This window comes from Hippopotamus amphibius, chromosome 12 (assembly GCF_030028045.1).
Source record: "Hippopotamus amphibius kiboko isolate mHipAmp2 chromosome 12, mHipAmp2.hap2, whole genome shotgun sequence".
Lineage (NCBI taxonomy): Eukaryota > Metazoa > Chordata > Mammalia > Artiodactyla > Hippopotamidae > Hippopotamus > Hippopotamus amphibius.
Window position 1 is genome coordinate 87796262 of NC_080197.1, and position 53289 is coordinate 87849550.

The 53289-nt window shown below is 38.9% G+C and overlaps 2 protein-coding genes and 1 pseudogene across 2 annotated transcripts; all 3 read left to right on the forward strand.

The window, feature by feature from the left end:
• Positions 1-22932: 22932 nt before the first annotated feature.
• Positions 22933-23492, forward strand: LOC130834151 (60S ribosomal protein L21-like). Its single transcript, XM_057704248.1, has one exon. The coding sequence runs from the start codon at positions 22969-22971 to the stop codon at positions 23449-23451; it is 483 nt and encodes a 160-aa protein (XP_057560231.1). The 5' UTR covers positions 22933-22968; the 3' UTR covers positions 23452-23492.
• An 8193-nt stretch (positions 23493-31685) lies between these two features.
• On the forward strand, positions 31686-36047 carry LOC130834091 (10 kDa heat shock protein, mitochondrial-like; annotated as a pseudogene).
• An 11937-nt stretch (positions 36048-47984) lies between these two features.
• LOC130834148 (tubulin alpha-1B chain) lies at positions 47985-51588 on the forward strand. The gene is made up of 4 exons (XM_057704245.1): positions 47985-48202; positions 49558-49780; positions 49923-50071; positions 50430-51588. Exons 1-4 carry the CDS (start codon positions 48200-48202, stop codon positions 51408-51410), a joined length of 1356 nt encoding a protein of 451 aa, XP_057560228.1. The 5' UTR covers positions 47985-48199; the 3' UTR covers positions 51411-51588.
• The last annotated feature ends 1701 nt before the right edge of the window (positions 51589-53289 follow it).

The window sequence follows — 53289 nt, forward strand, 5'->3', positions numbered from 1 at the left end:
TGTCTCTTGATTTATTGGCCTGTGGTGTGGCAAACAGCACAAACTTAGACCCAGTAACACCATTTATTCTACTTTTTTTATTATTATTATTATTATTTATTTCTCTTTGGCGGTGTTGGGTCTTTGTTGCTGTGCACGGGCTTTTCTCTAGTTGCAGCAAGTGGGAGCTACTCTTTGTTGCAACGCGTGGGCTTCTCATTGTGGTGGCTTTTCTTGTTGCAGAGCATGGGCTCTAAGTGTGTGGGTTTCAATAGTTGCAGTACACAGGCTCAGTAGCTGTGGCTCACGGGCTCTAGAGCACAGGTCCGCGGCATGTGGGATCTTCCCCCACCAGGGATCAAACCTGTGTCCCCTGCATTGGCAGGCGGATTCTTATCCACTGTACCACCAAGGAAGCCCCCATTTATTCTAGTTTCTGTCACTATTAATTTGTCTCTTCTAGGTACCTCAAATAATAGAATCAGACAGTATTTGTCTTTTTGTGAATAGCTTATTTCACTTAGCATAACATCCTCAAGGTTCATCCATGTTATAGTACAGTCAAAATTTTCTTCCTTTTCAAAATTTCCTTCCTTTTAAGGGCTGAATAATATTCCATTATATGTATACACTACATTTTGTTTACCTATTTATTCATTGATGGACATTAGGGTTGCTTCCACCTTTTGGCTGTTGCAAATAATGTTGTCATCAACATGGGTATATAAATATCTCTTCCAGACCCTGCTTTCAATTTTTTGAGTTTTATACCCAGAAGTGGATTTACGGTATCATAATATATGGTAATTCTTTTTTGCTTTTTTATTTATTTTTGGCTGTGTTTGGCCTTCGTTGCTGTGCATGGGCTTTCTCTAGTTGTGGTGAGCGGGGGCTACTCTTCCTTGCGATGTTCAGGCTTCTCATTGCGGTGGCTTCTCTTGTTGTGGGAATGGGCTCTAGGCTCGCCCGCTTCAGTAGTTGTGGCACATGGGCTTACTTGCCCTGTGGCATGTGGGATCTTTCCAGACTAGGGATCAAACCCTAGTCCCCTGCATTGGCAGGTGGATTTTTAACCACTGAGCCACCAGGGAAGTCCCTATGGTAATTCTATGTTTCATTTTTTTTGAGGAATCACCACACTATTTTCCATAGAGACTAAACCATTTTACATTCCCACCAACGGTGTATAAATATTCCAATTTCTATATATCTTTGCAAGTATTTGTTATTTTCTGTTTTTTTGTTTTTGTTTTTGTGGGGGTTTGTTTTGTTTTGTTTTGTTTCTGTCAAGCCATGTGGCTTGCAGAATCTCAGTTCCACAGCCAGGGATTGAACCCAGGCCACAGCATTGAAAGTGCAGAATCCTAACCTCTAGACCACCTGAGAACTCCCCTTGTTTATTTTTATAGTAGCCATTCTAGTTGGTGTTAAGTGGTGTCTTGTGGTTTTTATTTGCATTTCCCAAATGATTACTGATGTTCAGTACCTTTTAATGTACTTATTAGCCATTTGGATATCTTCTTTGGAGAAACGTCTATTCAAGTCCTTTGCTCACTTTTAAATTGGATTGTTAGTATTAAAACACATTTATCTTGCTATTTAATCTATGAGGTTATAATAATCTTGAGAAAATTAAAATGTAAAAAATTGACAGAGGAAAGAATGTTTTACCTTGAGACCATCATATAAATTTTATAATTATCCTGTATGTAACAATTTCTTCATATTAAAAAGTAAAATAATAATAATAGTGGTTATGATAGGCTCATCCCATCCTTTTCTCTATCTTTAATTGGAATGTAACTTTTGGGCCTTGAGACAACGTTTCGTAATTTTTTTAATCAAATGTATGGAAAGGATATATCGCAATGTTTATACAGTGTTAACAATTTTTATCAGAATGGATATTGAATTTTATTAAATGTGTTTCCAGTAATATTTGGTGACTGCTGTGATTTTTCTCCTTCAGAACATTATAATGCATTATTCTAAAAAGCTTTTCAAATGCTGAGTCATCATTGCATTTCCAATACAAAAAACCTGGTCATGGTGATTATTCATTCTTCTAATGTGCTAACAGATTCTATTTGATGATGTGAATTTTCACTCCCACCAGCAATGTTTTTGGCGTATTACATTATTTTTAATATAAGTTCACTAGAGTCCTGAGAATAGGCTGAAGGTAAAATATTTTTCCCTGGATTTTTACCAGTCTCACGTTTCAAACTATCACCTCGTGCCACCAAGCCGTGATTGGTGTTTCCAATTGTCCTCCTTTCAGGGAGGGATTTTGCAGCTCTTTAGCTAAAAGGAAGGTCTGTGTGTGAATATCTCGCACACTCATATACTGTCCTCTGCTATCTTTTTATTTAGGTTCAGAGTGTGGGAGGTTGCGGGGGAAAGAAGAATGGGAAGGCTTCACTATCTTTGAAATGAGAGTTTTCTCTTACTTTCTTCTATTGCTTCTGAGAGCTCTGGGTCTGGAGGCCTGACCAACCAGGCCCTTGGCTGCCTGAATATAAAGCCTGGAGACAGTGGATGATCCTCAAGCAGACTTTTTGTCTCTGCAGAACTGCCTTCTTCAGAGAGGAGGTGGGGGATGTGAATTGGTTATTAGTTTCTGAGTTTTGCCAAATAAAGCAGAATCTAAGAAGAAAAAAAAACAACCCATTTGAGTCATATTATGTATTTTTCAATATAGACTGTATGCCACACCAGAGTTCATTCCACAAAAAAATGTGATTCCACTAGAAGCCTATATATCATGCAGTTCAGGTAAGTAGGCCTTTGATGATCTAGCTTAATTCAAAGACAGAACTTAGAGTATCTAAGCAGGAGTTCATTCTCGATGACTAGAGAGCAGATATCCTTGTCTTGTTTCCAACCTTAGAGAATGTTTATTATTTCACCATTAGGCATGATGTTAGCTGTCAGTTTTTTATATATGCTCTTTATCAGATTAAAGTTTCTTTCTATTCCTAGTTCGCTGAGAATTTTTTTTTAATAAATGGATATTGGATTTTGTCAAAATTTTTTTCTGTATGCATCTATTGAAATGATTATATGGGTTTTTTTCCTTTATTCTACTAATATGGTGAACTGGGTTCACTGCCTTTTGAATATGAAACCAATCTTGCATTTCTGGGATATACTATACTTGGTTTATATTTTAAAGCTGAGATTTTTAAAATATATATATTTATTTATTTGGCTGTGCTGGGTCTTGTTTGCAGGCTCGCGGGATCTTCATTGTGGCATGCAGGATCATTTTTTGTTGTTGTCGTTGAGGCATGCACATCTAGTTTCCTGACCAGGGATTGAACCAGGGTCCCCTGCATTGGGAGCACGAAGTCTTAACCAGTGGACCATCAGGGAAGTCCCAAAGCTGAGATTCTTAACCTAGGACTCTGGAAAACATAGGTACTTCATAGATGGTTCTCATGGGTTGGTGAACCCCCTGATGTTGTATACAAAATTCTGTGTGAATATGCTCATGGTAGACTGTCGCCAAAGATGCCACTAACCATTTCTCTCATCCCTGCAGCAACATGCTATATGTCTCCCATCAAGAGGTAGAGTCTAGGGGCTTCCTAGGTGGTGCAGTGGTTAAGAATCCGCCTGCCAATGCAGCGGACATAGGTTCGATCCCTGCTCCAGGAAGATCCCACATGCCACGGAGCAACTAAGCCCGTGCGCCACAAAAAAAAAAGAGGTGGAGTCTATTCCTGTCTCCTTAAAACTCAGTTGGCCTTATGACTGCTTTGACTAATAGCATGTGACAGAAGAGAAGCTATGGCAGATCTAGGTTAAGCCCTTAAGAAGTCTGGCAACTTGTTTATATTCAGAGAGGTCATGTGGGAAAAAAACCAGGACACCCCATCCAACAGTTAGCACAAAGACCCCAAAGATGGGAATGTGACTATCCTAGGCATTCCGGCCCTAGCTGAAATCCCAGCTGAATGCAACTACATGAGTTAGCCAGATGACACCCCGTGGAACAGAACTGTCCATAACCCGTGTAATCATAAGAAATAATAAATAATGGTTTTAAGTCAATAAGTTTTAGGGTAGTTTGTTACACAGCAATGGATATCTGATACAGGGCTTACCCACACAACCGGAGAGAAAATATACAGTTTTCATTAGATCCTCCAAAACAATTAAAACCACTGGAGGAATGAAATACTGAACATTCTTTAGGAAACACCTGATAATTATTATTTTTTTCAGTGTTTTTGATAGATATTAGCAGCAATGTGCTTAAGATTATAATCTTTTGCCCTGTGTTGGTAGACTATAGCTACTGAATTTGGCACTTAAATGAAAGGTCATATGCTTTAGCAATCTAATGCAACTGACAACCTAGGGTGAAAAATGAGAAAACTTACTAGACCATCCCTCCTCTACTCTGAAGCAAGTTTAGGTGATACTAGGTTCTTAAGAACTCTTCACACACAAAAATATACATATGAACATGTGAAAGTATACACACAAAAATTACATGTGGAGCAATGAACAAAAGCAAACCCAAAGTTCTACACCATAAAATGTGGTAAAAATACAGCTGCATGCATATATCAGCTGAATGTAATTCAATTATAGTCATAAATAGTGCACCTATGGTGGGAAGAGAGTGTGATTTGAAACTGAGCTACAACCTACCTGGGTAGAGTCTGGATAAAAAAATGACTGAGACGGGCTTCCTAGGTGGCGCAGTGGATAAGAATCTGCCTGCCAATGCAAGGGTCACAGGTTCGATCCCTGCTCCAGGAAGATCCCACATGCCGTGGAGCAACTGGGTCTGTGCGCCACAACTATTGCGCCTGCACTTTGCAGCCCGTGAGCTACAACCATTGAGCCCACGTGTTGCAACTACTGAAGCCCATGCGCCTAGAGCCCGTGCTCTGCAACAAGAGAAGCCACGGCAATGACGAGCCCGCACACACAACGAAGAGCGGCCTCCACTCGCTGCAACTAAAGAAAGCCCCCACACAGCAAAAAAGACCCAACACAGCCAATAAAATAAATAAATAAATTTATAAAAAAAAAAAAATGACTGAGACATAGGGCATGGCTTCCAGCTGATAAATGGGGTGGGGTAGAGAAGAGGGTTAGACGGAGAATGATAACACTGTAAACAACTAGTTCCTATTGAGTAACAGGCATGATGAATCAGAAAGATCCAAGATAATACGGCAAAGAGAAGCTAACCCTGGAAAAAGGAACTTGAGGAGATCAGGTGAGCTACCCAGATAGTTCAAAGAGAATACATCAGGGCCCCAGGCAAGGCCTGCTAGGCAGACTGTCTGGCTCCCATGTTAGGCATTATTTAGGGAAACAACAGCTAAATATTCCTTTAAGCGCCCAGGATGCTGAAGGCCAAGGTATCCAAAGTCTGACCTGGAGAGGGAGGACAGACCCAGGATTTGGGGTGGCATTCACAGAAATCCTTGTTACAGCACATCATAGAAGGAATGACCCAGCCCAGTGACAATATACAAGAGAGCATACCAAATGAGTTACATACTGGAACTCATGGAGAAACCCCTGATGACGGAAACACAGGAAACCAACGTAAGGACCAAGGATGCTGATCCATTGTAACGCCACACCAGAAAGATTAGAGTGGCAAGCAGCTGAAGAGATGAAGTGAGGGTCAGAAATATGGGTGCAGCACTGAAGACTCAACTGAAGGAGGATTCTCTTCCAAGCTCACTCCCATGGTTGTTGGCAGAATTTAGTATCTGGACAGCTGTTCAATTGAGGGCCTTAGCTCCTTGCTGCCTGTTGGCTGGAGACCTCCTGCACGCAGTTCCTTGACACATAGGCCTCTTCAAAGGGCAGCACAACATGGCAATTGGCTTCCCTCAGAGCAAGTGAGCAAGAGAGCCCTCAAAACAGAACCCAGTCTTTTTCCAACCTAACCTCAGAAACAACATCTTATTACATTTGCTGCAGTCTGTTAGAAGTGAATCACTAGGTCCCGCCTGCAGTCAAGGGGAGAACATTATATAAGAACAGGAATACTAGAAGGAGGGGTACAATGGGGGCCACATCTCAGAGGCTGTGTATCACATTACTCAGCTCTAAAAACTCTAGCCCTACATTTAATTGTCACAAATGTCAAATTTCTGGCAGTGAGGATCTGACTGGCCCAGTTTGGGTTAGGATTTCTCCTGCGGGTCTGTTAGCCTTGGCTAGATGGGGCAAGACCATGCAATATATTTTATTGTTTTTAGACATTTCTAGAGAATAGGAAATTGTTGTAGGCTTGTTAGTCGCATAAGAATTTGTTACAAAGATACATTATCAAGCTATTATAACTATATAAAAACTAAAAAGATTACTTGAGAGTTAGTATTGGGAAATCAAGCTAAGAAATGTTTTCACTCAGTCTCATTGATGATTGCCTTATTCTCTAGAGCTAAAGGGAGAGAGCGAGCCATCATTTTATCACCTGCAGATAGAATTTAAGGGACAATTTAGACACATCTTGTCTAAGTCAAATTAGAAGACTCTCAGAATTATGAAGCAAGTAGTGGGGAAGAGAATGAAGAAAACAGCAGATACAGTAGAAATAAGACCAACAAAAGGAGAAATTTTTCAAGAAAAATTCACTTGATGCCCTTGAAAGTCAAGGTATCTCAAAGGTAAACAGAAAATCATCTTTGCTGACATTAACACAATATTTACATAAAGGCAAATAACTTAAGGTAGGCTCTGAGTACCACTGCTTTGCTTCAATTGTCTTATTTTTAAAGTTATTCTGGGGACTTCCTTGGTGGCACGGGGGTTAAGACTCAAGCTCCCAGTGCACAGGCCCAGGCTCAATTCCTGGTCAGGGAACTAGATCCCACATGCATGCTGCAACCAAGAGCACACTTGCTACAACTAACACCCAGCACAACCAAATAAATAAATAAATTTAAAAAAAAAAAGGTATTCTGTAGGGAGTTCTGCTCTCAGTAATGGTGGAGTTTCTTACAGACCAATCCTACAGCAAAACAAAACAAAACAAAACAACCCTGGATAATATGAACAAATCTTCAAATAAAAAAATCTGTTTGTAGATATCAGAGAGGTACCAAGGCAGTAAGGACTTTAGAGGCTAAAATCTCAGACAGAAAAGAAGTTCAAAGAGATAAGCCTGACATTCAGTGCCTCTTTTTCCTCTTAAGGCATTAGTGATTCAAAAGTAGTAATGAGAGATTGAGAAACTGAGCAGAAAGTAACTAAATGGCTAAAAAACTAAACTGGTCTTCCTGTAGTCTTACAGAGCTTGTGGGGAAAAAAAACTGGAGGTTCAGGACCTAACAAGATAGAGGAACCCTGGCAACTACTCCTTACCCTCAAAGGCCTATACCTTAAGGAGAGACCAGCTGCTATAAATACTAAAGCTCAACTTCTCATCACAAAATCCCTGGTTTGATTATGATAGTCTGATCTTACCCTAACTGACTGTCAGAAGCAAAAGCAAACCCTTATAACAAGAAGACTACACCATCCAGGGCCTCAAATTATCTCTTTAATTTTTCATAAACCATTTTCAGTATTAAACAAAAAATTACCAGTGTTCCAGACAAAATCAAATGACAAAAACTGAAGAGATATCAGAGAAAAGAAATAGATCCACAGAAGAGCCAGATGCTGGAATTACCAGACTTGAACTTTAAAATAACCATAATGAATAGGTTTGAGAAATTAAATGACAAGATGGAGAAATTCAGTTGAGGAAACTGTATGAAATACACAATGGAAATTCTAGAACTGAAAAATAATCACATTTAAGAACTCAGCAGGGCTTAATAGCACACTGCACACAAAAAGATAATTAGTGAACTAGAAGACAGGTCAGAAAAATAATCTAGACTGAAACTCACAGAGATAAAAAAGAAAAAGAATGGAAATTCCCTGGTGGCCCCATTGTTAGGACTCCTGGTTTCCACTGCAGGGGGCCCAGGTTCAATCCCTGGTTGGGGAACTAAGATCCTACAAGCCACACAGTGTAGCTGAAAAAAGAAAAAAGAAAAAGGAAAAGAAAATACAGAAAACATAAAATATGTATGACACAAAAAATAAACAACAAACAAACAAAACTAACACATATACAACTAGAGATCCAGAAGGCAAAAGAGAAAAAACAGGCTAGAAATATTATTTGAAGAAAAAAATGGCCAAAAATATTCAAAAACTAATGAAAGAAAACAAGTCACAAATAAGAAATTCTATGAAATCAAGCAGGATAAATACAAAGAAAAGCACACTTAGGCATACCATAGTGAAGTTGCTGAAACCAAAGGAAAGAAAAATCTTAAAGAAGTTGGCGGGGGCGGGGGGCAGTAAGGGCTGAGACATATCTTTAAAGGAACAACAGTAAGGCTAATAGATGGCTTCTCAACAAAGTGATGAAAGCCAAACATAAAGGAATGACACATTCAAAGTGTTGTAAGATAGTAACTGTCAAGCTAGAATTCTATACTCAATAAAAAGTGTCCTTCAAAAATAAAGACAGAAGAAAAAAAAGACAAATTAAATACATTTTCAGACAAACAGAAACTGAGAGAACTTGCCACTTGGCAGACCTGCATTAAAGGAATACTAAAGGGAATTCTTCAAGCAAAAGGAAAAGAATCCTAAATGGAAGCACAGATGTGCAAGAAGAAAGTTAGCAATAAAAGGGGTAAATAGGAAGGTAAATCCTAGGACTTCCCTGGTTAAGACTCTGTGCTCCCAATGCAGGGGGCCTGGGTTTAATTTCTGGTCAGGGAACTAGATTCCACATGCCACAACTAAAGATCCTGCATGCTACAACTAAGACCTGGCTTGGTCAAATAAATATTTTAAAAAAGAAAAAAGATAAATTCTAATGAATAATGAGCTGACATTTAAGGATATATGAGAACAGGTAAAAATAATTTATGGAATGAAAAGCTATGATCTCTCAAAAGAAAATAATCTGCAGATGAATTAAAGGAGAGAATGTTTACTGTCCAGATCTGAATTGTGGCTGTGAGACAGAACGATTGCAAAGCAAACAGCTGAAATACAAACAGAAATCATGATGGAAAATGCAAGACTTAGAGGATACATCCAGGAGACCTAATATGCAAATAATGGCGGTTCCAGAAGAGAAAAAAGAACAGGTGGTAATATTTTAAAAAATACTATAGATTGCTGGATACAAAAATATACAAAAATCAACTACATTTTTATACACCAAAAATAATTAGAAATTTTTAGCTTTACAAAGAATATTGTTCATAACAGTATCAAAAAACATATAAAGTGCCTAGGGATAAAATTATCCAAAATATGCAAGACATGTTAGTAAAACTTTATTGAAAAACACTAAAACACACTTAAATACATGGAATTATTGGGTTGGCCAAAAGGTTCATTCAGTTTTTTCCGTAAGATGCTTCTAGTAGCACTTAGTTGTCTTCAACTTCATTTGAAACAATTTTGTTAGATTGTATGTGACAACTGTCATATCAGCATGCATTTAAAGAAAGACATCAAAATTGGTGAATTTTTTGTGTAGCCATTTTAATATTGAAGATGGAAGAAAAAAAGCAACATCTTTGGCATATTATGCTTTATTATTTCGAGAAAGGTAAAAATGCAACTGAAATACAAAAAAGATTTGTGCAGTGTATGGAGAAGGTGTTGTGACTGATCGAATGTTTCAAAGTAGTTTGTGAAGTCTCATGCTAGAGATTTCTTGCTAGATGATGCTCCCTGGCCGGGTAGACCAGTTGAAGTTGACAGCGATCAAATGGAGACATTATTTGAAAATAGTCAACGTTATACTACGTGGGAGATAACTGACATACTCAAAATACTCAAATCAAGCATTGAAAAACATTTGCACCAGCCTGCTTATATCAATCGCTTTGATGTTTGGGTTCTACATAAGGTAAACGAAAAAAACCTTCTTGACCATATTTCCACATGCAATTCTCTACTTAAATGTAATGAAAACGTTCTGTTTTTAAAACAAATTGTGATACATGATGAAAAGTGGATACTGTACAATAACGTGGAATGGAAGAGATCATGGGGCAAGCAAAATGAACCACCACCAACCACACCAAAGGCCAGTCTTCATCCAAAGAAGGTAATGTTGTGTTTATGGTGGAATTGGAAGGGAATCCTCTATTATGAGCTCTTTCCAGAAAACCAAACGATTAATTCAAACAAGTACTACTCCAAGTTAGACCAACTGAAAGCAGCACTTGACGAAAAGTGTCCAGAATTAGTCAACAGAAAATGCATAATCTTCCATCAGGATAACACAAGACTGCATGTTTCTTTGATGACCAGGCAAAAACTGTTACAGCTTGGCTGGGAAGTTCTGATTCATCTGCCGTATTCACTAGATGTTCCACCTTCGGATTTCCATTTATTTCGGTCTTTACAAAATTCTCTTACTGGAAAAAATTTCAGTTCCCTGGAAGACTGTAAAAGGCACATGGAACAGTTCTTTGCTCAAAAAGATAAAAAGTTTGGGGAAGATGGAATTATGAAGTTGCCTGAAAAATGGCAGAAGTTAGTGGAACAAAACAGTGAATACGTTGTTCAATCAAGTTCTTGGTGAAAATGAAAAACGTGTCTTTTATTTTTACTTAAAAACCGAAGGTGCTTTTTGGCCAACCCAATATATACTTAGTCTGCAAGTTGGAAGAGTTACCTCGTAAAATGTGAGTTCTTTTCAAATCAATCTATAGATTCAATGCAATTTCAATCAAAATCACAAAAGATTCCATGTGTGTGCATGTGCACATGTCACCTAAGCATGCACTAGACAAAGAGCATTTATCATAGATGGCACCATACCAGATTTTTTTTAAAATACAGAATGAATAAAAGTCCCTGTGGACCATTTTATAAAACACAGGGAATAGTGGTATCATGAGACAAAGTGCTTTCAGGGGGTCTGCTCTCCTAGAGCAGACCTCCTCATCCTTCTAAGGCTTGGGTAAATATCACTTATGTAGGCACTATGTTTATTTAGACACTATGCTATAAATTGCCTTTCTCTGTAAGAAAGCTGAAGGATAAGAATATTTACTACTCAGGAAGCTAAAAACAGATCCTTTTTATCAGGCTATTCAGGCTAAGGTGAAGGACTTGGGTAAGATTAACTTTGACTATGTTCTGCTCCCTGTGTTCAAATTTTCTCTTAACAATTTTCTTCACAGATATGTAAAGAGACAAGGATTTTGTGTGTGTGTGTTTGTCAAACTGTCATGCAACAGAGTCTGTCTTTACCATTCTGGAATGTAGCCCCTTCACTCCAAGATGTGGGCTAATGACAAAACTTTTATAATATGATTTACAGAATTAAAGAGAGTCAGAAATACATTAACAGATTTTTGTTAGTTTATAAATTGTACCTGCATTAATCAAATAAGCTATTAAGAGGATCTTACTAGCTTTATGTTAATTTAACCTAAGATTCCCTAATTAGAAAAATCACAGATCTTGGATCTAGTTTTCTCTTGCAAGCTTGCAAACTATAAACAAATAAAAGAAATGCCTCTAACAGATTCATAACCAAATATAATGCCAAGTCTTCTTTTTCCACATTATATAGTATGTATAAATCCATTTACATAAAATTATATTCATATATGTATATATATAGATAGATGTCTAAAAGGATCTTTATCAAATATTATAGTATTTTTACTAATGATCAGATTTCAGGTAAATTTTACTTTCATCACAACTTTCTAAGTTGCCTGAATTTTCTAGAATGAGTATACAGAACAAAGGAAAGGGGAAATATTTAAAAAGAAAGGAATTTTTCTGATTCGAACTTTAAAAATTGTTTATAAATAGGCCCAGTGTCAAAAAAAAACCAGGGCATTCCTCAATGATGGACTCTCTTAGTTCTACAAGTTTATTTATAGTTGATGGCTAGCATGTTCTAGATGCCACTTCCAGTTAAGAACCTCCCCAAATCATTATCTTATAAATCACTTTGTGGCAATGAAGTAGGAAGTAATTTCCTTTAAAGAACATGTTAAACCTGCTAAGCAAATGTCTCACCTGCAACCTTGAGCCTGAGCAATTCTCATTCTTTCAATTTTTTTGGTAAAGAGCAAAAATCTTAATTTTATCAAAAGAGTGTAAGGTTTAAGCAATGTAGTCGTTAATAACAGCACCAACTTTAGGAACACTTGAGTCTCACATCCTTATTCAGCATCTCACTTTCCAGTACTGGCCACTTTCAACCCTTACCCATACCCTCCTATACCCCATTCTGTTTCTCTTACCCAAAGCTTTAGTTTCTATCAACAGCCTAACAGGATCTATAAAAATAGTAATTGACTACTTAAAATGTCATCTTTCACTAAAGTACTGGCATTTAAACAGGGAATTTTTAGGAACTAAAGATTTGACTTTTAAAAAACCACCAAAAAAAATTTTAAGCACCATCTTAGGCAGCTATTTCAAGTATCCTGAGATATTAAAATAAGAGCACACAGTGATAGACTAACATCCACTCTCCTTACCCCAAGGTTAATGCTGCCCTTCCCACTTTATCCCTTGTGGGGTTTTTTCCCTAATATAACCATTTTGTTTAAATATAATTCACATATCATACAATTCACCTATTTAAAGTGTACAATCCAATGATTTTCAGTATATTCAGAGTTGTATATTCAGAGTAATTCAGTTTCAGTATATTCAGAGTTATTCAGACCATCACCACAATCAATATTAGAGCATTTTCATCACCCCCCGCCCCCCTATGCAAAGAAACTCTGTCATCTAGGCAACCCCTAGCCCTAAACAGCCACTAATCCACTTTCTGTCTCTATACAGTTTCCTATTCTGGACATTTCATATAAATGGAGTCCTGAGAGCTCTTAGGTGCGCCTTTCCCATCAGGGGCTGCCTCTGCCCTTCCCACCAGACTTCTCACCGCCCCCTCCCCGCCCCCCCCCCGGCTTCGTTTCCTTGCTACACAGTTCTGAAAACATTAGTAAACTCATAAAGGAGACTCAAGTTCCAAACACAGCCCCTAGTGCTGTGCCTGACCTGGCAGGAAAGTTTTCCCAACAGCCACCAGTTCCCTATGGACTGAACTCTCCTCCTCTCTCTACCACTCTGGGGGGGGGGGGGGTGTTGCAGAGAACAATCCACAGGTCCTCTCCCCTGACACATGCCTCTCTAAGCCAACTATCTTTGCCAACAGCCCACCAGTGCTGCACGGATGAGCATCTTCCTTGCCCCATTCTTCCTTCCCTCCCCTCCTTTCCCCACAACATGCACAGAATAAAGGCCTGGGGGAAAATAATAAATAAATAAATAAATGAGTCATACAATATGTAGGTGTTTGTAACTGGCTTCTTTATTCCTTTTTTTTTAAAAAAAAAAAGTCAAGTAGACATATTTTTGAAATATTTCTTTTTCACTAATCCAAACTGGTATAGGGTTAGGAAACACCAGTAGGGCAAGAAAATTTAAAATATAGCAATTTCTTTGTATTGTTAATCAAGATATACTTCACGTACCATAAAATTCACTAGTGTACAATTTGTTTTTAGCATATTCACCAGGTTGTGCAACCATCACCACCATCTAATTCCAGAATAATTTCATATTCTACCAAAAAAACTAAACTCTGAAGCTATTAGCAGTCACTCCCCATTCAACCCTCCCCCTAGCCTATGGCAAACACTAATCTATTTCCTGTATCTATGGATTTGCCTATTCCTATAACAGAATATAATGCAGCTTCTTTTACTTAGCATGATGTTTTCAAGGTTCATCTATGTTGCAGTGTGTACTTCATTTCTTTTTATTGCCAAATAATATTCCATTGTATGGAGATACAACATTTCTTTATCCTTTCATCAGTTGATGGACATTTGGATTGTCTGCAATTTTTGGCTGTTACGATAATGCTGTGAGATACAGTAGAATTCATCACCCCAAAACATGCCACTTTGGTGTAAGGATTATTTTGAACTGAAGGCAACTGAAAAGAAGCAGATACAAAAAAAAGCTCTCTGCCTTCCCCCATTTGCCTAAAAGCAGGACTCAAGGTCTTTTTTTTTTTGCTCCCGTCATTTCTTTAAAAATTTGTTCCTTTGCTAAGATGCTATATAAACCCAACTTTTAACCAAATCTTTAAATTTCTATTCCTGAGTTTCTCCCATGTATATACAAGATATGTGTTAATAAACTTCTATTTGTTTTTCCCTTATTAATCTGTCTTTTGTTATAGAACTCCAGCCAAGAACTTACAAGGGTAAATAGAAAAAAACTTTCTCCTCCCCTACAGCTGCTATGAACATTTGTGTATGAGTTTCTGTGTGGCCATATGTTTTCATTTCTCTTGGATATAATCCTAGAAGTGGAATTTCTGGTTTAGAGATAACTCTATGCTTAATATTTTGTGGAACTGCCCAACTATTTTCCAAAGTGGTTGCACCATTTTCATTCCTACCAGTAGTGTATGAGAGTTCCAATTTTTCTACACTCTCACTAAGGCTTATTATCTTTGTTTTTGATTGTAGCTATCCTAGTGGGTATGAAGTGGTATCTCATTGGGATTTTGATTTATGCTTCCCTGATGGTTAATGATGCTGAGCATCTTTTCGTGTACTTATTGGCCATTTGTATATCTTCTTTGGAGAAATGTATATTCAGATTGTTTGCCTATTTTTTAATTGGATTATTTGTCTTTTATTATTGAGTTGTAGGACTTCTTTACGTGTTCTAGATATGAATATCTTGTAATTCACAAATATTTTCACCCGTTCTGTGAGAATGAATAAAATGGATATTACATACCTTTTTTTTTTTTTTTTTTTGGCACACGGCATGTGGGATCTTAGTTCCCCAACCAAGGATCAAAACTGTGCCCCCTGCAGTGGGAGCATGGAGCCTTCACCACTGGGCCACCAGGGAAGTTCCCATAATATTTCTTGATAGAGTCCTTTGAAACACAGAAGTTTTTAATTTTGATGAGGTCCAATTTATCTATTTTTCTTTTGTTGCCTGTGCTTTGGGTATCATATCAAAGAAGGCTTTGACCCAACATCACTAAGATTTACATCTATATTTTCTTCTAAGAGTTTTATAGTTTTATCTATTATACTAGGTCTATGATCCATTTGAGTTAATGCACGGATCCGTGTTTGTGTATGTGTGAGGAAGGAATCTAACTTTATTCCCTTACATATGGATATCCAGTTGTCCCAGCACTATATGTTGAAAAGACTATTCTTTCCTCATTGAATTATCTCGACATCTTGTCAAAAATTAATTGACTATAAGTATATAAGTTTATTTCTGGACTCTCAATTCTATTCCATATATCTATACTTATGTGAGCATCACACAGTCTTGATTATTATAGCTTTGTAGAAAGTTCTGAAATCAGGGAATATGAGGTCTCTAACTTTGTTCTTCTTTTTCAAGATTATTTGGCTATTCTAGGTCCCTTGAATTTTCATATAAATTTTAGGATCAGTTTGTTAATTTCTGCAAAGAAGGCAGTTGGGGATTTTGACAAGGATTGTACTGTATCTGTATATCAATTTGGGGAATATTGCCATCTTAACAATAGTAAGTCTTCCAATCCTTAAACATCTTTCCATTAATTTAATTCATCTTTAATTTCTTTCAATAATGTTTTATAATTATTTGATGATTTTAACTGCAATATTATCCATTGTTAGACAAAAGTATTAATTATAATTAAAGTCTCTCAGTTCTTTTCCCCGAATTTGAAATTTATTTGTCATATGGAAACTCAAAAACTTTTTGATTATTAGCGGGTCCTCAATTTAAATTTTATGCTTACCCCTATCTCATTTCAGGACCACCAAATCTCTATCCCATGATGGTAGGCGAGGATTATTTCTGCATGGTCTTAATTTCCCTGCAGGAACACTATGGTGCTGCACAACATATTCTCTATACTCATCAGGGATCCAATATGCTCGTTCCACTGGGATGGCTTTTGACATCTGTGATAAGATGCATGGATTTTTCCCTACTTGGGTTTATTTATTTATTTATTTATTTATTTTATTGGCTGTGTTGGGTCTTCATTGCTGTGCGTGGGCTTTCTCTAGCTGCGGTGAGTGCTGGCTACTCTTTGTTGTAGTGCACGGGCTCTTCAGTGCGGTGGCTTCTCTTGTTGCAGAGCACGGGCTCTAGGCACGTAGGCTTAAGTAGTTGTGGTACATGGGCTCTACAGCACAGGCTCAGTAGTTGTGGTGCATGGGCTTAGTTGCTCCCACGCACGTGGGATCTTCCTGGACTAGGGCTCGAACCCATGTCCATGCATTGGCAGGAGGATTCTTACCCACTGCACCACCAGGGAAGTCCCGGGTTTATTATTAAGTAGAACATTTTATTCTGCAGCTGCAGTAGAGAACAGCATTAAGACACCTTCTGCAGAAAGTGTTAAAAGGGACAAGGTATGTTCTAATTTGAGAGAGAGAGTTAACTTTTAAAGAATCCTTATTTAACATTCTGAACTTGAAGTTCTGTCAGATGGGGAATTTAAACACAGCATAATTTTCTTCCTAATATATACAGAAGCAGAATATCTGTCTGCCTCCCCTACAGAATCATATTTTGGTTGGTTGAAAATATGTCAACAGTCTTCATAACTTACATATTTTATATCTCCCAATTTATACTTTTTAGGAGTACTGAAGTTAGTATAGTCAGTGAGATATAGATTTCATTAATCTTAAAGAAAAGCCTTACTTAGATAATTCCCCCTAAAAAACTATTGTAGGACTAAACATCAATTCTCTTCCTTCATCTATAAAATATATTGTTTTAAATTTTCATTAATGTCAATTTAAATTAAGTGAATATTTCAAAATTACCAGTTTCTCATTCATTTTTACAGCTTGTCCTCTCTTCAAAAACACCAGAGGTAAAATCAGCATTTTTTTTTACTACTGACCCAACATAATTGCTATTCTTTCTAAGTTACTAAGGACAGTACCTATGTGCAACTATGTTTGATAATGTGATTGATATTTTTACTCTTCAAAAAAAATTCTGAGACTTCCCTGGTGTGCAGTGGTTAAGAATCCCCCTGCCAATGCAGGGGCAATGGGTTCCATCCCTGGTCTGGGAAGATCTCACATGCCTTGTAGTAACTAAGCCCTCGTACCACAACTACTGAAGCCCTGCGCACCTAGAGCCCGTGCTCCACAAGAGAAGCCACTGAAATGCCACCACAATGAGAAGGGCACGCACCAAAACAAAGAGTAGCCCCTGCTTGCCATATCTAGAGAAAGCCTGCAGGCAGCAACAAAGACCCAATGCAGCCTAAAAATAAATAAATAAATTTATTTATTTGTTTAAAAATTCCTTGTTTTCTCTATCATGCAGAATTGAGTGTTATTTGACAGCACACGAGAATTAGTTGTTGAACCCTGGATTGCGCCAAAATGACAAGTACAGTAAATCCTTGGTTTGTGAGCATAATTCATTCCGGAAACATGCTTGTAATCCAAAGCACTTGTATATCAAAGCGAATTTCCCCATAAGAAATAATGGAAACTCAGATGATTCATTCCACAACCCCAAAATAGTCATATAAAAATGATTACGATACAGTAATATAAAATAATAAAGAAAATACAAAATATAAAGAAAAATAAACAAATTACCTTTTAAAATCTTCGTGGCTGGTGTGAGGGAGACAAGAGAGAGGAGGGTTATTGTGTAGGACGACTATCACTATCACTAACAGAACCACTGCTATCTATTGGTTCAATGAAATCTTTTTCTTTTCGTGCAACTTTAACAAGGAACCTATCCAATGATACTTGCTTTTGCCTCCTTTTGAGGATTTTGCAGAAATGTGACATTGCATTGTCGTTATACAGATTCATTGCTCGCACTGCTACAGCCTTATTTGGGTGGTGCTTTTCTACAAAATTTTGCACTGTTTCCCACATTTTACACACCTCCCTAATCTCATTTGAAGTGAGGGATTCCTCTGCCTTTTTCTCCTCCTCTGCAAACGAGATCTCCTCCATGATCTTGCTGTTGCTGAGATGCAGATCCATCAGTTCATCGGTGGTCAGCTCCATTTGGCTCAGTTGTGATCGTATAACGCTTGGCATCATGTACTACTGGTATTGCAAGACATTGCTCGTTTATCAAGTTAAAATTTATTAGAAATATTTGCTCATCTTGCGGAACACTAGCAGAACAAGTTACTCGCAATCCAAGGTTTTACTGTAATTCCTTTTCACAAGATGAAATTGCTTTATAATATTTTCTGTGGGACCAAATGTTTATATTACAGGCAAGAAAAGTGGCCTAAGGGCATTTTCATTAGTTTGGAAGGCAAAAATAAAATCTACAAAGTTAATCTAAACTCTAAAAGTCAAAAAAATAATTTGCTGTCTGTCCTTTAAATTTTCACTGGGCAGGCTTCCCGTTAAAAGTTAGGGAATGGAGACCCTATAGTCTTTTGAAGTCCTGAGGGTTATGATTGAGAACCTGGGTTGGTATCTCAAAACCTAACAAAGTGAGAAGGAACCAGTCCTCACATTATGCACAATGTAATCTTCCCAAATAAAGGGAAAAACTGAAGCACAGGAGTGATACTATATCCATCCATTCATTCATTTAATATCTTTTCAAAACTAAATATATAGGGACTTCTCTGGTGGTCCCGATAAAAACATATTTAAAAAAGAGGAATTAAGAATAACTCCTGAGCAACTAAGTGAACAGAGGTAACGTACTTAGATCGATAACACTAGGATAGGAAAGGAGCAGGCTGTGTGCACATGAGTATTGCATAGGCAGAGGGTAGAATTCAAGAATTCTGTTTTGGACATGATAAATTTAGGATGCCTATTGAGTGGACAGCTGGATATGTGCTTCAGGGAATAGGGGAAAAGTCTGGGTGGGAGATATAAATTTGGTATTCACCAGTATATAGATAATATTTAAAGCCCATGAGATTAGACGGGTATATATGTCTTCTTAAACAATTGTGTGACCATTTCTCTAAATTGGTGGTGTTCACATTTTTGAAATACCTAAAATTTTTCAAGTTGTTTAAGTGGTTAAAAAAATGTAATTTTGGGACTTCCTAGGTGGCACAGTGGGTAAGAATCTGCCTGCCAAGCAGGGGACACAGGTTTGATCCCGGCCCCAAGAAGATACCACATGCCACAGAGCAACTAAGCCCGTGCGTCACAACTATTGAGCCCATGTGCCACAGCTACTGAAGCCTACGTGCCTAGAGCCCATGCTCTGCAACAAGAGAGGCCCCTGCAATGAGAAACCCACACACCACAATGAAGAGTAGCTCCCACTTGCTGCAACTAGAGAAAGCCCATGTGCAGCAGCGAAAACCCAACACAGCCAATAAAATAAATAAATAAATAAAAGAATGTAATTTTAAGCATACTGTAAATTTTGACATGGTAAAGTAAAACTTATACTATTCTGCTACACCTAACAGAATCTTAAAACACAGAAATTTGATATCTGCCATCATCCTTTTTAAAAAAAATAAATTTATTTCTTCATTGGCTGCAGTGGGTCTTCATTGCTATGTGTGGGCTTTCTCTAGTTGTGGAGAGTGGGGGCTACTCTTCGTTGTGGTGCATGGGCTTCTCATAGTGGTGGCTTCTGTTGTTGTGGAGCACGAGCTCTAGGCGCATGGGCTTCAGCAGTTGTGGCTAGGAGGCTCTAGAGCGCAGGTTCAGTAGCTGTGGCACACAGGCTTAGTTGCTCCACAGCATGTGGGATCTTCCCAGACCAGGGATCGAACCTGTGTCCCCTGAATTGGCAGGCAGATTCTTAACCACTGCACCAGCAAGGAAGTCCCTGCCATCATCCATCTTCAAGTGATAAAAAGTTGGCACTCTGAAGGGTTAAACCTTCAGTGTAACAAACCAAAAGGAATACCTGAGAAAGGGCCAGAATAATCAGTTCTTCCATGAATTTGCAACTCTAGTCACACAACTTGGGTGTTCCAAAAACTCTAAAGCCCTCAGTTTAAAGTCTTCCTACACTGGTAGTGCCCCCACGCATCTAGCAGAAGAAAAAGCAAATCCGTATTTTAGGCATCAAAGAATTTCCCCTCAAAATATAATTTCCCAAGAAAAATGAGTTTTCTTAGTTTAAAAAAAAAGCTATGCAATATAAAGAAATAAGGCATCAAACAGTATAAACAGCATAGAATAGAAACAAGTGAGCAAAGGCACTGGATATTGGAATTATCAGATCTAGATTATAAAACAACCCTGCATAATATATTTTTTTAAATAAAGACAAGCTTGGAAATATCTGTGAGAAATAGGAAACAATAAAAGATGACCAAGCAGATTAGAAGTAGAATAAAATGGAAACTGCAGAGGTAAAAAACTCAACTGATTGTATTAGTTTCCTAGAGCTGCCATAACAAATTACCACAAACACATTTCAATAATAAGCATACAAAAAAATAGTGAAGTAAAACATTTGAATATTATGATGAACAAATTTAACCTAATGGATACATAGAGGATATTGTACTCCACGATTGTAGAATATAGGTTTCTGTTGTTTTTCTTTTGTACAAGTACACAAGGAATTATGGTCTCTTTTTTTGCTTCTTCTTTTTTTCTTTCTCGTTCCCTGACCAGGGATTGAACCCAGGCCTTCGGCAATGAGAGCACAGAGTCCTAACCACTGGGGAATTCCCAAGAATTGTCTTAAATATGTGTATCAGAAAAGAATAAAAGCTAAATGTTAAAGAGTAAGTACTTACCTTAAAATACAAAAAAAGAAAACAAAAAAAGAAATAAGAAATTAGAAGAAAACAATCAACATAAGAGCAAAATTTATAAGATAGAAAACAAACCTGCATAAAGAATATCAGTAAAGCCAAAAGTTGATCCCTTGTAAATAATAATACAGTTGATAAACCTCTGATAAAACTAGTTTAAAAAAAAACAGAGTTGGTGCAAATAACTATTATCATGAATGAAAAAGAGCTGTCACCATGAAAGTCATACACATTAAAAGATAAACTAGGATATTATGAAGAATTTAATTCCAATAGATTTGTATGTAAAGATAAACTGAAAAAAAATTCAAGAAAAAACTAAAAATCTGAATAATCACATAACCACTAAAGAAACAGATTAGAAGTTTAAAAAAATTCTTCCCATAACAATACCACCAGCACTGTCCAGGCTCAGACTGCTCTACTAGCAAGTTGCACCAAATTTCAAGGGAAAAAATTCCAATATTATACCAATTCTTCCAAAGAGTAGAAAGAGATGGCACATTCCTTTACGAATCTATCAAACCCCTATATCAAAATTTGAAAGAAAAAAAAATACACGAGAAAGGAAAATTACAGACCAATTTCACACATAAACATTGATGTAAATGTCCATTAAAATATTAGCTAACTAAAAAAAAAAAAATTAGCTAACTGAATCTAGTAATATATTCTCAACTATGATACACTGTGACCTAGTTTGACTTATCACAGCAATTCAAGGTCATTTTAACTTTAGGAAACAAATTGGTATAACGTGCCACAGTAACTGAGTAAAAGAGAAAAATCAGAGGCTATCAATAGATGCAGAAAAAGCATTTGCTAAACTTCAACATTCATTCATGATAAAACTTTCATCAAACTAAGGAAATCTTAATCTGATAAAAGACATCTATAAGGAAAACTATAGCAAACATCACACTTAAAGTTGAAATATTAAAACCATTCCCTCTGAGGGCAGGAACAAGGGAGGCATACTCATTATCACCACTTCTTTCATCACCCTAATGAATATCCCAGCGAGTAAATCAAGAAAAGCAAATACAAGGAATAAGGAATGCAAAAGAATAAATGCAAATTCAAATTAAATGGTTGTGGTATAATAAAAACTAAGTATTTGGTCTTTGTCTCCCATTTCCTGGCACAGAGCCCCTAAAGTGCTTAGAATATCCTGAGTAAGAAAAATGTCTTTTGTATGCTAATAAGATTACAGGTGGCGGGGGGCGGGGGGGGGGGGAGTGGAGAATAGTGGTGATAGATAACTTTAGGGTGGGGGTTGGTACATTGAAAGACCAAACCAAGATTAGAAAGCTGAAACTTTCTCAGTCACACGCCACCTCCAGGGAGAGGAGAAGGACTGGCTGTTGAGTTCAATCACCAATGGACAATGATTTAATCAATCATGCCTACATAATAAAATCTCCATAAAAACTAAATGAAAGAGTTTAGAGAGTTTCTGGGCCGGTGAATACATCAAAGTGCTGGGAGAGTGGTGTACCAGGAAAGGGCATATCTCCCCCTACACCCTGCCCTAGGTATCTCTTCCTCTGGCTCTTTCTGAGTTGTATCCTTTCTAATAAACTGGCAAATATAAGTAAAGTGTTTTCCTGAGTTCCATGAATCCTTCTATCAAGTTATTGAACCTGAGAAAAGGGGTCATGGAAATGCCTGAATTAATAGTCTGTGGGTCAGAAGTACAGATGGCAAACTGGGACTTGTGACCGACACCTAAGTTAAGGGTAGTCTTGTGTGACTGAGTCCTTAACCAGTGAGGTCTGCATGAACTCCTTATAGTTGGTGTTAGAATTGAATAGTTGAACTCCCAGTTGGTGTCAGAGAATTAGAGAATTGATATGGATATACACACTACTATATATAAAATAGATAACTAATAAGGACCTACTGTATCACACAGGGAACTCTACTCAATACTCTGTAATGGCCTATACGGGAAAAGAATCTGAAAGAGTGGAAGAAAGGAAAAAAAAAAAAAAAGAATTGATGTGGAAAATGCCATGTATTTGGTGTCAGAAAAAAACTTACAGAATGCTTATGTAATGTAAAAGTTCCCCCCAAAATGTTCACATAAGCTATTAGAATTTAAGAGTTTAGCAAGGTTGTTGCTAGGTACAAAATCAATATATAAAAATCAACTGGGCTTTTCGGCCAGAACCGCCATCTTCCAGTAATTCGCCAAAATGACCAACACAAAAGGGAAGAGGAGGGGCACCCGCTACATGTTCTCTAGGCCTTTTAGAAAACATGGAGTTGTTCCTTTGGCCACATACATGCGAATCTACAAGAAAGGTGATATTGTAGATATCAAGGGAATGGGCACTGTACAAAAAGGAATGCCCCACAAATGTTACCATGGCAAAATTGGAAGAGTCTACAATGTTACCCAGCATGCTGTTGGCATCATTGTAAACAAACAAGTTAAGGGCAAGATTCTTGCCAAGAGAATTAATGTGCATATCGAGCATATTAAGCACTCTAAGAGCCGAGATAGCTTCCTGAAATGGGTGAAGGAAAATGATCAGAAAAAGAAGGAAGCCAAAGAGAAGGGTACTTGGGTTCAGCTGAAGCGCCAGCCTGCTCCACGCAGAGAAGCACACTTCGTGAGAACTAATGGAAAGGAGCCTGAGCTGCTGGAGCCCATTCCCTACGAGTTCATGGCATGATGGGTGTAAAGAAAATAAAAGGCCTGGACTCTGCAAATGTTTCTCTTCATTGAGTAGAAGTGTGTGTCCCCTCCCTAAAGAAGTATTTAAATCACATTTTAATTGTGTCCAAATTCAGTGGATGATGTCTTTGCAAATTTAGCAATTTTTCTTTCTGAAAGATGTGAGGTAGTTTGTTGTGCAGTGTATGCCATTGGTTAATAAACTGCCAGGTGTTATTTATGAAAAAAAAAAAAAAAACAATCAATTGGACTTCCTTGGTGGCTCAGTGGTTAACAATCTGCCTGCCAATGCAGGGGACACAGGTTCAAGCCCTGGGGAGGGAAGATCCCACATGCCACAGAGCAACTAAGCCCATGCACCACAACTATCAAGCCTGCGCTCCAGAGCCCTCGAGCCACAACTACTGAACCCGAGTGCCGCAACTACTGAAGCCTGCACACCTAGAGCCCATGCTCTGCAACAAGAGAAGCCACCACAATGAGAAGCCTGTGCACCACAACAAAGAGCAGCCCTTGCTCGCCACAACTAGAGAAAGTGTGCGAGCAGCAACGAAGACCCAATACAGCCAAAAGAAAGTAGGTAAGTAAGTAAGTAAACAAGTAAATAAGTAAATAAATAAAATGTTTTAAAAAAATCAATTGTATTGCTATACACTCACAACAAACATAGAAAATGAAAAATTTCAAAGATGCCACTTACAATAATATCAAAATGTAAGTACCTATGATTAAACCTAACCCCAAAAATGAACAAGGCATCTACAGGAAAAATTCAAAGTTTTTGTGTTTTCTGTTTTGTTTTGTTTTGCTTTGTTGTTTTTTGGCTGAGCCATACACAGCTTGTGGGATTTGAGTTCTTGGACCAGGGATGGAACCCTGGGCCCTTAGCAGTGAGGGCACAGAGTCCTAACCACTGGACTGCCAGGGAATTCCCCCCAAATTCTAAAGCTTTATTGGAGATATTTTGAAGATATTATGATTAATATACTGAGAGATATATCACATTTATGATTTGGAAGTATCAAATTACAAAGATGTAAATTCCATCTAAATCTGATTTATAAATTCAATGTACTGGAAAAGTAAAGTAAAGTAGACACATTTCCCTAATTCCTCCCATTAAGTGCAACTATGGACTCTGGACATTATATATAAAACAAACAGAAGACTCTGAAAGGTGGAGCCAAAGCAGACTGGCTAGGGACCTTGATGCCCAAGGAACAATATGGTGATGAGTTCTCTGGGCTTTCTTTCTGCCTGGCTTTTCTTGGAGCTGAAGAGAGTGACAACTCAGAAATGCTAGTCAAAGGGTACAGGCCAAGTAACAACAACAACAAAAGCCTGTTCTTCCTAGCCAAAGGACCAGGAAAGGGGCACTCTAGCAAAACAAAACTTTTAGATAATAACTACTCTTCTCCAGCCAAATACCACAGAAAAATCTGTGGCCCTACCACCCCCCATGCCAATAGGCTGAGTGGGGAGCCTAGACTTTCATCCTTGCCAGGCTGTAACAAGGTACCCCAAAGTACATGCTTTTCTGAAAACAGTGCTGGGGCAACTGAATATCCACATACAAGGGAATGAAGTTGGACCCTGTATTGTGTCCCCCCAAATTCATGTCCACCCATAATCTCGGAATGTAACCTTATTTGGAAATTGGGTCTTTGCAGATGAAATTAATTATTCCTGGATCAGAGCAGGTCCTAAATCTGATGATTGCTGTCCGTATAAGAAGGCCATGTGAAAAGACAGACACATAGGGAGAATGCCATGTAGTGATGGAGGCAGAAACTGCAGTGATGTGTCCAAAGAATTCTAAGGATTGTCAGCAACCACCAGAGGCCAGGAGAGAAGCATGGAACAGATTCTCCCTCGGGGCCTCCAGAAGGAACCAACCTGGCCAACACCTTGATTTCAGACTTCAAGACTACAGACCGATCAAAGAATAAATTTCTGCTGTTTTAAGTAACCCAGTTTGTGATACTTTTTCATGGCGGCCATAGGAAACTAATACAGACTCCTACTTCATACCATATAAAAATTAACTCAAAATGGATCAAAGATGTAAATGTAAGAGCTAAAACTACAAAACTCTTAGAAGAAAACATAGGAGTAAATATGATCTTGGATTAGGTAATAGCTTCTTAGATATGACACCAAAAGCACAAGCAACAAAAGAAAAAAAAGATAAACTTGATTTCATTAAAATTAAAACCTCTTGTGTTTCAAAAGACAGCATCAAAAAGTAAAGAGAAAACCCGTAGTATAGGAGGAAATATTTGTAAATCACATATCAGAGAAAGGATTGTATCCAAAATATATAAAGAAATACTACAACTCAACAATAAAAATAAAAACTCAAAAATGGGCAAAGGATTTGAATAAACATTTCTCCAAAGAAGATGTACAAACGGCCAATAAACACCCGAAAAGATGTCAACACCATTAGGCATCAGGGAAATGCAAATCAAAATACAAAGAGATAGCACCTCACATCCAGATGGCCATAATAAAAAAGACAGAAAATATCAAATGTAAGTAAGGATGTGGAAAAACTGGAACACTTATACCTTGCTGGTGGGATTGTAAAATGGTACAACCACTTTGAAAAACAGTTTAACAGTTTCTCTAAATGTTAAGTGTAGAATTACCATATGACTCAGAAATTCCACTCTCAGATATATAGCCAAGAGAGATAAAAACATACAACCACACACACAAAAATGTACACAAATGTTCATAACAGCATAAGTCATGATAGCCAAAAAGTACAAATAACCCAAATGACAGTTGAGATGAATGGATAAAGAAAATGTATATCCATACAATGTAACATTATTTGACAATAAAAAGCAATGAAGTACTGATACAGGCTACAACATAGATAAACCTTAAAAACATGCTAAGTAAAAGAAGCCACATATTATATGATTCTGTTTATATGAAATGTCCAGAATAGGCAAATCCAGGGAAACAGAAAGTAAATTAGTGCTTGCCAGGGTCTGGGGGGAGGGGCAAATGAGAAGTGACTGTTAACAGGTACTAAAGTTTCTTGTTCTGAAAGTAGAGTGATGGTTGCACAACTCTATGAATATGCTAAAGAAAACACTGAATTGTATACTTTAAAGATGTGGATTTTATGGAACATAAATTTTCTCAATAAAGCTGTTTTTTGTGTTTTTTTTTTACAAAGTAGGTAAAGGGCAAAAATAAATACTTCTTTCTCTTAAATGAGTCTTAATCCATCATTTTACTTTATATTGACCTTTTATTAACATTAATTATAATTATAAAAGTAATGCATTTGGATTAAAGAAATTTTGCTAAATATAGAAAAGCAGAGGAAGTTTTTTTAATCACCACAAATCTTTTTTGTTGTTGTTATTTATTTATTTTATTTACTTGTTTTTGGTTGGGTTGGGTCTTAGCTACCGCACGCTTGATTTCGTTGAGGCATGTAGGCTCTTCATTGCGGTGTGTGGGCTTCTCTCTAGTTGTGGTGTGCAGGTTTTCTCTTCTCTAGTTGTGGCAGCACACAAGCTCTCTAGTTGAGACATGAAAGCTCAGTAGTTGTGGCAGGCGGGTTTAGTTGCCCCACAGCATGTGAGATCCTAGTTCCCTGACCAGGGATCAAACCTGCATCCCCTGCATTGGAAGGAGGATTCTTTACCACTGGACCACCAGGGAAGTCCCTAACCACCACAATTCTTACCAATCAATATTGAGAGTTCCATTTTCTTTTCACAGGGTAAATATCAGCCTAGTAAGTATTTCCTTTGTGGGAATTCCCTGGCAGTCCAGTGGTTAGGGCTCCATGGGTCCACTGCAGAGGGCATGGGTTTGATCCCTGGTTGGGAACTAAGATACCACATGCCATGCTGTTTGGCCAAAAAAAAAAAAAAAAAAAGAGAGAGAGAGAGATTTCCTTTGTAACTACCATAAGAATTATTTGCTTTCTCAATTTTTAAATTATTTTCTGAATCTGTACTCCTTTCTTATAGACTATAGTTCATATACATAAATTCAGATCATGGTTAATCTCTTCTTAAAATCTTCTCTTTAATCCTCTTTAGTTATTACTGGTACTTTATTTTCATTACCTTCAAAATGCCTTGTCACCAGTTCTCATTTAACGTGAGGAAGCTGAGATTTCCTTTCTTCTCTCTATAGAAATTTAAATACTCAAGTCTCTAGACGTGCACTGTCCAATACGGTAGCCACTACACATGACTATTTAAATTAATTAAAACATACAATGGAGAAAAGACAGTTTCTTTAATAAATGGTGCTGGGAAAACTGGACAGCTACATGTAAAAGAATGAAATTACAACATTCTTTAACACCACACACAAAAATAAACTCAAAATGGATTAAAGACCTAAATGTAAGGTGGATATTATAAAACTCTTAGAGGAAAACATAGGCAGAACACTCTTTGACATAAATTGTATCAATATCTTTTTGGGTCTACCTCCTAGAATAATGAAAATAAAAACAAAAATAAACAAATAGGACCTAATCAAACTTAAAAGCTTTTGCACAGCAAAGGAAACCATAAGCAAAATGAAAAGACAGCCCACAGAATGGAATAAAATATTTGCAAACAATGTGACCAACCAGGGATTAATCTCCAAAATATACAACCATCTCATGCAGCTCAATATCAATAAATAAACAAATAAAAACAAAAACCAACCCAACCAAAAGATGAGCAGATCTAAATAGACATTTCTCCAAAGAAGACATACAGATGGCCAAGAAGCACATGAAAAGATGCTCAACATGGCTAATTATTAGAAAAATGCAAATCAAAAGTACAATGAGGTATCACCCCACACCGGTCAGAATGGCCACCATCAAAAAGTCTACAAACAATAAATGCTGGAGACGGTGTGGAGAAAAAGTAAACTTCTTATAGTATTGGTGGGAATGTAAACTGGTATAGCCACTATGGAGAACAGTATAGAGGTTCCTTTAAAAGCTAAAAACAGAGCTACCATATGATCCAGCAATCCCACTCCTGGGCATACATCCAGAGAAAACTATAATTCAAAAAGATACATGCATCCCAGTGTTCACTGCAGCACTATTTACAATACCCAAGACTTAGAAGCAACCTAAATGTCCATTGACAGATGGATAAAGAAAATGTGGTACATACATACAATAGAATATTGCTCAGCCATAAAAAAAAATGAAACAATGCCATTTACAGCAACATGGAAGGACCTAGAGATTATCATACTAAGTGAAATAAGTCAGACAGCAAAAGACAAACACTGTACATATCACTTATACGTGAAATCTAAAAAAAAATGACACAAATGAACTTATTTACAAAACAGAAACATACACAGACAGAAAACAAACAACAAACTTATCGTTTTCAAAGCGGAAAGGTGGGAGGGAGGAAGGGATAAATTAAGAGGTTGGGATTAACATATACACACTACTATATAAAATAAATAATCAACAAGGACCTCCTGTGTGGCACAGGGAACTCTACTCAATACTCTAATAACCTATATGGGAAAAGAATCTAAAAAAACAACAGATATATGTATATGTATAACTGAATTACTTGGCTGTACATCTGAAACTAACACAATATTGTAGATCACCTATATTCCAATATAAAGTAAAAATTGAAAAAAAACTGAAAAAATTTTAAATAAATTAAAAGTTACAAAAATAAAATATTCAGTTCCTCAGACTAATCATATTTCAAGTGTTCAATAGCCACATGTAGCTAGAGGTTACCATATTAAACAGTACTGTTCCAGATTTTAGTAGTATTTTCAAAAACAGTATTATCAAAAAACATTTTTATCTCTCCTGATATCTTAACTCTTTATTATTAATTTTAAATATTTATCGAAAAACACGTACATAGTTTAAAAATGAAATATTCTTGATCTGGACACTAATTTACACAGGTTTGTTCAGTTTAGGTTAATTTATGAAGCTGTACTTTTATGAGTTGTACCCTTTTCTGTATGTAGGTTATTACATATGTGTTATATTTCTATAAAAAATTTACAAAAACCACAAATCAAGTACTATTATTTTAAAACAATGGTTTTCCTATATCATTCCTCCTCTACTCTAGACCTTTTCACCAGAGGCAATTACCCCCAATTCATCTAACCATTTCCCTTGGAATTAACCTACTTATTTCTAAATAATATGTCTACACTGCTATGTCTTGATTTATCAGTTTTAGACATTACCTATTTACTTTTCATCGTATTAGTTGAGAACTTAGTTCTTTTATACTCCTCACATTTTGCCTCCTGGCTATCTCACCAACAAGTTTTAATTTAAATAAGCCAGTGCTTATATTATCATGATTATTTAAGTATTACTCATTGCTGAAGCAAACAGTGCACTATAATCATGCTTCCTTTCTCACACAAATTTTTATTTTCCAGAACTTCATAACTGCCTCATTTTTTGCTTGATTTTCCATATAAAATTTTCCAAATGCTCCCATATCTCTGCCAAAGGCCTATTAGTAGTATTAATTCCTTTTTTTTAGTTCATTTGGATTTCCCTTTTCTATAACAGAAACTCATCATCTCACAAACCCCCAGCAACTGAAAACAACTTAAATACTACTTTTAACGTAAATCAGTTACCTGCTGTTTAGAATAGTTTTATTTGAGTAGATAGTTAGTCAAAATCACTATTTAAACTCTTCTACCCTCTCCTTCTCTTATCCTCTCTAAGGTTATTTAAGTTCCTAGAGGGGCGTGGGTATTATTATTCTTGAATTGGAGGAAGGGAATCTGATCCCTGTACTGTCTTCCGTCCTTGCTGGCCTCTGCTGAGTTGTAGTTCACCCCACCTGTCTTTAGTGCACCTTCTTGTGCTGATATCTAGGGTCCCTGCCTTGCCCTCTAGTCTTAAGTTCTTTTTATTCCAGCTCCACATCTCTTTCAGTTTGCCAGCCTTCTCAGAACTTCCACATCCCATTGGGTACTTCAGAGCTCTCTGCTGCTTTGCTCTCATGGTGGGGTGTGGGGAAGGAATTTGTAAGGTTGCTTTTAGTCTGCCTAAGCACATCCCTCAGCTATGGATACGTTACTGCTCAGGCACTATGTTAGGTGTTGCACTTCTTTAAGAGTCTTGCAGTCTTCCAGGCTATACCCTAGAAAGTAAAACACGAATTTTATTTGCTTAGAACAACTCAACCAGCTAATCTACCCTCACCTCAACTGCCAGGACCAAGGCCCAGTGGAGCAAAATATAACAATGCGGATCTTGTCTCAGGAACCCACAAGCAGCTAACTCTTAATCACTCTGCCTTAGATTCACCACTTCCTGTCTGTTGGTTGAATTCTCACTTCTTTTTGGAGAGAGAATGATTTTTTTCATCATCATGCATTCTTCACATTTCTGTGGATCCTGGCATGAACTTTAAACATGAAGTCCTGGGACTTCCCTGGTGGTCCAGTGGTTGAGACACCGCTTCCAATGCAGGGGGCGTGGGTTTGATCCCTGGTCGGGGAACTAGGATCCTGCATGCCACACAGTGCAGCCAAAAAAAAAAATGTGTGTGTGTGTGTGCGCACGCATATATATAAGTGAAGTCCTGCTCTACTAGCTCCTTCAAACACACAAAGCCTTAACAAAACCTACTTCTTGCAAATAAATGCCTTGCTTTCAAAATATTACTAAGTTATGACACACCTATAATAACAGAATACTCTGTAAATGAAAAATAAAAATAACGAGGATACTCCCCAGGTGTTGATATGAAAAGATATCCAGCATATACTTACAAGTGAAAAAAGCAAGCTACAGGACAGCATGCACTATAGTTTGCTACTACCCTTTCGTATGTAAGAAGAATGAAATAAGAAAAAGCAGATTGAGGGACTTCCCTGATGGTCCAGTGGGTAAGAATCCATGCTCCCAATGCAGGGGACCCAGGTTCCATCCCTGGTCAGGGAACTAGATCCCACATGCATGCCGCAACTAAGATGTTTGCTGCTGCAACTAAAAAAAAAAAACCCGCCTGCCCCAATGAAGATCCCGCGTGCCACAACTAGGACCCTGAACAGCCTAAATAAATAAATGAACAAACAAATAAATAAAAAATTTTAAATAATAAACAGATTGATCAATTGATATTTATATTTTCGTAAAGAAACACCATAAGAATTCACAACAAACATACAAATGCTTATCAATAAGGGGCAGAGAAGAGGAATGGGATGATTGAGCACATGGGTATGTATTAGTGAGGATTCTCCAGAGAAACAAAACAGGTAGTGGGATGGGAATGAGGGTGGGGAAAGAAAGAGAGAGAGATTTTATAAGGTATTGCCTGTAGAGGCTGAGAAGTCTCACTCTGCTGTCCATTTGCAAGCTGGAGACCCAGGAAAGCAAATGATGTAGTTCAAAGTCTGGAGAGCTAATGATGTAGATTCCTGTTTAGATCCAAAGCCTGAGAATCAGGAGCACAAAGGACAAGAGGAGATCCCAGCTCAGTCACTAGTCAGGCAGAGGGTGAATCCACCCATCCTCTGTCTTTTTGTTCTATTCAGGCCCTCAACAGATTGGCCCACTCACATTAGGGAGGGCCATCTGCTTTACTCAGTCCACCAATTCAAAATGCTAATCTCTTTCAGAAACACCCTCACAGACACACCCAGAAATAACATTTAACCAGTTATCTTAGTGTTGTGTGGCCCAGTCAAGCTGACACATGAAATTAACCATCCTGGCAGGGTAGGAGCAAAACTTCTTGATATATCTTTTTATCTCTTCAATTTTTGAATCATGGAAATGTTTATCTATTTAAAAATGTGTTTAAGTTTTGTTTTCAAGTCTATTGTTTTTATTGCATGCTTTTAAAAATCCATTCAGGTATTCAGTTATCTTCCCAGTGACTCTAGTCTATGTTGTCTTCTGTTTCACAATGGTGACCTAGTGATTTTAGCAAAATACCGATTCTGGATAAATGCAACTCTCCACCTATTTCATACCTCACCTGAGAAGCTGAACCTGACTAGAGTAAAACATAACCAGGATGACTGATCTCATTTTATATTTACAACTACAAATGTCTAAAAAACCTACTATACCTTCAACAATACCTGGAAATTCTACTCTATTTCCCTAGTTAATTTACTCTCCCACTCTCAGGGATGACTAATTTATATATTTTCTCTGCTCAAACCTCCAACAATCTCTCCCCAATCCTCACATTTAGCCAATGACCTCTTCCCTCCTCGTTTCATTTTTTAAAAAAGAAAAGAAAACTAAATTCAGAAGAAAAATTCCACAAGGTCCCACCACCACATCAGTTATTAATTACAAACAACTGCAAATAGTGCACGCAGGGGGAAAAAAAGGAAAAAAATCGCTGAGGCATAAACAAATTATTTTTTCCCATACTGAGAAGTCCAGAGGTAGGCAATTCAAGGTTTGTGTGGCAGCTCCACAATATCATCAGGGACCTAGGTTCTATCTTCCTCCCTCCTTAGCAATGGCTTAAGATCACTTTATTATCATAGATGGTTGCTAGAACTCCAGTCAGCATGTCTACATTCTAGGCAAGACAAAGAGAAAGGGCCAAAGACATATAACAGCTCAGTTAATCTCGTATCTCAGAAACCCCACCAAACACTTCCACTAATAACTTCCCATAACTTAGTCACATGGATGCTCTCAACAAAATCAGGGTTCTGTTCTTATTAAGGAATAGGGGGAGAATGAGGATAAATTACCTGTTCTCTTATTTCACTGGGTAAAGGAGAGAAAATAAGCAATCAGAAGAGAAATTCCACACATTCCCATCACCAAATGTAACTGCCAACCTGAATTCAAACTCACATACTCTGGTTTCCTCCGATGTCCATGGATGAACTAGTATGGTCCTTTCTCTCCAGGGCTAACCCCTTCAGTGATACACTGGATCCCTTCCCATTTCACTACTCTAAAACTTTGTTCCTTAAACTATCCCCTCTTTTCTCCACATTATCAATTTTCCCTCTCTTTTGTTTATTCTTGTTAGCAAACAAACATATCTCCCCTATTAAAAAAAAAAAAAAATCTCCCTTTAGTGAATATCCCTATCCAGCTATTCTAGCTATAACGCTTTACTCTTTTTTTCTTTTTTTTTTACTTTTTATTTTTTTATTTTTTACAATAAACTGCATATATTTAGAGTGTACAATTTGGTATCCCAATCTCCCAAATCATTTCCCCCCCCAACCCTCCCCGCTTTCCCCTTTGGTGTCCATATGTTTGTTTTCTACATCTGTCTCTATTTCTGCCTTGCAAACCGGTTGATTTGTACCATTTTTCTATAGTCCACATATATGTGTTAATACACAATATTTGTTTTTCTCTTTCTGACTCACTTCACTCTATATGACAGTCTCTAGTAACCCTTTACTCTCTTAAAGCAAAATTCCTCGAAAGAGGTTATTATTCCATTTTCTCCACTTCCTTACCTTGCATTCTCTCTTGAACCCATCCCAGTCAGGCCTTCATTCATCCCTACTGTTCCACTGAAGACACTCTTGCCCAAGTCACCAGTGACCTCCACAATGAGAAATTTACTAGCCAGTTCTCAGACTTCATCTTACCAAGATTCCCAGAAAAAACTGACATGGTTATCACTCTCCTGCTTGAAACACTTTCTTCATTTGGTTTCCAGAACATCACACTCTTCATGATTTTCTTTCTGTACCACTATGTGGTCCTTCTCAACTCTGACTACTGGATCCTCTTCCTAATTTTTAAAAGCTGAAGCGCTCTAGGATTTAGTTCTTGGACCTCTTTTAATCTATATTTTCTTCCTAGGTGATTTCATCCAGTTTCTATTCTGATGACTCCTAAATTTATCTCCAACATGACTTCTCTGCACTTTAGCCTTCTGCCTAATCATCATTTCTATACTGAATCTCAAATTTAACATCCAAAACTAAACTTTTGATTCCTTCCATTTCCCTATACCTGCTCCTCCTTCACTATTTACCAGTGTTGCTCGGGGCCCAAACCCATGATTTATGTCTCTCTTTCTTTCTTACCCTCCATCCAATGCATTAATAAATCCTGTCAGCATCACCTTCAAAAGCCCGCCACTTTCTACCACCTCCCCTACTGACTGGTTCACCCTGGTCCAAGCAACTATCACATTTTATCTGCATGACTGCATTCCCTTCCAGCTCATATTCTTTACTCCACTCTTAACCTCCTATGGTTTATTCTCACAGCAGCCTTTTAAGATAAGATAGACTATGTCACATCTTTGCTTAAAACTATGTAATGGCTTCCCATGATTTTTAGAGTAAAACACAGTCTTTCCATGGCTAATATGAAAGACCCTAACATGATCTAGACTATTTACATGGCTACTTCTCTGATCGCATTTCATAACACTCTCCCCCTCACTTACTCTGCTCTGGTCTCGTTGACCTTATTGATGTTGCCTAAAAAATAATACACCCTCAACCTCAGAGCTTTTGTACCGGATGTTCCCTTTGTTTGAAATGCCCACTGTCACTTCATTCAGGTCTGTTCAAATAACTACCTCCTCAGAGAGGCCTTCTCAGATCACTCTGTCTAAAATAGCACCTCTCTGTAACTTCAATCTCTTTTCCAGACTTCTTTTTCTTCATAGCTCCTATCAGTTCCTGACATTATATTTCATATGTCTTTGTGATATATTCATTTTTTTCTCCTTCTTAGAATATAAACTCCATGAGGAAAGGCTATATTTTTTTCATTTTATATGTACCCAACACTCAAAAGGAGTACCTCCATAAGTATCTGTACTCAGTACACAGTAGGCGCTCAACAAATATTTGCCCAACAAATTAATAAAAATAGAAGCCATAGACAAATAGAGCCACAGATATAGAGAACAAACATATGGACACAAGGGGGGAAAGGGGGGAGGGGGAGGGGTGGGATGAATTGGGATTTGGGGATTGCCATATATACATTACGAATAAGAAAAAAATATCAAACTGTACACTTTAAATATATACAGTTTATTGTATGTTAAAAAAATCACTATGGGGGAGTCGAGGGAGGGAGGGAATACGGGGATATGTGTGTAAAAACAGATGATTGAACTTGGTGTACCCCCCCAAAAATAATAAATAAATAAATAAATCACTATGTGGTACAGCTGAAACTAACATAGCATTGTATGTCAAATACAACAATAAAAAATCTAATAAAAAAAGTAATGGGCATATTCTGAAGATAAAGCTGATAGAATTTACTAACGGAACTGAATGTGATAGCAGAGTACAAACTGCAGCGGGGGCGAGTCAAAGCAGGACAGGCATTTAGAAAGTTTCTTCCCCTCTTTGACCAAGTATTAGTTGAAAGGAGTGCAGCCGAGAAACTGTAACCAAAGAAGGCATTATGCTTCCAGAAAAATCTCAAGGAAAAGTATTGCAAGCAACAGTAGTAGCTGTTGGATGGGGCTCTAAAGGAAACCAGCTAGCGTGAAAGTTGGAGATAAAGCTCTCCTCCCAGAATATGGAGGCACTAAAGAAGTTCTAGATGGCAAGGATTATTCCTTATTTAGAGATAGTGACATTCTTGGAAAGTATGTAGACTGAAACAAATCACCATTGAAATGGCATCAGGTGAAGCTGCCCATTCCACAGAGGTTCTAAAATCTTTCATGTAAATAATTTCCATGTCTCCCTTATATAATAAACTAATGACATCCAAACTAGTGACAGCCAGTGTCTCTAAAGTTCAGTTTCACTGCACTGATTTAAACATTTCCAAATAAAAACATATTAAAATGAACAAACAACTCCAAACAAAAAAGATGATTCCAAGCTAATACTGCTTTCCATTCATAAACAAAGCTTGGGAAAGATAATAGTCTACAGTCATACCACCATTAACTGACAAAGTCAGAATTGAAATTAGCACTGTGGGAAATCAAAGCCCATTTTCTTTCCCTTATACATCTCTCTGTGAAAAAAACAGAACATGAAATGGCATATATAAATTTATAACAATGTAATGAACAGAAATAAAAAGCCAAATGTTTGAAAATAGTTGATGCTTGGTAAGTTGTTTCTATTTATTATTTTTGTCTTTCCTTATAGAGCTGGTTAAATGAACAAAACACTTTGTGAAGTTCTGTGCCTAAACCACAAAATGAAACTATCAAAAATGTTACTGACTGTTAGAACAGTAGCAAATGGCCATGATATTAAGTAGCAAAGATGGGAGACTAAAATAGCAACATAGGGTTTTCCCAATACATCAAAGACTCAAAGCAAATACTTATAGCCCTGGAAGCAGTCTGACAAAAGAAAGACCTATATAATCAGTTAAAATCTTATGACAGGGGATAATACTGTTTTTATGTTCCAGCAATAGATGCTGTTTAGTAGCTATTTAGTTGTTAAATATAGACAAAGTATATACATCTATACATAATATAAGCAAATGGACCCATGTAAGTTTAATATGAGTAAAAAAAAAAAAAAGTCAGCCTTTCCTCTCAGGTACTATAAGAAGAAGCAAAATAAATTACCTCAGCATTATTCAATATTTTTCTGGCATAAAGATACCAGACTATATTTAAAGGTCCCTTATGGCTCTATGACTCTCTGAAATCTAAGGTATCATCAGGGACGTAAAAAAACCTCAAATACTTCCTCATTCGCAACAGGGGAATTTACAGATAACAAGGCTAGCAAAGCTAATGGTTTTAGAAAGGTATCTGGGGAAACACACAGGCCCACAGGAGAAATTCTCTGCAGTGAAAGCTCTAAGGTTCTGCAGAGCTAGGAGGAGGGGGATGCCTGCTTTCAAATGGCTTTCAGCCAGAGCAGACAGCAAAATAGAGTTCAGCAGCATGGTTCCCTAACATTCATTTTTCCAGTCAAGGCAAGCTAATTATTTTCCATCTTCTTTTAAGAATAATTAAGACAATATTCAAATATATTACTGTCTCCTATGACCCACTTTGGGAAATATGTATAAATTTGGAACTTGACTTGAAAACCTTTTAACATAACTACAAAAATATTTATTAGAAATAAATGAGGGGACTTCTCTGGTGGTGCAGTGATTAAGAATCCACCTGCCAATGAAGGGGACACGGGTTCGATCCTTGGCCCAGGAAGATTCCACGCGCTACGGAGCAACTAAGCCCATGTGCCACAACTACTGAGCCCACGGCTGCAACTACTGAAGCCCACATGCCTAAAGCCCATGCTCTGCAACAAGAGAAGCCACTGCAATGAGAAGCCCGTACACGATGACAAAGAGGAGCCCCCGCTCCCCCAACTAGAGAAAGCCCGTGCATGGCAACAAAGACCCAATGCAGCCAAATAAATAAATAAGTAAATAAATAAAAGTTTTTAAAAATCAAACAAGAAAGAAAGAAAGAGAGAGAGAGAGAGAGAGAGAAAGAAAGAAAGAAAGAAAGAAAGAAAGAAAGAAAGAAAGAAAGAAAGAAAGGAAGGAAGGAAGAAAGAGAAAGAAAGGAAGAAAGAACCTCTTAGTTTGCATTCCAGGTCCATATATGTATAGATAGATAGGTAATTACATATTAACAGTGTAAACTTGTTATTTGTCTGATATGAAGGGTGAAAGCTTTACCAAATCTGAATAAGAAAATAGCTGAATATGAAACACGAATTTTTAGTCTATGCTTATCTTTTTTGTTACTAATACATTATCACTGGGAGGATATTTTCAGTAGTGTAGTGAGAGGAATAGGTCTCTTCTAGGACCATTTTAAAGCCACACTTTAACCCTAACTAACCACCTTATGTATTTCCAAGGGTTACCAATGCAGTTTATGGTTCAGGAATAGCTTTTCCTGAAAAAGAAAGAAAGAGAGAGAGAGAGAGAAAACAAAAACAAAACAAAAACCAAACAAAAAAACCTAGTCTATTCACTCTATTCTGGTCCTCCTAGCACTAAGCTATAACTCGTTAATCTACGTTGACATAAGAACAGAAAGCAGTTATTATACAGACAGCTGACAATGACAGTTGCCAGAGAGGAGAGGGGTTCGGGGCATGGACAAAATAGGTAAAAGGGATTAAGAGGCACAAACTTCCAGTCATAAAATAAGTCATGGGGATGTAATATGCAGAATTGGGAATTTAGTCAATAATACTGTAATAACTTTAAATGGTGACGGAGGGTAACTAGACAATGTGATTATCTCATAATGTTGTGAAATAAAGGAATCCTCATTTCAGATGGAGATGGGAAACCCTGAAGTTCCTGGGGAGCGCTCATGTAAGTACCATTTTATTTTATTTTTATTTTATTTAAGTACCATTCTTGAAGTCTACATAACCAGCATGAAGAAGGAAGATTAAAATGTTACTTTTCTCCTGGTACAAGGGAGGAATTTTAATCTTTTGCTTTAAAAAAAAAAAAAAAAAAAAAAGGAAGATCCCACCCCATCCCAGCAACAATGCTCTAATCCCTGCTTGCAGCCAGTGAGAAACAGTCACAACCTTGAACTCTCCAATGAACTTTTCTCCAAAACAACCCTCCAGGCACTTCCCTGGTGGCTCAGTGATTAAGAATCTGCCTGAGAACACATGTTTGAGCCCTGGTCTGGGAAGATCCCACATGCTGTGGAGCAACTAAGCCTATGAGCCATAACCACCACCATAAAGAGTAGCCCCTACTCTCTGCAACTAGAGAAAGACCAACCCTGCACACAGCAACAAAGACCCAACACAGCCAAAAATAAATAAATTTTAAAACAAAAACGCTCCCCAATTTCTTCCAAAAAAAAAACTAATAAAAATCAGCCCCACACCTTTGTTCTTTGGGCTTGCCTGTGATCCTCCCTAGCTTGTCTGTTCCGAACTGAAATTCTCTGATATTCCCAAATAAACCTATTTTGCTGGTAAAACAACTGGCTGTTTTGTTTTTGAGATTGACATTACTTGATGATCAGAAGTGGGATCCAAAGAAGACCCCCCAACAACTCCAACACTGATGAGCAACAGGTGCCAGTACCCACAGAGCCCACTGAGTTCACTACTTTCGCACCAATTTGAGCATAAGTCTCTTCCGGATTTGAGCTCCACGTTCTTTGCATTTTGAGTTCTCTGGCTTTAGTGAAGATATGTTTTTGTGAAGCTTCCTGGTAAGTTACACTTCTTGTTCAAAATGGGGAAAAACACATGATTCCCAGTGTTTTAGAACAGCTGTTGGAAAAAAGGGCCCTCATAATTAAGATGTTTGAGGGACTCAAAGGCAAGAAAGATTTCACCTGGTCCTTGGGCCAGGCTCTTGTGCCTTTCTGGGAAAATGGCTCTTGTGCCTTTCTGGGAAAATGAGTAAACTTTTGGATAATTTGGAATTGTAATGGCCATTCTGGGGAACTTTCGTTTTAGATAAGTCTACCTGAAGGGGCACCCTTTAAATAGAGGATTCCAGATCTCTCAGAGACCATGGAATGCATTATTTGATTGGTATGCAGAAGCTTTTAAAAAACAAAATAACTTATAGCATGCAAATAAAAACAATCTTTAGTAAAAAACTGGCCATCTGAGGGACTTCCCTGGAGGTCCAGTGCACTTCCACTGCAGAGGGCATGGGTTCAATCCCTGGCCAGGGGAACTAAGATCGGACACACCACACTGTGTGGCCAAAAAAAATTTTTTTTAATTAAAAAATACAACTGGGGGGACTTCCTAGGTGGCGCAGTGGTAAAGAATCCACCTGCCAATGCAGGGGACACGGGTTCGAGCCCTGCTCTGGGAAGATTCCACATGCCACGGAGCAACTAAGCCCGTGCGCCACAACTACTGAGCCTATGTGCCGCAACTACTGAAGCCCACGCCGCACCTAGGGCCCATGCTCCACAACAAGAGAAGCCACTACAATGAGGAGCCTGTGCACCACAATGAAGAGTAGCCCCGCTCACAGCAACTAGAGAAAGCCTGTGTGCAGCAACAAAGACCCAACACATCCAATAATAAATAAATAAATAAATATTTAAAAAATAAAATAAAACTGGCCATCCAAGCAAGTAAGTTTAACTTATTCCAATTGCCAGAAACATAATTTGGATCCAACTACTCCTTTGAGTTATATACTTAAGACAAGGCTTTTTTTTTTTTTTTTTTTGCCATGCTTTGCTTTCGGTATCTTAATTCCCCAACCAGGAACTGAATTTAGGCCCTCAGCAGTGAAAGCATGGAGTCCTAACCATTGGACCACCAGGGAAGTCCCCTATCACTAATTCTTTTTTAAATTAATTAATTAATTAATTAATTTAATTTTTGGCTGCATCAGGTCTTCATTGTTGCACATAGGCTTTCTCTAGTTGCCGCAAGCGGGGGCTACTCTTCATTCCAGTGTGCCAGCTACTCATTGCAGTGGCTTCCCTTGTTGTGGAGCATGGGCTCTAGGCACATGGGTATCAGTAGTTGTGGCTCATGGGCTCTAAAGCATAGGCTCAGTAATTGTGGCTCTTGGGCTTAGTTGCTCCGCAGCATGTGAGATCTTCCCAGACCAGGGATCAAACCCGTGTCCCCTGCACTGGCCTGCAGATTCTTAACCACTGCATCACCAGGGAAGTCCATGACTAATTTTTTTAAAAACAAAAGCTATCAGATCTCTGTGTCTGTATGTTATGTAAGTCTATATGTGTATGTTATAAGTATATGATATTTTTCTACCTCTGGATGATATTGCCAAAATTAATTTAAGAGCTCTATTTAATTGACTTTAAGAAAAACTAAGTATTTATAGAAATCAGGTACACTCTCAGAAGTATAGAAACTAACCCAAGTGTTTAAGTTCTCATGATCTGAGATAATGTTCAATAAATAAAATCTGTTTAAATTTGTTGGCTTTATGGACTTCCCTGATGGTGCAGTGGTTAAGAATCCACCTGCCAATGCAGGCGATATGGGTTCCATCTCTGGTCTGGGAAAATCCCAAAATGCTGCTGACCAACTAATCCCATGCGCCACAACTACTGAGCCTGCACTCCAGAACCTGTGAGCCACAACTACTGAGCCCATGCGCCACAGCTACTGAAGCCCAAGCACCTAGAGCCTGTGCTCTGAAACAAGAGAAGCTACTGCAATGAGGAGCCAAGCACCAGAACAAAGAGTAGCCCCTGCTCGCCACAACTAGAGAACGCCCGTGTGCAGCAACCAAGACCCAACACAGCCTAATTAACTAATTAATTAAAAAAAAAAGAATCCACCTACCTTAAAGATCCCATATGCCGCAGAGCAACTAAGTTCAAGAGCCACAATTACTGAGCCTGAGCTCTAGAGCCCGCAAGCCACAACTACTGAGCCTGTGTGCCACAACTACTGAAGCCCGTGCACCTAGTGCCTGTGCTCCGCAACAAGAGAAGTAATTGCAATGAGAAGCCTGCGCACCACAACAAAGACCCAAAGCAGCCACTTAATTAACTAATTAAAAAAAATAAAGTATACAATTCAATGGTTTAAGAAAAAAATTTGTTGGCTTAATGAAAATAGGTATGTCTTCAGAGTTATCAATACAGAATGCAATGCAAACACACAACTTTTTCTACCTGAATTTACTGAGCAAATGAGCTCATGCTATTTCTGTTACAGAATTTAACAGCAAAAAAACAAAAACCAAAAAAACCAAAAAACTAAGATGGTTAGCCAGTTAATGTCTAATCCAAGCATCACTGTTAAAAACAAGTGTTTTGGTTTTTCTTTAATGAAAATAAGACAAAATTTTTTACTGAGTTAAAGTAACTTATGGATTTTCATTGAATATCTAAATCATATCCAACTATTGATAAAATAAACATTAAATGGTAAACAAATGTATCTACATTTGGCTTTTTAATTTTTACAGAGACAAAAAATATTTAGGTCTATTAGCAAATGTTTTATGTCACATTGAAAATAATTATCATGAGGAAGCATTTTTAAATGTATTTATAAGTTTGCTAATCTACTGCAGGATGTTCATATATGATAGACAGTTCACAATTGCCTCCTTTCTAGTTTCCACCACGAAGCAACGATTACAAATAGTTTAAAAGGTCAGAAAAAGAGCTGAGAATACAAAACGAACCAAAGAGAAAATGTCAAAACATTTAGAGTAACAAGTTTAAATTAACTCTGCACAAACAATGTGCGTTGATATTGAGAAAATGCAGACAAAGCAGCAAGCACCCCACTGGAAGCTAAGAAGCAGTGGAACACCCATGAAAGCTTTCTCCTACTGTGGGAGGATTTACTGTAATTTCTAGTTTCTCAAACTGTGATCACAGAACATTGGTGAATTATGACTGGCATGTATTTAAGTAGAAAAAATATATATTATCTATGTTTATTTGTATAGATAAATGGATAATATGTATCTTCAATTTACCTATAATTTATAGATAGATTTATATTTATTACCTATGTATAAATAAAAGAATAATCTCATAAAATGCAAACTAGAATATATGCATGGTATATACTAAAAATAGGAAATACGTGTCAGCTTATTACACTTTTATTCAGTTACTTATATGGTTTTATACATGTGAGATCTGCTGGGCCGTAAATACACTACATTTCTTACTGTGAAATAATCCAACACATTTGAAAGCCACTGTTCTTATGCCACCGTAAACTGAGCAACAAAAAGGGCCTATGCAGCCTGAAAAGGCCAGAACAAGAACCACCACCCTCCTGCCTCGTACATACTCGATGATAACTCCTCAACACCAGGATATAATCACTGAGAAGCTCATACTTTTCAGACTTACAGCCAGGCAGCAATCTTTGTTTAAAAGAACACATCCCCCCACCCCTCACCCTCCGTTTTTTATAACTACTTGCAAGGTTAGGAACTCTGCTGCTAGCTTCCCAGATATTTATAACTCTGCCAACAGTTCAGAAGTTGTCCCATCTTTCAAATCTTTATTCTGCCTACTCATCTTAGAGCAACCCTCCTCAGCCATAATGCAAGGATCCTGTTGCCCCTCTCTGTTCTATCATTCTCAGCATAGCAGAGCCATGTCAGAATGAGCCTGTACACTGTAATTTGCAAAAAGCATATGGTTTATTTTAACTATATTATGTAGAAGGAGTTTATATTCATTTAATGTAATGCATAGGCAATTATGCTATCCTCTAAGAGTAAATCTGAAATTACTCCGCAACAACTGTCTTACATCATTTCTTCTCTAAATAAGCTTTGTAAGTTTTTGAAATTGAGAACACAATATTTGAACTAATAAAACAGAAATCATGAGAAAAAAATGTTCTTAAAAATACAGATTGCTATAAAAGATCCCTTGCCAAAATCAATCTGTGAAAGAGCTAAAGTTTCTTAAAGCTATGTAACCTTCTAGAAGTTCTTTTGAAATCTTTTTGTCACTGCGTTAAATGAATAATTAAATATTATTTCATAATGACCTGTGATCCTATTTAGTTGTGCCAAACCTTTTGATATTTTGGACAAACATCCCAAAAATCAAATTTGACCTTAGACTACCTCTGGGATTTTTCCAGAGGGCCCCTGGGGCATCTCCAAGGACCGTTCTCTCTCCTTATAAAAAGAAATAAATTAATTAGGCTTATTTGATATGTTAAATTACATGGGAAGCACTTTCAAATAAGAGATAATACTAAGGCTTCTTTACGATACATCTGTATAGGTATATAAGTGTTTTAGAAATTATATGACATTCCTGGAAATTTGATATGTCCTGGTATAATGTTATCATTTGTAATTCCAGCTATTATCTTTAAGTGTTGTATGTCACAGAAATAACCAAATTCTCTTGTCAAGTGTATTATACTGAGTTCTTAGATCTTTAACTTTTGCTATTTTTAAGTCTTTTGTCATTTATAGACAGTTATTGTTTTACTCCGATGCTTTGCAAAAATGTTCCTACAACTTCAAGGAACTTCATCTTCAAGGACATTCATGGAAAAGACCCTGACAAATACTCTAGAATGCACGTTTTTTTGTTTTGGTTTGGTTTGGTTTTGGCTGTGCATAGTTCCTCAACCAGGGATCAAACCCGTGCCTTCTGCAGTGGAAGCGCAGAGTTTTAACTACTGGACCTCCAGGGAAGTCCCTAGAATGCAGGTTTCTGATAACTTTAAGATCATAACACTGAACTGGGTGAAAACATCTAAGACTTTAATGGAAAACTTATTGATTCGTAAAGTTGCTAACCCAAGATCCAAATCAATAAGAATTAATTACAGGAGACTAAATGAACCTATGAGGATGATTATAAATTTTATGATTTCTTATGCTGGTTCTCTAATGTTTTATTTCTCCAGATTTAAAAAAAACTTTTTCTCTTAAGCATCTATGACTTACAGCAACTTGGTAATATATAACTTTGTAAGCAAAGATGAAATATTTATCTTTTTCTTTTTCCCTTCTTGATCCCTCCAGAATAGGGAGACTCTTACTAAATATTCTTATTTTTAATGACAATAAATGTATTTGCATAAGTTCAATAAGAAGCTACTCTCCTTGTAACAGAAAACAATTGGAAATATTGGCTATTTTACCAAGGCTTTGATTAGGTTATCATACTCAAGAGCGATACACATAGACTCAGATATCATCAGACAGTTTTAAGGAACTGGCCTAGTACCTTGCTTTCAAGGTTCCAGCAAGGTAATCTTAAGAAAAGCTTATATGATCAATCACTATTCTTGCTATATTTATGTAAATAATCAGGCCAAATTTAATACAAACAGTTTTACTATGATTATCTTTGACAAAAAGAAAGATAATTTATGAAGACAGAAATTATGTTTGCACCTTTGTAGATACTAGGTTCTTGTCCTATTAATTATCTTTAAGGTTATACACCTTAGCTAGGCTGGATCCTAAACTCTTCTAGTTTCATCATATATCTGACTACAAATCTCCAAACTAACATCTTCAATTTTCTCTCACACTTCGGATTTGAAATCAATATAAACAACAACTGCCCTTAAATCTCCTTGGATGGGACTATACTAGGTCCTCCTCACTAAACAGGTGAGAGCCAAACTTGAGACTCAAGCCTTAGGTACACATCTCACAGGTAAAGAAGGCTCCAACTGATATCCAGTCCTATACAAGCACTGGAGACCTCAGAATCAAATTGATCAGGAACTGAAGCAGATGACCTGAAGGAGACAGCTTTCCTAAAATGACCAGACCAGGCCTGTACATCATTTCCCTCTGTTACTTCCTACCCTATCCTCTCCCTCTTTCTCTTGGGAAGAAATGTTCTCTTATCTCTATTTCTCAGTCTATTACAAAAGGGGGAACCATCTAATTGTTGGGTTTGCCACCAGAAACTTTGATCTGTTCATGATAATAGTGACCCTTTAGTCCATCCTGTGATGAATTTTTTTCACTTTTCCCAAGTGCTACTGCTAATTTCACCTGGTGTTCCTTGACGACAGCTCCAAAGAAAGACTTTTGAAGCTTCCCATTGGTCCACCCCATTAAGCCTCCATGGTCACCTTAAACAAGAACTTCAAGGAGGCATAATGAATCCAAGTTCTCCTCCATGGGAAGAATCTTTCTCCTTTGGGTCAGAATAAGTGCCAGTGAAATGCATGATCAGAGATCTCTCCCTAACATTAGGAGAGCTAGCTGATTCCACAGCCAAAGCAACAGCAACCCAACAATGACCACTTGACTCGTTAACTAAAGTAATTTTGGATAACTACATGGCCTTTGATTATCAACTTGCTGAGCAAGGAGGCACTTGTACCATAGCAAATACCACCTGTTGCGTATAAGTGCCTCTGGAAAAACAGAAACTCAATTACACAAAATCAGGGAACAAGCCCACTGGTTACAACAACTTTCACCTGATGACCCCTGCCTGCTCTATTGACCTGTTTAGCTGATTACCTTCAGGTGTGGGCTCCCAGCTTAGAACCATCACACAAACTGAACTTATATTCATTTTAATTCTGCTTCACATAATCATTTTTAAGCTTTGTGCCTGCTGCCTGCTAAATCTTTGCAGAAATGACTTACCCAAGAGAGTGATGCTAGCTCAACACTTCAAGATGATCTCCAACGCTTAAGACCTTGGTAAGATATAAAGTTTAGATGGGAAATGCCTGAGAGTTCTCCCTCCCTCATTGTGACCTCAACGGTTTCCAATCTGCAGTTTCTCTCCCACATGCGACATGAGTGATAACCAGGAAAGGTTCTTCCTGATACCAAGGGACAAAACCACTAAATGTGGAAGACCCAACTCTTGATCAGCAATGCTTTTGAGGAAAGATCTTGATCAAAGGGAGTAAATGTGAACATAAATAAAGGAAGCCTTATTTTAAATGGAGTCAGGAAGCCCTGAACAGGGGACTCTCAATACTCTTAGCCCCAGTTGCAGTCTGCTTAATCAGCAGGAAGAAGGAAGATAATATTACTTTTCTTCTGGTACAAGGAGGACAGTAGGTATTTCATCTCCAACTTTTAAAAGGAAGGAAGATCCCTCCCAGCCCCAGCAATAACACTCTAACCACCATGTGTAGCCAATGAGAAAAGGCCACAATCTTGAATCCTCATTCTTCTCCAGTGAACTTTTCTTCAAACAGCCGCCCCCCTCTCCCCTTTCCTCCTAAAATCTAATAAAAGCAAGTCACTCTCCTTAGTTCTCTGGATTTGCCTGTGACTCCCCATAGCTCTGCCTGTCCCAAATTGTGATTCTCTGCTATTCCTGAATAAACCCATCTTGCTGGTAAAATAACTGGTTGCTTTATTTTTGAGAGTAACAATGTATACAAATGTAAAATCACTATGTTGTACACTTGAAAGTAATGTAAAATTTATTATATTGTTTCAATTTTTAAAAGTTGTACGAAACTCTGAATAGCACAAGGAATCCCTACTTCCTAATATCTTTCAGGGTCAATTTCCTCCCTCCCCAAGTTTCTGTCCTCACTTCTTCAATTCAGCTACCGAATTTGAAATGTCTTTAAATCTCTTTCTAAAAGGTCCTTGAGCTGTTTCATAAAGTCGGTTGGTTTAGGTCTAAAAACGGGGCCTACCCTACCCTTTTGACAGCTTAGATGTTCAATGCTTAGGTGCTTACTCATTGAATGACTGAAATAGTTTAGTACCTTTAGTTTAAAGAACAACTAAGCCAAATAAAAATACTCTATTTTTTCCAAACCTCGCTCCTCCACATCATCAGGTAAATGCTTTCTGTGCTGCCTTTGAAGGAACTGTGAAGAGAAAAACAAAACTCACTGACAAATGGTGACAACGTGAAAATAATCAGCTGAGCTATCTGGACCAGAAGTTTCTGCGCTTCACGGTGCTTCACCTTTAAAACTGTGTTGACTTCTTAAATATTAGGATTCGTCTAAATGAAGGCAATCGAGCCCCCATCCCCATGTTGGTTTCTTCCGAACCTGCGCCCCACCCCCACCCTCACCCCCACCCAGGCCCTGGCAGCCATGCGCCAAAGACTGCAGCACCCGAGCTCGCGGCCCGCAGGCGCGGCCGACCCCGCCCTGCACCGGCCGGCGCGGGGAGGGGCCCGGGGCCAGGAGCCCGCCTCTGCGGCGGCCGAGCCGGGCGCCGAGTGGGTGCGCCGGGCCGGGGGAGGGGCCTGCGGCCATGGCACCGCCTGTGCCCAGCCGCCCCTCCCCGGACCTCTACTTAAGTGGCTCCCGCACCGCCCCCGCCTCAGTGCGTTACTTACCTCGACTCTTAGCTTGTCGGGGACGGTAACCGGGACTCGGTGTCTACTCCTGTTGTCTGCGCCTGCTGATCCGTAGCCACCATGGTGAGTGGACCGCCAGCCTCGCTCGGGAAACCGGGGAAGAGCGAGCCGGGGGAGCGCGGAGGGGCTCTAGCTAGAGAGGGCCGGGCCACCGCTGTCCATTTGGAGGGCGAAGAGCGAGGGTGAGGCTGTGGTTTGTGGAGGACGGCTGGGGCCCGGGAAGAGGGGGGCCACCGCCTTTTCTTGTGGGACTCTGGAGGCGGATGGCGGGGCACTGGCTCTCGCTCACCGTGGTTGGGGTTCTCATTCAGCCCTCCTGGCTCGGTGCCCCCAAGACCCTGCAGTCTTTTCCCGCGCGTTCCCATCCCCCCACTTCCCCCCCAGCCTTTGGCGAGCGCGCGCGCGGGCTCTCCCCGCCCTCACTTCCTGCTCAGCACGAAAAGCGGAGGCGGGAAGGAGCTGGACACAAAAGCGCACGCGCGACCGTTACCTTCCCGCCAGGGAGTGGCGGGGAGCCCGCCACTGCAGTATGCGCATGCGCGCTGGGGCGCTGCAGGTCTTTGGCTGGAGGGCGTGTCTCCTCTTACCCTGAGTTCTCTTTTTTTTTTTTAAATTAAAAGCAGTAAGGTGAATGTGGAGAATGACTCCTTATCGGTGTGCTGCACTGCGCCAGTGCATTAGGACAGCTGTAAAGGCCATCTGTTCCTCCCTGGTGTCTGCTGTGTTAGGAGTGCGTGGGGGAGTAGGTGGCGGTGAGGGGTTTTGAGGGAACGGAAATCCGAGCTTGGTCCAGATCTGGGCCGCCGATAATCCCCTGCTGCGTCGTGACAGATGTGGAGGTGCTGGACTGAGCCCAGCGCCTGCGGGAAGCGGAGGACGGCTGGCCACGGCTGAGCCTCTGCAGACGTGGCTGTTGAGAGCCTCTGCAGCTGCGCGGCGCCGCGGACCGCAGGGGGGCGCGGGCACGCGCACCCGGAATTGCTCATTCATCCTTTGCCGCAGAGCCCCACCCCGCGTCCCTGCGGCCAGACATTTCCTCTGCGCTGCCCTGGCCACGTGCTTCCTGTGCTAGGAGCTGCCCGGAAATCTGGCCACCTACTCTAAAATGGGATTCTGGGGCCTGAGCGCTAGTGGATGACCACCTCCCTATCTTGATCCTCCTCTGGAGGAAGCAATGACTAAGCTCTGTTCTTGGTTTTGGAAAGAGGCCTTCCCAGTTTAGAGGGGCAAAGGAAATTATTAAAAGCAATGTAGATCAAAAGTATAGCCTTTCTCCCCTAGATCTAAAAAAAATAAGCATTACATTTTAATTCCTTTTAAGAGGAAAATTTTTAAGATTATGATTCCATGAGTATTTTATTCTGCTTCATAGTCACCACTAATTGGTTTTTAATGTTTTTTTCCCCTCTCTCTTACAGCGTGAGTGCATCTCTATCCACGTTGGCCAGGCTGGTGTCCAGATCGGCAATGCCTGCTGGGAGCTCTACTGCCTGGAACACGGCATCCAGCCCGATGGCCAGATGCCAAGTGACAAGACCATTGGGGGAGGAGATGACTCCTTCAACACCTTCTTCAGTGAGACAGGCGCTGGCAAGCATGTGCCCAGGGCAGTGTTTGTAGACCTGGAACCCACGGTCATTGGTGAGTTGACCTCAGTAACCCCACTGAGATCCCGGGAGTCTGGGACAGGAGGTGTGTCCCGGGGGCTCCACTGATGCCCCGGGGTCCAGCAGACTTGTGCAGGTTGTTAGTGATGGGTGGCTGCTGCGTTTTCCTTTTGCAGATGAAGTTCGCACTGGCACCTACCGCCAGCTCTTCCACCCTGAGCAGCTCATCACAGGCAAGGAAGATGCTGCCAATAACTATGCCCGAGGTCACTACACCATTGGCAAGGAGATCATTGACCTCGTCTTGGACCGCATTCGGAAACTGGTATGTTTATTCTCAAGAATAAGCTAAATTAATGAACCTAAGGGAGATAATCTGAAATACACTCTTTTTCAAACACAGAATTGAAATGTAGTAAAGAGTGAGGTTATTAGCCTTTTATAGTTTTTTTAAAGTTCAATTGAAATATGAACTATTTGATGTCCTCTTATAAATATTAATATTTTAATAAAGAAATGCTGAGTAATTTAAGGAAGGCCTGCATTTTTTTTAAAGTGTTTCTTGTCAAAATACGGTCCAAATCTTTGGATTTAATATGAAAAGTGAAAATATTTACTATGGTTACTATGATGGTATCACAAAGAGCAATAACTATGTTTCCTCTACTCCTCTTTTCTAACAGGCTGACCAGTGCACAGGTCTTCAGGGCTTCCTGGTTTTCCACAGCTTTGGTGGGGGAACTGGTTCTGGGTTCACCTCCCTGCTGATGGAACGTCTCTCTGTCGATTATGGCAAGAAGTCCAAGCTGGAGTTCTCCATTTACCCAGCCCCTCAGGTTTCCACAGCTGTCGTTGAGCCCTACAACTCCATCCTCACCACCCACACCACCCTGGAGCACTCTGATTGTGCCTTCATGGTAGACAATGAGGCCATCTATGACATCTGTCGTAGAAACCTCGATATTGAGCGCCCAACCTACACGAATCTTAACCGCCTTATTAGCCAGATTGTGTCCTCCATCACTGCTTCCCTGAGGTTTGATGGAGCCCTGAATGTCGATCTGACAGAATTCCAGACCAACCTGGTGCCCTATCCCCGCATCCACTTCCCTCTGGCCACGTATGCCCCTGTCATCTCTGCTGAGAAAGCCTACCATGAACAGCTTTCTGTAGCAGAGATCACCAATGCTTGCTTTGAGCCAGCCAACCAGATGGTGAAATGCGACCCTCGCCACGGTAAATACATGGCCTGCTGCCTGTTGTACCGTGGCGACGTGGTTCCCAAAGATGTCAATGCTGCCATTGCCACCATCAAGACCAAGCGCAGCATCCAGTTTGTGGACTGGTGCCCCACTGGCTTCAAAGTTGGCATCAACTACCAGCCTCCCACCGTGGTCCCTGGTGGAGACCTGGCCAAAGTGCAGCGAGCTGTGTGCATGCTGAGCAACACCACAGCCATCGCTGAGGCCTGGGCTCGCCTGGACCACAAGTTTGACCTGATGTACGCCAAGCGTGCCTTTGTTCACTGGTACGTGGGTGAGGGCATGGAGGAAGGAGAGTTTTCTGAAGCCCGTGAGGACATGGCTGCCCTTGAGAAGGATTATGAGGAGGTTGGTGTGGATTCTGTTGAAGGAGAGGGAGAGGAAGAAGGAGAAGAGTACTAATTACCATTCCTTTCAGCCCTGCAGCATGTCATACTCAGAACTTCAGCTTCAGCATTAGCTGACAGGAGTAAAAGCTGACTAAATTGTCTTTGCTTTCAACTGTGATCATGTATTACTTTTCCTTGTGTACCTGTAAGATTTTTCTGTCATGTCTCAAAAGTAAAGGCTTTAAGAAAGAGTTCCATGCTTCTTTTTTAAAAGTTTATTGGAGTATAGTTGATTTACAGTGTTGTTTTCAGGTGTACAGCAAAGTGAATCGGTTACACATATATCCACTCTTAGATCAACCACTGTTGAAATCCAGGTCAGAACGCTTGGAAAAATGTAAATTTGGACGAAAGTGGTTTTGCTAATCTAATTTTTAAGGTTATTGAGTAATTACAAGTTAGGTATGGGAAGTAGTTTTTAATATCCTGCAACTATGACTGCCTGGAGGCCTGCTAACCCATCATCAGTGGAACAAAAAATCTCAGTGACACTTGAACAGGTGTTTACCTGTCCTGGCTGGAGGACTATTTGAGAAGGAACATGTAAAAGCTGTTTCTCACCCTGTAATGATGGGAGGAGAAGTTATAGGATCCGAAGTTTCCTAGTGATGGATAAAAACCCTAACAAAAAAAAATGGAGAGTAAACTGCATGTGTGGGAGAGCTCTGCTTCACAAAGGGTGAAGTGGCAACATTTGCAAAGGTTAGAAGTTTACATTCTTTCCAGTATACATAGTTTGGGTACATCTAAAGTTGACTATAGAGGAGATAGATTATATCTTGTGTGTCTCATTTGGCCTAGGAGAAAAATGTACATTTCAAATTCAGGAAGCACAGGGATTATTAAGGTCTGAAGACACTTATGTTTTGGTTTAAGAGTAGAGGCCAAAGTTGTACCAGTTTTTTCCCTAGCCCATAAATCATATGAACTTAGAAAATAGCTGTTCTCTTCTGGGAAAAAAAATCCATAGACATTTCAGAGAGAAAGCTCTGTTGTCTGCCACTCCAGGCCAAGCACAGCAACACACATGTAGCCAGATAACACAGGTCCTGGGGGAAGGCAGATGCCAGGGCTTTACAGCAGCAAGGGGAACCCTAACAGAATTAGTGACAAAATAGAGAGGGTTTTGAGTTAGTGTTGAACTCTCAGGAAGACCATCTTGAGAGATGACTGAAGAACTTTTGAAAAGTATTCTGTAACAAGAGGCAAAGACAGCTAGGCTGGAGCCTAGTGTGCCATGGAGCTTTTTTTTAAGAAGCCAGGGTTTCAACTATAAGGTTTTATATTTTTGTTTTTTGGGGGGAGCAGTGTTTGTATTTTTAAGAAAAGATCTGTAGTAAACAAAGTGTTATGACAGCTTGGGTGGTAGGTACATAGGTATTTGCAATGCCGTTATCGCCCAAAAACTTAATGTGGCTTAATATATTCGTAAAAAAAAGAATATATATGTATAACCTCATGCAGTTTCTGAGAGTCAGGAATTCAGGAGCACCTTAGCTGGATGGTCCTGACTCAAGATTTCTCAAGTTTTCAGTAAAGATGTAGTCTTTCCAGCCCCAAGAGGCACGGGCTGGTTTTTTTTGTTGTTATTTACTTTAATTGGCTGCGTTGGGCCTTCATTGCTGCACGTGGGCTTTCTCTAGTTGCGGAGAGTGGGGGCTACTCTTCGTTGTGTGCGGGCTCCTCATTGCTATGGCTTCTCTTGTTGTGGAGCACGGGCTCTAGGTACACAGGCTTCAATAGTTGTGGCTCGCAGTCTCTAGAGCACAGGCTCAGTAGTTGTGGCACATGGGCTTAGCTGCTCCGAGGCATATGGAACCTTCCTGGGCCAGGGATCGAACCCATGTCCCCTGCATTGGCAGGAGGATTCTTAACCACAGCGCCACCAGGGA

Coding starts and splice junctions, on each gene's coding strand:
- LOC130834151 (XM_057704248.1), top strand. CDS start 22,969: ATGACCAACACAAAAGGGAAGAGGAGGGGCACCCGCTACATGTTCTCT.
- LOC130834148 (XM_057704245.1), top strand. Junction 49,781..49,922: donor CCTGGAACCCACGGTCATTG/GTGAGTTGACCT, acceptor TTCCTTTTGCAG/ATGAAGTTCGCACTGGCACC. Junction 50,072..50,429: donor TGGACCGCATTCGGAAACTG/GTATGTTTATTC, acceptor CTTTTCTAACAG/GCTGACCAGTGCACAGGTCT.